Genomic DNA, 51,797 nt, shown 5'->3' on the forward strand with positions numbered 1-51,797 from the left:
GTAGGCAACTGTTCCAACCCATGCAAGGGCATCTAGAAACAATGAATCACACACAAAAAGTTGATGCCAATCACCAAGAAAGTTTATGCTAATCACTCAGATTAACAAAAGCATGACCAATCAACACAAAAGTTGATGCCAATCACTCAGTTAACTGTAGCAATTCATGCAAGAGGTAACCACTGTAGGAACCAAGAAAACTTGTAGTGATCGCAAATATCAGCAAAAAAGCCAACCAATAAATTTGGATGAAACAGTGTCGAACTATTTAGAAGCATTAGAAAACAAAATATTCCAAGATAAAGGTAGTCTAGAGGCATCTTGTTTGATAAACAGCTTAATTTTTGTGAGACCAATCTCACCTTCCATTCAAGCATAAGTGATTCAGCCTTCCTTCTTTCCCTGTACACCAAAAGTAGCACAGCAGCAGCATTGCCATGGCGTGCCTCAAAAAAAAAAAAAAAAAAGGCAGCCGACACTCTCCAAACACTCCAAGAGTCAATTACATCGATTCCAGAGCTGTTTTTTTGTCTTTTACAATCCAAGGGATAGAGAATAAGACCACTCTCTATACCTTTAATGCATATTTATTACACAACATTCTACTCCAAGTATGCTAAAGCATTAAAGAAGAAGACATACATTCTGGCACCACATAGACGACAAGTTGCAAGGTAAGGCACCACGCTTTGGAATTACAAACTCATTTTAGATTAATCACACCAAAGAACACAAAGAAACCAGAGAGAGATGGATTAGGTGGCCTATACAGAGTATATTGACTCGGTGGTAATGTTGATCAAGAAGCACTGGTACCAAGCATTTCAAGATTATAAGTGCAGAGAGGAGTAAAATTTTATGTACAACTTCCTTTATAACCAAATGATAATCAGGAATAGGATGAGAGTTATGAAACCATGATTTCATGTCATATACATATATCTAGGCAGTTGAAAGAATATTCCTTTACACATAATACAACAGTGACCAAATTTGGATTCAGTGATTTGCTTTTCTAAGTTGTACAAGATTATGACAACAAGTAGTAACGAAATAGACCTGCTTCAAGGGGAAATGATGAAGTAAAACCTCTGCAATGAAGCAAATATGTAACCTTCAGTGTGAGGATTGACAGAATGATTGAAACCCAAAGAAGTACATTTGAAAACAAATGATAAGAAATACAAATTCCTGAAAAATGCTTCAAAGGCAACTGATGCAGAAAATAAATCTGAAGAAATAAAATAGAAGAAAGAAATTGGGGTACAAATCGAGAGTATAATTTTTGGATGTCCTCAAAGTGTTAAGAATTACATGCAGAACACTGTCTTCTAAGAAAGTGAAAGAGACTTGGTTCATTTTCTAGTGTCAAAAGCCTTCTACAGAAGCATTCTTGGACTAATGTGGAAGTACAAAATAGTTGCCTCAATAGAAGAGAAAGTTAGTTCCAATGGATTCTTTAGCATTTAGAAAAGCAATTCCTTTAGTTGTTTGATCTGAATATAATTTAAGCTATTTTTAAATTCCATTTACTAGTTCTTTCATTTGTTCTTTTTGAAGGGCAACTGCACTGAGCAATATGATGCTTATTATGGCTTTGAATCTTTCTTTGTACATTGAGATTAGGAGAGCTATGTTTCAGCTCCTTCAGGTTCAAGGCCTTGTCCTTTGATCTTTATCATGCTTAAGTTCAAAGATGTCACAGATTTACATTAGCATCCAAGATTATATCCAACAGCAGATTATACATTAGTGTTTTTTAATAGAAAATCATCTCTTCGATCAAACTTGCCTATTAGCAAAGTATTATATCAAGCTGGTTGAGAAATGATCTTTCATTTAACTACTGTAAAACTTTGGTCAGTGATGTATACAGAGAGACAGAAAATTGCAATAACAGTATTGTCATCCCCACTACGCCTCCAAGCTAACAGTCAGGGGTTGCAAAATCCAGTTCAAAATAGGGTCATAGTATAATTATATCTTGTAAAGACATTGGTCTAACAACAAGGATCGAGTTTGCAACAAGTATTGATTTACAGTTTGGGCAGAAAAGAAATCTTTGCCACAATTTCATTATCATTAATTTCAGAACTATGACAATATATTGCTTGACTAAGTATAATCAGTGTATTTAGGATAAACTAACGACAGCAATTTCCATAACCAACCTATTATAACTCTCCTTGCGGTGAGTTAGACTTTAGAGTAGACTTCCCAGTGGGTAGGGCTGAACTTGTTATCATCATGCTCACTCAAAATTATCTGTGCACCAACTGATGCCCTCGTGAAGCTCAACAATTGCGACTGAAGAAAATGCAGGAAATCAGGACAGCCGTCCAATATATTTTTGTTGTGTTGCTCTCCCATGAGTTCCTTGGGAGAGATCATCACTAAAGACTCAAGAGAACCAGCCTTCCCCAGTAAAAATTTCACCAAGCATATCTCATTGCTGTGACCCTTGAAGCTATTGATCTTTATCATCTTAAGGTACTCAAAATCAACCTCTGGAGGCTCCTCCTCCGATACCACCAAATATTTCTCAATGAAAGGATCACCCATGTTGGTTGGAAGCTGCAAGAATTCATCAGTGAATTAGGAATTGAAAAAGACAAGGAAAAAGAAGTCCATCACACTTACTACCACTCAATTCAACAACCAACCTCTATGAACAGTTTCTCCAATCTAGGGCATTGGCAAAGCCTAAAGAAGCCATAGATGTCCATTAGATTGTCATCAGTCATCATACCCATCAGCAGTTGCAACTCTCTCAAGTTTCTAAAGTTCCTGAATTCCCCGATTGCTTTCACACCTTCAGCCACAATGTACTAGGAAAAAAGAGGAAGGGGAAAGAGGTTCCAATATGCCATCAAGAATCACACTAGTGACGCGAAATATATCCCAAATTACCAAAGAAAACCCACAATTCTCTGTTACCTGAAGCGAAAGATTGCAAAGGGTCAAGACCTTGACGTTGGAGAGTTCGCCGAGTGCCTTCACCCAATTGCTCCGAGGTAGGCTTGACACAGGGCTGCCTGAGCTGATGTACACGTCCTCTAGTCTGCTGGGGCTATCGAACGAGTAGGTTGTGAGGTAATTTCCACTGAATCGGAAGCGCCGGAGGCCGGCAGACGAGATCGTGACCTCCAAGGCCCTCACACAGCCGACGATGGTGAGGCTGGTGAGACGGCTGCTGGCGGCCGTGATCATGATCCGCCGGAGCTTGCGGCAGAGACAGAGATCGAGCGACCGAAGGAAGGGACAAGCGGCGATGATCCTCCTCAGAGCGGCGTCGGTGACATGCGCCGCTTGGAGACTGAGGACCTCCAGGGAGGAGAGCCGCTTGATGTTGGCGCTGGGACTCGAGAGGTGGAGCCCAGAGATCGTTAGCCGGGCGAGACTGGAACACTCAGAGATAGAGAAGAAGAAGGCGGAGGAGACGGCAGCGCGATCGTTCCTTCTGGCGCGCCGCCCGGGGCGGGCGGAAGTGGCGGCGAGGGAGAGGGGCGAGACGACGAGGCTGAGGTCCTCGACGCCGCAAGAGGCAGCGTACTCGAGCCAGCGCTTGATGTCGGCGTCGTAGCGGCGGCCCGGGGGGAGAGCGACGAAGAGGGCGTCGATCCGGCGGCCGAGGCCCCGCGCGGAGAGGCATCGGTCGACGCCCGCGACGAATTCATCGGAGGCGGAGTCCCCGAGGTCGGTGGGCGGGGAGAATTCGAGGGCGGCGAGGTGGGGCCAGCGGAGGCGCCAGAGGGCACGCCACCGGGAGGAGAGCGCGCCGGTGCGGATGGCGTACTTGAGGGGGAGGAGGGAGAGGATGTGGAGTCGGACGGTGTCGGGGAGCTCAGTGAGGCGATCGTCGCCTCCCTTCTCACCGGCATCGCGTCCGCCGTCGCCGGATGACGATGAGGAGGAGGAGGAGGCCGAGGCCGAGGACGAGGAAGGAGGGGAGAGGGAGAGGTCGGCGGCCCACCGGGACTTCTTCTTCTGCCTCATGATGGCTTGGAGGAGACGGCAAAGCCTTTCTGTGCTTTCGCCTGCTCTATTTGCCTTTCCTCTTCCTCGCCTCCTTTTGGTCTTCTATTACGGACAGCTGCAGCAGCAGCAGCAGAAGAGAGGGCTCGTTTTAGCCATCAATTCATTTAACCGCACGGAAGCGGGAATAAAAGCCCAAAAGGAATTAGTAAGATTTAGAAAAGGTTTTACTTTTACGGCTTTACCGCACGCGCAACCTGACACGGTTACCACCGGCCGAATCAGCCGTCGGAATCGTCACGGGTGTTGTGGTCGAACCCCATACCCCCTTCCCACACCACACCGATCCGACCCGCCACTGACGCTCCACTCCTCGATGAGTCGTTGTTGATGACGTGCGACTCGTAAATTCCGCAAGAGAAAAATAATAATAATAATAATAATAATAATTATTATTATTATGGTTGATGTGGGGTGACATGAACGTGTCACGTGGATCCCATGTGACGAGCAACACATCAAATCAAATGATGAGGACGGTGACGTGGTTAGACGGAGAAAAAATAGAGAGAGAGAGAGAGAGAGAGAGAGAGAGAGAGATGCATGATTTTGTGGAATGGATTCGGACAAAATGTACAAAGCCTGTAGTCTTTGGTTCTTGTCGCATTGTCATGGTCTGTCTGCTGACCAATTTGGATTCGTTCATTCACATGCTGTTGATTTCAACGTATGTTGTTGAGATCGATTGCTCTCTCTCTTTGCATTGCTGGGTGTTTCTCTATTAAAATGCGATTTGTTGTTGATTTCGATGTATGCTGTTGAGATGGATTTTGCCTTCTCTTGCATGCTGGATTTCTCTCTACTAAAATGTGATGGATGGATGGATGGTTGGGTTAATCTCGGCACATTATTAATGTTGATTGTTTATTTTTGTAGCAGCATTGGATTTGCTGGATCTTTGATGAACGCATATGTTTCATGTGAAACAGACAATTTTGACATCTTGTTTTCCTTTTCCTTACCCCCCCCCACAAAAAAAAAAGTATTTCAAGATCGAGAATTAGATCTAAGAGAGAAAAAACTTGGATAGCATTCGGCCCCCCATTCATGTTTTCATTTTTATTTTTTCCTTCATGCATGGTTCCTTGGGGAGCATTTTGATGGATTTGAAGTGTTGCCCTCTCATCTGTTCCTAACATATCTAATTGAAGAAAGAGGCATGGCCACATCAAACCCACCTTGAATTCGATCAATCTCTATGGCTGCCATATATCTCATCTCATTCACATCAATATTGATCTTGAACAAGAATACAAAACTTAGAATCCATCTACTGTTCACATTAGCATTTGTAAGAAAATACACTTTGCTCAACAATCAGATCAACTCGACCGCTAAAATGAACAACTTCTCTTGTAATTGGCACGACACAGGCAACATCTGCCACTCCATCAGATGCAGCACTTGAAACCGGTGTAACACCTTAACTGGAAGCAATGTGCTCCTCTCCTCCCCACCTTCTTGGGCTTCACATCTGCAAAAACTCGATTCGGGATTTAATGTTTCGATGCTCTTTGATGCCCACATGCTTAGATGCAAGAAGACGATACTTGTATGCTTGGTTCTCGATGCATCACAAATAGCAAATTGACAAAGCGATCGACATGTGCAAACCATCTTGGTGGTTTCTTATAAGATATATCAGATAAATGGCAAACAGTGATGATGTTTAGTTAAGAAGTAAAATTAAGAAATCAGATATAACAGCAAACTAAGTCGACAAGCCATGCTACCTCCAGACTTAATAGTTTTCCTTCGTTTTTTTACATCTCTAGTCATCAGGATTTACCAGACTTGCATGATTGATTGCCTAGGGAACTGCTTAGATCTGCTTGATTCGTATCATCTTGAAAGATCACAACTTAATGCGAGAATATGATGTTCATTGAAAGCATACTAGCATAAAAGAAACGATGAAAATGATTTTTGCACAAACTATAAAGAGTGACATGTTTGTTTATGCTTCAAATGGGGACATAGTAAGATAAAAATAGCATGCTTAAATTTCTTAATTATATTCAACTCATCTTCGAACATATAACCTACGCATAAACTGCATGCTTAATTTTCTTTTTTCTTATGTCCGCTGCTCTTTAAAACTGTAGCCAAGGACTACTATATTCTTCTCATGTGCGCCCTATGCAGGAAAAGAAAATGATAGCACACAAACAAAAAAGAGCACTCTTAAATTGTGCATAGCATCTGTGTATCATGGCATGATAAATGTCTATGGGTTGGCTATCAGGATCTCGCAGAGCACCACCTTGATCTAGTTAAGAACTAAAGCAAAAGAATTCGAATCATAATGAAGTTCTACTTATATCAAGATTCTTTTTTGGTTGCCCCACCATATACTACGTGGTCTCTCACCTGATTTTCCCAGCTTCCGAAGTGATGCCTTTGTATCGTGAAAACGAACCTTGTATTCCTTCTTCCAAGCTGCATAACGAACCTTCAACTTCTGAAGCTCTTCGATCGATTTTTTAACAGACCCCAACTGCCCAGATTTCACCTCACTAAGAACACGTGCATCGTCCTCAAATATCTGTTTCTGCTTCTCAAACTCCTTCGTTAATTGACCAACAGCATTATTTCTGCCATCCACATCCTTTGACAGTCCAGTTTCAGAGCCATGATGCTTAGTTGGTGGTCGTGCATCAGCAGGCATATCAAATTTTCCAGGTTGTTTAACCATGTCATTAGCAGCAAGGCTCTTCTGTACTGCAGCTAGGCTCACCTGTTTGCGATTGCAAGTTAAATCAATTATGCATGAACAATCTATTTTGAATTCCAGGAGCATGTACAAAATACCGAAAATACAAATGTGCATTCAGCTGATGGATAAGATTTAATCAGGTATTACCACTTCGAGTTGTTCTTTTTTCTCTTAACTATCCCTACCACCTCCCCCATCTTTAAAGAGGTAGAGAAAATCATGAGAACATTGTCGTAAAAAGTTAAGTGCTGAATTTCCCAAGCCAGAAGGAAAAGAAACAACCACAAGAAACAAGATGGTTCCCAAAAGCTCACCAAAACTACAAATAAACAGTTCACAGTAAGACCACATACTGGTGCAGACTCTAAAATCTAAATGATGATCCAATATTTGAGTAATGTGTACACCTAATTAGTTGGACGTAGAAAATATTAAGAAGCATCTTAAACTCTCTTAGAAAGAAAAGCAATATTCATTTAGTCATCACTTCAGAGCATAGAAATTCAGAATAATCAAGGGTATCAATATATTAGAGTGTGTTTTCCTTTTAGTAACTAAGTTAGTCAATCTCACCTTCAAAGACTCTATCTGTTTCTGATATAATTCCTCCATGGACTTCATCTTTTCCTCACACAGTGACCATTTGTCCTCAATCTGCTGAACTTGTTGCAACAGTTCAACATTCTCCTCCTCTTTCTGTCTCATTTCTGTCTTCATCTTAAGAACCTGCTTCTCGAGCTCTTCTGATCTGGAAGCATGCAACTTATCGTGGTCCTTGTCTGAAGCCTGCATTCATGATCATGAAATTTGTGCAGAAGTACTCATATGGTAATATTGCTCTTAGGCAAAAGAAACTCTATAATGTGTTTTATAGCTCAGGGAAATTTTAAATAGAATGAAATATCCTAGATCTATGTGTTAACAAAACAAATTTTTAATTGAGTAGCCTCATGCTCAGAACCGACGACAGACAAACTGCACCAGTTTTTTTAGTAAAAAATTGCATATGTGGTTTAATATGTTACCTAGATTTACAGAAAGAGATACCACATAACCAGTGGAGCAGCATTGTATTGATTTTCCATTCAACACCAAGAATCCATGTATGGTGCACCTCAACAATCAGATACATAAAGATAATTCACATCATTGCTTGCAGTTAAAGAAGACATTTCATTTTACACAAAGAATTAAGCACCTCACCAATATTTGTATATAATTTAAAAGCATTTACCATCCACACCCTTCTATTCTGGCATAATTAATTTGAATTTTTGTTTCTATATATCATCATGTCATTTCTCTCCTTCTCCTTGCTCACTCTCTCTTGAGTTTGACACTTCAATAAATGTCTCAAGTTCATGTCCATGCAACACTGCATTGAAGCTGTGGATAACAATAAAAGTTGTAGCCACAGCATTAAACAAGTTCACATCACATTCATTTGTACTAGAGTTGAATAAGTTACTTGAAAATTTTCAGTGAATCACCGCTAATTCTGCACGTGAAATATTAAAAGGTAGTTTCAGTCGAATTAGTAAATATAAAACTAATTTGAGGCTTTCAAGGAATTGATGAATCCATTGCTAACCCCTCTTGTAAAAACAATAACATTGCAAAAATATGTCAGATACTCCATTAATGTTCAATTTTTTCACTTGTTCAGAAAATATTGAAGGTTACTTAAGCATATTTGCTAGATGACTTATTTACACAAATACTGATTTTTTTTTCTATGATGGACAAATTGGATATATACTTCAGTTATGTTTTATCTTGTGTCTCTTATAGTCATCAGATGATGGTCAATGAGATCAAAATAATACATCACCCTATTGCTTCTCTACAATTTGGAGCATAAATTTGATAAAAGTAAATATCTTTCCAAACATCCTATAGCCAACCATAATCATGTCATAATTGTATCAATACTGATATTCAAGCTTCACAACCATATCCTTATTACTTTAAACAAGTAAAAAAGCAAACAAGTGCTGAGTTATCCTATTAAGCATGCTGAAGTTTATTAGGTCTGCATTAGTTCCTGTAGCTAAACGACTCTGATTACACAATGTCCAACTATTATAATTCTTAATTAACTTCAGCATTTGTCAAAATATTTTATAGTGATTATGCGTAAGACAAACAGACTTTTGCTGTTATGCAATAAACTTCAAAAAATTAAGATTCAGGCATATCGACTCGCTCCTTACCATTATGCTGAAAATTGAACATACTCTACACCAATAGCATCTAAAAATTACCACATTTTTTTTACTGATCCAAAAGAAGTTTATGCACTTCTGGAAACATCAACTTTGGAAAATGTAATTCTCGTGGAGGGTAAAGTTTATCCTAAGCAACATTAGTTTCTTGTTTTTTTTTTTCCAAGCAAGAAATTGAATCAAACATCAAAATTAAATTACCTCCTCCGCCTCTACATAGCCGCTGTGGTCACCGTTCTCATCTTCCGGATCTTCCAAGGATGCCTTCAAAGAAACAAAGATTTCAGGCACTTGTTCGTAGTACAGTAACTCTTCATCTTTAGTTTATCTCAGCTATCTCTTACCTTGATGCCAATACTGAATTCCCTCGACTCCGACCTCGCATCCCCTTCCATCACACCAGGATCTTTCGACGAAGATCCTGCCTCGTTCCTCCCAATGCTAAATTTCATAGGCAGGGATTTTTTCGCGGAAGGAAGGCGACGTCTCATCGTGGGTCGGGCCGGAAGTGCTGGTGGGACGTCCTTCGGTTTCTCTTCCCTCAGCTTGAGGGCATCCAGCATTTCTTCTAGCACGCTACGAGCAACGGTCGGAATCGCCGGGAAGGAGGACGCCATGATGATGCCAAAACTTCCAATCCCAAGCAGCAGAGAGAAACACAATGCTCTTCCCGCAATCAGAGCACCAGTTTCTTCAAATCAAAGACCAGAGGTCCTCAAAAACACAGATCGAGAACAACCGGCGGCCTACAAATCCCACCACGGAGGCCCCTTACCAGCTCATAAAGCTCCCTCCTGTCCTTACCTCAAGGGAAAACTCGTCAAAATCGAAACTTGGGTGTCTTGTTTCGTAGAAAAGCCAACAAAACCCCACCAAGATTGCAAATTTTCATTATCCTAACCAAATTAAACGCGAAAAGAATCAAAATACTGACGAACCTTAGGGTTCTTGATCCTGCATACTTCACAAATTAAACAAAATGAAAAGAAAAAAAAAGGAGAGGATAAAAAAATAATTTCGGGAAGGATGAACACGACCACCACTTCCCGAAATACAAACACAACAAACGAACGCGAGTTGCAGAAAGAAACAAGAAACGGCGAGATTGTCTTGGAATTAAACGGCGAAGAGCTCATCCTGATTCCGTTGCGCCACGAGGAATGAGGCGGCAACATCGGGAGGTGCTAATAATTATATGCATATGTCGTAATTATCCCTCTATATTTAAATATTGGCCGATGCATTCAATCCAACTTCCATCGGCTATTATTTTCTTAGGTCCGTTAAAACTCAAATTAACATTACTATTTTTTATCTATATATTTTGAAATTATATTTTTATCTATATTTTAAAAATTAATTAATTAAAAGTGTTGATATATCGTTCCGAAAGGTCGAAAGTTTGAATAGATCAAACGTTAATATGGATTATAGTTGTTCAGACGTGATTCAGATCTAACTGCGACCTATTCCAAGTTAGTTACGGTTCGTCTGACCCAACGAGTAGTTCAAGGTTTAGCCTAGCTGATCCCGTGAAAATTTTCTAAGATATTATAGTGGTTCTTTTTCTAATACCAATCTGTTAATGTAGATTCTATTATCCAAACTAGGGAGATGGTTCGAATCCAATTAAGGTCCATTCCAAGTTTGTTCGTCTTAGTCTAGGCCATAGTTTGTGATACATAAATCTTTAAAAAACTAAATCGAGAGCGTTCCTAACGAAACGAATACCTTTTCGACAATCAAGTTAGGTTAGGGTTTTCGATTGATCCAACTAATTAATTGGAGTTGATGATGAATTGTGCTTGAGAACATACTAAGAATCCCTTTATGACCCTAATGATAATTATGCTCGAGATCGTCGATGGTAAGAGAGAAATATCCAATGTTTCGAGTCGAAACATTGCATGATGATCGTCGTACTTAATATATACATTGGCTAACTGCAACCTTTCATCATAAAAATTTTAACTGACAAATTTAAATTTTTACATAATTATAGAGATCGATCTGAGCAACTAAATAAACCGATAAATCAAGAATCAATCCTTGATGTGTACGGTTCGCCGATTAGAATGTTTGAATTATAAAAAGATTAAAATACCCTCATGTTTTGTTTATTAAAGAAACGTTTGATATATTTAAAAAATATTTTGATTTCATTTATTTTAATGATAAAATAATACAAAACAGATATATTGGTTACTCTTTCCTTCTCTAAGCCATATACCCATTCCAATCAATTTTCTTTCCCTATGTTACAAAAAAAATTCATCTACTAAAACACATATATCTAAACTAGTTTACAATATTTTAGTCATATTATTTTTGAGAAAAAGAGTTACAATATTTTTGTCTAGTCTTGCAGCTGGAAGTATTATAAATTATATTCACTATAGCTTATCCTTTTCTATTGTCATTCTTCCATATTGAGTGAATACAAATATTATAACTCTCTTTAAAATAAATAAATATAAACTTAAAGACTATGAGAAAAAAAAAAGATTTTTGTCATACTTTATGTCAAAACCTTCCTAATATCCATACAAGTCACCAAAAGTCTTATATAAATTATTTTATAAAAACTAAGACTTATAATAAGATTAATAAGATTTAAGATGATTTAAACTACTTATTGAGGGTCTTGTGGAATAACATCGATCACACTCTTACGGAGTAACATCTCTTTAACGGTTATCGTACATATTTTTGTCACATAAATATGCTTAAATATATTATAATAGCATTGTAACTCATTATGATACTTGTTTTAATAATAAAAGTCATAGACTATCTTTTAAAATATCTTTCATATCCTGCTCTGATACCATGATAAAATGAGATGCGATGAAGAAGATCGTATAATCTCATTCAAGTGAGCATAGATTTACTCTATTTAGTTATTCTAATCTTATTATGAACATAATCTTCTATTAATAATAAGATTAATAAGTAAGATTTAAGAGGAATTAAACTAATTATTAAGCGTTTTGTTGAGTAACATCGATCACGCTCCTATGGAGTAATATCTCTTTAACGATTATGGTGCATACTTTTATCACGTAAATGTGTTTGAATATATTATAATAGTATTATTACTCGATTGATTTATACAAGGGTTAAAAGAGTCACGCGTAGATAGATCGATCGATCGATCGAGTTAGATATCCTAATAGTGGAGCCGATGAATCGAGTTTGATATCCTAATAGTGGAGTCGATAAACTAATTAGGAATAAAATGATGCATGATTATATGACATGATAATTTAGAATGAATTTGTGTACAATATATGCATGACTCATTTGATTATGACTTCAAAATTTAAATGTTACATTTCAAAAAAATAAAATCAATTAAACCACATATATTGCATCTGATTTTACATTGCCATCCATCTCCAAGCCGACCTCAACTTTCCGTCGTCTTCTATGTCGTTCCTTCACGCATCTTCAATTCTGTCGTCGACCGATTCGGAGTTCCCGACATGAACGTCCTCGTCGGAGATGAACTTGCTCCAGAACCAATGCTTCTTCCAGACCAGAATTATCTCTTCGATGGGTACGCCCTTGGTCTCGGGCAAAAAGAAGGCGATGAAGGCAGTCATGATCGCCACCCACCCGGCGAAGAAGTAGAAGAGGCCAAACTTGAGGTGACACAGTGCGGTCAGAAACACCTGGGCGATCAAGAACGTGAAGAACATGTTGACGGAGACGGTGATGCTTTGCCCAGCCGAGCGGATCTCGAGGGGGAAGATCTCACTTGGTACCAACCACCCCAGAGGCCCCCATGACCATGCAAAGGCTGCAACGTAGAAGCAGATGAAGAGCACTATGATGCTGGCGTAGTTCTTTGTTACATCGGTGGCCACACCGCTGATCCCAAACTTCAGCGCAATTAGAGTTCCCACCACCAACTTTTGCGCCGCAAAAATCATTCCGACATTAATCATCCGCTCAATCGAAGAATTCGTGAAGTGATCGATCCAGAAATGATACCTACCTGAGATACGAGCATCTGTGCGCCTCCTTGCAAGAAGAGCTTTCGGCGTCCAAGCTTGTCCACGGTGGCGATCGAGACGAAGGTGCCGAAGACGATCACGATGCCGGTGATCACTGCCGACGCGAGGGAGGCCTCGTTGCCGAAGCCGATGGTTTTGAAGAGCACGGGAGCGTAGAACATGATGACATTAATGCCGGTGAGCTGCTGGAAGCAGGGGATCAGAATGGCCATGGTGAGCTGCGGCCTGTACTTCCTCTGCAATATGTTGGACCAAGGGTGGTGGACGCTCTTGGCCGCATCGCTGGCCGCCACGAGGTCGTCGTACTCGGCTCGGATGTCTTCGGTGCCACGGATTTTGCGGAGCATGGCCTTGGCCTCTTCGTCGTGGCCGCGCTCGATGATCGAGTTGGGAGTGTCGGGCAGCACCAGCGAGCCGATGGTGATGACGAGGGCCGGGACCGCGGCGAGCCCGAGGCTGACGCGCCATCCCCAGCCACCTTTGATGGAGGCTGTCCCGTAGTTGATGAGGTTGGCGACGAAGATTCCGACGGTGATCATCAGCTGGAAGCCGATGTTAAGCGTGCCCCGGAGATCAGCAGGTGCCATCTCGGAGAGGTAGAGCGGCACAGCCTGCACGCAAGCATACAACAGAGCAGAGCACAGTCAAGAAAACCGGTTTGCGTCCCTACTCGGACAGGGATGATTCTGTTGGAGCAAATAAATCGATCGTTTTGCCTGATTCGCGAAGCCAATGCCGATTCCGAGGAGGACGCGGCCGAGTATGAGCATCAGGACGTTCATGGCGGCGCCGTTGATGGCGGAGCCCAGCAGAAAGGTGATCCCTCCCGCGAACATGGACCACTTCCTCCCGAACATCCTCGTCACCGTCGACGCAAGGAAGGATGAAAGGAGAGCGGCCCAATACAGAGAGGACGTGAAGAGAGTCAGCAACTGGCTGTCGAACTTGCAGTATTGGTTGGTGCTCGAGTCTGCCATCTGCTGCTTGTAGACCGACGGAAAGAAACGGGAGAGGAAGGAATCCATGGACGTCACTCCACCTTCGACCACACAGTAAAAGAAAGGTCGTGTTTTTAGCAGAGTAAGCATGCGGGGTTTAGTATCGAATGCAGGAGGATAAATGTACCAGAAATTCCAATGTCGTAGCCAAAAATAAGGCCACCGGAGGAGGCGACGAGGCAAGTCAGGAAGACGAAGAGCGTCATCTTCCCCGGGTGCTCCTTGCCACCGCCCGTGCTCACGATCACTCCGACCGCCATGGTATGCAATCTCCTCCAACTTCTGAGACACAACGAGGGCGAAGAGGAGCGGAGGCTTCTCGATGCTCTGAGTCGAACAAGGAGGACGTGCTTATAAAGGAGCTCGAGGAAGGCAACAAGCTGGAGCAGTTATCCTTCAGCGGATGATATCCAGTTGGGATTCCTGCCGATGATGTTGGATTTGGCTGTCTAACTTCCATCTTCCGTTATCCGAAACAGATCATGTACAGGTAACTGTTGTCCGACCTTTTGAAGACCACGTTTCGCATAGGAAATGGAACTTCGCAGTGAGAACAACATTGAACGAAAGGCTCAATCAATCTTAACTTGTATAGTTCTTAGAGTTACAATTGATCATCTAAACAAGTAGATCGTATGTATCTTTTCTTCCTAAAACAAAAACATCTTCTCGTCATACCAATTTGTCTTTAGTATCATGTGAAATGATAGATTTTTGTAGATATATGCTCGATAATCTTGATATAATGTTTTGTTGGGTCCAGCGCATATGTGGGCTTGGACTAATGATTTGTGTTGTAAGCTCAAATTTGATTTATTAATAATTTAAAAAAAAGAAAAAAAAATAAGGAGACTCAATGTACGAGAGAGCGTGCAACGAATTGTGGCGACAAACTCTACAATCCTAACGGTGCTGATTTACAGTTTATCCTCTTTGAGGTACTTTTTTGCTATACTCATTTTGTAAGACCTAAAATTCTCTTTTGAGATCTACTATTCTTAGCCAAGATATGTGGTCTTATGATGATCCTCTTGTTATTTTAGAGAAGACTTATTATAAACCTGTTATCATTATTGGTAATAGTGGAAGTTTGAGGTGGACTATGGTCCCATGGTTTTTCTCGCATTAAATTTTTCATGTTAAAAATTTGGTCTCTAATTCATTGTTCTGCTGTTTATGTTATTCTGGTTAATATTTATATTTTGGTAATTAAGTTGATATTTTGATGAGAAACTCATTTTGATACACAAAGAGGGAAAAGAATTATTCTGCTTTAATAGATTTTTCCTAACATGTTTTGTATGTTTTTTCAAATTAATTTTCAAATGGAGTGTACTATATTTTACATGTTTTTTCAAATTAGTTTTTATTGATTATATATAAATAATGTTCAAGTCGTTTTCATGTGAATTCGACCATGAAACCTGTTAAATATGCAACAATATGCAGATCACTCGGATGGATATCTCAAAAGATATTATCGTACACATTTTGTGTATAAAATTTTAAGAAATTTTAAAGCATTCTCGATTGTATACATCGATTAATTTATTGAGAAATCATGCTAGGGTTAAAGATGTTGATCGTGTTTATAAGGGATATTTTCTTCAGATAGCATTTGATGATGGCTTGATTGCTAACTCAAATAAATCTTTAGGTTAATAATTCTTTCCCGATGTAGAATTTTTAAAAAAAAAATCACAAATTTTTCTTGGCATCATTATGTACAAATCATAGGCAACTTTATTTAGTATTTGAATAATGGAAGAACCATACAATTTTTCCTGATAAAAAATAATAATAATCCTGGTTAGAATAATCATCTTCGACTACATCCTGATTACAATACTCCATTTTAGACCAACCAGCAGTAGCTTGTAAACATGTGAATGGTTGCACCACATTGTTTGAGGTATAAAAGCATTCAAATTTAACCATTTTCACTCTATCAAACAAGTTCATGACTGCAATCATTGCATTGAAGCTCAGAAATCTGTAACCTTTATTAATTATTGGCATTTAAATTTACACATAACATTACAGCATCAAAGAACTATCAGACTGGTTTGAGAATGGAAGTTAGGACATGTATTTCAATCTTTTTTTTCTTTTCAGAGAAAATAAAGAATAACATATGGGAAGGAGACATCCGAGACGATCTGAGATCAGCATTCTGTTGCTCAATGTTTTGAAAACATGCCTTCAGTTAATGATGAGAAATCAAAATCCCCAAGTGAACGGGTACTAGCAGTAGATCGGAAAGATGTATGGGGCTTATTTACTCCACCACCAGCAGCAGTTGCCTCATTCACAGATGCAATGGACCCCTGAGCATGCAGACTGCAAAAATCAAAGTTTCGGTATCAGCAAATCGAAGAAGGCTCACCATTAGGTAAAATGATACGGTACACAAAATGAAGTTGTGCTTTTACGACCCAGGAGACCAAGATCACGGAGTCAACCTCTTTGTATCGATGAGAGTTCATCTTTTTTGTTATATATAACACAAAGAGGAACACAGATAATTAAGACAAAAAAAGGAGAGATAATCGATCTTTTGCATAACAGTATCTAAGGTTATTTTATTAGACAGTTCAGTTTACAAAAAGTAATATTTCAGTTAAGAATTTACGGTCAAGATGCTCAGAAGCCTCACCAAAATATAAACCCCTCCCAAAATGACTGCTTCACTATCCCTGTCAATGTCTTCATACATAGCCTCATTTCCATCTGACTCATTCTTGATAATGCTGATAATAATTAAAAAGAAAAACTGAAAGAAAAGAGAGTAGGGAATAGTTGGGCACCACAATCCCTTCACGGTATAAAAAATGGAAACTTAAGAACAAAATAATTTTACCTCATGATCAATTACGTTTAATCAGATCAGAGTACAATCAAATGATGCATTATCATGTAAGAAAAGAGTGCCGAGGGATTCAAATGTAAATATCAGTGTAAACAAGTACAACACGTGAATCACAAAGCCTTAGTTCAGTAAGCCACGCATGCAGACAATAAGAAACAAATCAAAGATATTGTAGATCTGGCATCAAGGCAAGGTGGTGAGAAAACGAATGAGGTTTTATCGCGGTACTATTGCTTGATCATCTCTAGTATAAAGCCTCAGCTCAACATTTCTTATCATTTCATACAAGGCAAAAAGAGATTACTTATAACTAATCAATAGCTAAGGCCTAAGGATTACAATCACAGAAGAAAGCAAAGCATCCTATTGTTTTGTATTCTCATATCAAACTTTTGATAGTCCTCCCTAACACCATTTAACTAAAGTGGCCGGTGTTCTCTTTTTTTTGCATACTTAAAGATTTACTTATTTAAATATATATAATAATAGTAAACCACCTTAGATACCTTTTTTCAATGTGAGATCACTACTTGTTAATATCTTGTCCTTACAGATCCACTTGATGTGCCAGGATCCATGTAATTGGTGCTGGCTAGTTGGAACGAAGACATCTTATTAATAATAAAATGTGAAGACTCAAGTGTTGAACCTCCTTTAGGGTTGCATTTCAACATCATAACAAACGTAGATTTAAAATTTGCTGGAAGAATTGCGTACCCAGATGCAGTGACAGGGCCATAGCTTCCAGATGGGTGGGGGCAAGTGACACTTCCCATCTGCTATTGAAAACACAAGTAAACGAGTCAGATATTTCGCATCTTAGGACAAAATACCGGCCCACTTAAGTTTGCTAAAGTTTCAGCACCTCTCTTGAGTTATTGGAATACAGCTGCGCAGCTAGTGGCACGTTCCCTGGAACCTGATGACTAAAGTTTGCCCAACTTTGTGCTGTAGTGTATCCTTGCATTGTGATTGAATCACTAACACTTCGTTGATGAGTTCCTCTAGTAAATACTGGAGGTGTATCGTCAAATTTGTCGGCAGCCATAGGAAAATCTTTCTGCTGGGAAAGGAACACCTGCTGTTGTTGATGAAGCCCAAATGGAGATACCATACTGGACTGTGAACCATCACACTGAACCAATTAAAGCAATTAAGCCATTTTCAAAAGAAATTGCAGATCAAATAACAATGATAGAAGAAGGTAAAATGACTCGAATCTCTTGCCAAAGGACACAATATATAGTTGATATATAATTATACAGTAAAAATTATAAGGAAACATAGTGCACATCACAAATTTGAGCTATAACAGTTAAACAGTAGCATAAAAAGTTCAGAAAAGAAAAGCTCGAAAATGACTACATGGAACTCTGAAAAAGGACATGATACCAAAGAAGCTTTGTTCGAAAAAACTGTGTTTACCTTATCAAACGGGCACATGATACCATTTTTATTTGTCTGGTGTTTCTTTTGAGTCGAAGACTGCAACAGAGATGAATCCTTAAATAGGTCCTCAGCTCCTGTAATTGCATTCTTGCAATCAACAGATGCTGTGGTGTTCTTCTGTGAGGCACTGGTTAGTTCTTCAGCTGCAGATAGAGAACAATGAAGTGAGATCACCAAATTTATGATCAGCAAATGTGTTTTAGCTAAAAATGCAAGATTGGAGTAGATAACACAAGTACAGGAAAAGCACAAAAAAGAATTAATTCTTTAAAATAGCATCTAATAAAGAGAACTTAATTAAATAGAATAATTATGAATGAATAAGAAACTACAAGTCATGGGTTTCTTTTACATTTCTGATACCTACAGATCGATATAACTTACACTCAAATTTTACCCATGCATTAGTATCGAATGAAGATGATTCTGGCCCATTTTCGCATGGACCATCCACGGAAAGCATGTTCAAGAGATCACCGGTGCGTTCAACTTTTGATGGAGTGGTTGTTGTGGCAGTAACTCTAGCAGGAGCTACCTCTGGAGATACTACTTGTGTTCTCCCTGTTTCCAACTTTGACTCAGAGGGTACCTGTCAATTCATTAATCCAAGGCTGTTTAAGTAATGTGAACATAAGAAATTTTGTTAATTTATTATAGAAATAATTCTGAAAGGGGAAAAAAGGAACCAAAGTACAGCAAATTAATGATTGTAGCGGAAATGATCAGTGAACGGAACAGAATCAAAAGCACCACCAATTCGTTTCTTGCATCTGAATCAAATTTAGTTTACACAGGTATAGTGTAGAGGTATATACCACCATGTCTAACAATTTTTGTCTAACAAAAATTTCACTGAAGATTCAAGTTTAAAATGAAACAAGGTAAGATTGCAAAGTTCATCATCCAACAATACCAATTGTTGGTTGGTTGTAAAGAAATATCTTTTTCATGATAACCAAAGGCAAGACCTGACAAAAGATCTTCAGAATCCATCCGTAAATTAGTTACACTATCCATTTCAAGAACTGAGAACTTCAATAAGAAAATCATTCTCATTATATTATGGACACCAACATGAACCATTACTAGGTTAAAATTGATGACCACATAGAAGCCAATGTTTACTACTGTTTATACTTTATAACACACTAATATTTTGTTAGATAACACTAATATCTTCACTTAAGAAAGGAGGAACAAAAAAAAGGGCTGGTTATGCTCATATGGTTTCTCAGGATTAATCTACAAAGCACAGCCAATTCAAAAACAATGTAACAGTCATTCAGAACTTTCTCAATGTTTCAGAGCTCAGACAATCTTCAACATTCCAAATAATGAATATAAATATTGACATGAGAAAACAACACTGTCAATGTTTCAGACAACCTTCAGCATTCCAAACAATGAATATAAAGCTTGACATTAAAAATCTACAACAATAATCAGATTTAGACCCTATTAAAACAAAGGATGAAGTTACCCGGACGGGTACTTTAGGAATCACACGATTATCTTTCCTTGTACTCAGCGGTGTATTATCCTTCTTGTCCAAAGATTTCACAAAGTTAATATTCTCTCTCCCTGTATCACTGGATTTTTGCTTGTTTTCAGGATCCATTTCTTCTTGGGCCTTTGAAGGTGATTTAAATCTGTTATCCTGAGATGCCCACCTTTTTTCTTTGTATCTGGAAGGCAGAGTGGTTTTGTTAACAATTTATAGATGTGAATGAAAGATTAAATAGGAAGATGATAAGCTCAATACTTGGCACGAATAAAATTCTCAATCTCAACTCGGTCATAGTTTGGAGGCAGTTTGGCTTCCCAGTAGCTATTTGCCTTCTCATTTCCCATTGCTTTACATCCAGAACCCAACGAAGAATAAAAAAACTTGGATCAGTTTCATACAAAAGAGTCAGACGGCTCATTTTTCACAATCTTTGGCAGATATGATGACAGCAAAAATATAAATGAATGTAAAAAAGAGGCCAAGACACTCACTTTGAATAAAAGCAACCTGCTCTGGTAGCCAAGTGTCCAATGTTGCTGACCTTACCTGTATTAGAAGTAAGCTACTAATAACATAGAGTTAAATTAAGCACAAACTATGCATCTTCACATTCTCAAACATGTTTTTACTGATAAAATAAAATAAGCAAAGTTACCACAGTAGTTATAATATCAGTGTAACGCATTAAAACTTGCTTGTGTTCAATGTAAAAGATTTGGAAAATCTATACACGAATGATATTCAAAAACTTGTCAATTTATACTCAACAATCAGATCAAATTGGAAAGACAGGTCAGCTTAATATAAAACAATATGTCCGCTATATTCACCCCAGTGGCCTAGACTACAAGCAAAAGTCTTCCTGCAGAATATATTCCCAAAGTACCACTACACTTTAGTTTTGTTAACATCAAACAGGCACACATAGCAAGAAAGGGACGAAGAATGTCTACTCAAAAAGAGACATAGAGAGGGAGAGGGAGTGAGAGAGAGAGAGGGATGAAGAGTAAATTGAATACATGAACTAAAAAGAAAACAATGAAGAAGCATCTAGACATGAAAGAAATTGGACCTCACTATAAGTATATGACCATGAAGTTTTATCGCATTGGCATCTAAAAGTATTAAAAAACCATCAATAACAATGAAAAGCAATCAAAGGCTTGTACTCTCGACCACAGAGATAAAAACTTCTAAATAATGTCAACTAGTTGACCAACTGTAGCTTAAAATCCAATCATGAAGAAATTGTCAGTTTATCCGATTCACTAAGTCTGGTACTTTCATGATGTCAGCTATAACAACAATAACAAAGTCGTAAGTCCTAACTATTTAGGATCATCTACATGATAGACCAGTTACAAAGATAATAATTACTTACTGAATTAAAACTCTTCTCAGATAATATCTTATGTAGGCTGTGATGCAAGTGGCAGAAATTTGAAACATCTTTATTTGTCAAAGCAGTTGTTGTAATAGTCAACAGATTACATGCTACAACTATGACAAATTTTAGTGAGTAAATATTAATTTTTAAATGTGCATGCACATTAAATGATTTATTTTCAGAATGACTTGATTACAACAAACAAAAGGAAGAAAATGTAATTCAGAATAACTTGATATATATATATATATATATATATATATATATATATATATTGACAGCCATGACATCACTATAGCAAGTTTTGCAGGTTATATTTCTGAAGAAAACCTTTCTTGAATTTTTACTGACTCTGAACAAGTATATGTCAATGTGAACAATGAATAAAAAAGTGTAGTGTCCCATAGAAAAAAAAACTGACCTTTGATATATGTACCCCCAAGCTTCTATGGATTCCAGAACATTGCAGACATATAAAAATTCCCAGATTAACACTTGCCCATCGTGGACCTCTGCAAAAAGATGGTTAAACATTAGATTTGAAGGAAGATTGAACAATAACGAAACCAAAATTTAAATTTATTCTGGACCAGAACAATAAAGTAGGCTCTAACTCAAGAAATCCTATTACTAAATGTTGCCCCCATCTGGTAATGTTTATCCAGTCCAGCCTATCAGGGGATCTGCATGTTGCCTTTGGTTTATAAACAGAGGATTTGGGACCTCAAAATAAAGCAACATATTCTAGAATTATCCTTTTACAACTGGCCAGTAGCAAATTTTAAAAAGAAAAAAATCAAAGTATAAATTCTTTATACCCATTGCAGGATGATCTGTTTTAAGCTAAAATTAATAAGGGCATTCTTTATCCTCAAAAGCTCATAAGCACATTTATAAGGCAATAATGTATCCCAAAATTAGATAGAAGAAAATCCAGTGATGCATGCCTTAGATTCAAATTCATGATTCAGATTTTCTAATTAACTAATAAACTACATAAGCAAAGTAAGGTATGATTTCAGATGAATTTTCTTTTAGTTACATCTCAAAGGAAAATTACTGTTTGGTGAGGACATCTCCGGGAAGGCATGCAGGTGCAATATTAATTATGTCAATCAAGATTCTTGATATTGTTTTTACCAACAACCATCCAAGTTCAGTATTTTATATTCACTTAAAACAATTAGTTCAAAATTTTAACTAATTTTGGCATTATTCAGGTATATTCAAAACGTTTTAGAATGCAATACACTATCTAAAAGAGACAATTTACTAAGCCAATGACCAATCAGATAATTTTAGCACGAAAGATGCAAGAGCACGAAAAGAAATTATCCTTTCAACTTCCAAGATTTTGAATATTTGTACATAATGTTGCCATTGTAACATATATGCAAAGGTAGTTCACCCGTCAAAGCAAGAGTTGCCAACTTGGACTTTCAGCAACAGACATGAATTTTTCAATTGGTGAGACCCAAGGAAATGATAAGTTCACTTCATTTTATAGTAATAAATTAATTAATCACAAACCAAAACAAAATTATCAAAAGAACATAATATCAAAAGAACATAATACAGTAAAGAAAGATAACCCAAAAGCTCCACAAAATCTTTCAGTTTTTCTTATAGTTTTGTTGATATAACATCTTTAAGGCTTCTCAGATGGTTGCACAAAAAGCAATGTTGCACTAAATTGATGGAATTCAATCAAGCTAAAAAAAGCAGTCTCAGCTTGAATGCTTACTTGGACTTGCAATCAGCACATTCCCTATTCTCTGGCAATTTGAGAAGCCCCTCCAATACCTGCAAGTAAGTCTATCAGAACAAATGTGACACATATAGAAACAAATTTAATAAGAATTTAACCTCAAAAATCTCTATATAGAAATCACAAGCTCAACTAAGTTGGAAAGTGAGCTAAACTTACTTGAGGTGAAGCAAGTGACCAATCGGTAAAAAAATACTACAATAGGCAAATAAAATCTTAAATCGGATAACTCAAAAGGTCGAGAATTCACTGCATATGAAGTAAGTAGATAGGATGAGAAAATGAAATCCAATAACATCTAAAAACAAGACAAATTTAATATAACAGAAATAAAAATTTGAATTGTGAAATGATAGATCAGATACCAAATCATATTGTCAGGTAGGATGAAATAGCATATTCAACTTAGTAAAGAAAATATGTAAAGGGACGAGGGAGCTCGAGGACAGGGGAGGAGGGAAAGATAGATACAGAGTAATAAAAGAAAAGGTGCTTGTTCTGGATGAAAGAGAGCAAGCATATGAGGTCAACAAATATTTTGATTGTTTTGCTGCCCATGCATAACTTGCTTGAAATGTTGGTTTCTATGTGTTTTATACATATTAAGTTAAATTAGTCATCTTGCTTGTAAACATAGAAGAAATTAGGCCGTAGATCTTACGCTATTTTTTTTTGTATCAAGAACCTTACAACATGTGCTAACTAATTGAGGACAGCTACATGGACCTTTTCCACTATTGAACTCTGTGGAGGGAGAAAATCCTTAGTTAAATCATTAGCAACTCTTTTTTTTTTTTTTTTCTAATAAACTTTTCTTAGGTCTTCCTCTAGCTTCAGTTACATTACTAATCATCATTGAAACACAAATTGTAAGCTTCTCTCAAACATGTCCATATAATTTTACATGATTTTTACCCATTTCATCATTCATCACAGCCACACTCAAATCTTTTGACAAATACAAATATCTATTTATTCTCTCTTTGCCACAATGTCATACATCCATCTCAACCACACTAACATTTTGTGTATATTTTATTTAAATGACCACTTCTATTCATAAAGTATTAATAGTCTTACAACTGTCTTAAAATTTATTTAATTTAAGATGTTTGTGAGCGCATGATACATTCGATTTTCCTTTCCATCTAACTATTCTTCTTTCATTTTATGTATAATGTCTTTACTGATCTCTCCAATTTGGAAGATCTTAGATCCAAGATATTTAAACTTTTACGTGTAGAAAGATCTACTTCTCTTCATATCGATAAGATTGAACTTCATATACTTTATTATAGTCAGCCTACAATCTTTAGTTTCTAATGTTAATGAATGTCGACAAGGCCTCTAAGGTGACAGTGGTTAAAGAGATGGAAAATTGCAAGTGTTTCATCTACTGATCCCCGTTTCCAATCGAGACGCAAATACCACCACAACGAGCTACAACCGAACCCTCGATCCCAGCACCATTGATGAAAATTCACACCATTCGCAATGGTTTCTTGCGGGCGATTGAAATATCTCCCACTAGCGTTAAATGCCCAAACAAACGAATCAAATTCGCCAAAAAAAGGCGAACCCAAATCAAACCAACAATCCGAATCGCATTCCAACAAAAACAACGATCACGAAAGATCGAAAACGTGGAGTCGGCATCTAATTTCCACGCTCCTCGTCTGCCGATTCACCGAAGAACAAACGCGAACCGGAAAATATCAAATCTTCAGTCGAAATGCCAAAGAGTAACGTTCAAAAGATCAAGAGATTTCGGGAAATCGAAGAAAAGGACGGACCTTTCCGTGTTTTTCATTGAGTTCTTTGGAGACGGACGCCTTTTCGTTCATCTTGACGCTCCCCAGTGGCCTCCCGAGACCTCCCGGGGTTCCGAGGAGGAGGAAGGAGGGCAAACAGAGCAAGGAGAACCAATGGATGGATCTCGTCTATGCTGTCTACTTATAGCATACCTATTTCATCGGAGGGATGAAGCAACGTACGTACTCCATTGGCCGACGCCGGAGGAAGAGAAGCTAATCCAAGCCCACACAGACTACCCGATCACCTACCCGGATAACGGTGATGGTAGTTCTGGCTCTACAGCGGGTCCCATAATGCTGATTCCAGTTACATCACAGATCGACAAGCGGGTAAACAAGGGATTGCTCGGAGGAATGCGGGCCCCAAGCCTGTTGAGGGAACGGTTTTTTCTATTTTACCTCGAAAAACCAAAAATGTTTTTACCGAATGACTTCGCTTGCTTTTTTTTTTTTAATGTGGGGAAATTATTTTCCATCAATTTGATAAACACTTTCGTCCTCCATCAGTCATTTCTGACTGTAGTCATCAACGTCGTCCGTCATCTCCTTCCGCTTCCTCTCTTTTCTCTTTTCTCCTCCTCCTCCTCCCCGTCGTTTCTCTCTCCTCCTCTTCCCCATCACCTCTATCCGACGTCTGTTGTTGGCTCCCTCACCGACCACCTCCAACGAGGGGTACGAGTGAGGTCAAAGGGCTCCAATCTTCAATTATGAGAGGAAGAGGGAGTGATAAAGGACGACGTCGGCAAGGAGCTCCTCGTCTTTGATCGGGAGGAAGGAGGATAAGGCTGTTGCCGGTGGGTAGTGGAGGAGGAAGTGACGTGCTGTAACGCTCGTGGTGGAAGCAAAGGCTGCCGGCGACAACGATCGAGCCGACCGGTGAGATTGATGAAAAAGAGGCACCCAAGTTAAAAATCAATTATGAGGACAATCATTGATAAATGTCTAATAATAATAAAAAATTAAAGGTAAAATACAGTCTCTTTTTTTACATATTAAGTTTTAAAAAAAATTATGGGCATATTGAGAATTTTTTATAAAGTGTTTAATTTTTTTTAAAAAAAAATTAAATAGTATATCTTGTGATATGAAATGAGTATTTTATCTCTATTTTTATCGAAACTACCGTCTCCATCACATCCCCTTGCACCCTCATCGAACCTAAGGGGCATCATGCATATAGAGGCACATGAGGTCAAAGGAGAAAAGTGGGGGTGATTGGCCATGGGAGAGGAGCATGCGGTTTGATGGGATCTACCTATGTACAAAGACATAAACAACCAAGAGAAAAAAAGGGATGACCAATGAGGCTTACTTGTGCACGCGAAAGTGGTTGTCAATGAGGCTAGCTCGCACTTGGAGGTGTAGATAGCCAACTTGACCAAATCCCTATGTGCAAGGAGGGGAGGGATTGACGGAGCTAGCTTGCATGCAAAAGTATAGGCAACCAAAACCGTCGACAAGACAAAGGGAAGCAATCGACAATAGTCGATAGAGGTAGGATAAATTTTTTTTTTATGCTATCGCTAGAATATTTATCACTTATTGGTCTTTCTTACGTTTGCTCGGATAACAAATAACAGGTTTTGTTAGGAAAATTATTGTTAAGCTTAGACATGCTAATCCAATATTATCTTGGAGTTTTCATGTATTAATCTCCATAGAATGCTGCTAGTTTACATTTACTTTCCAGGACCAGATTTGTCCACTTAATTCATATCAGCTCTTTCCAACATGAGTCGAGTGTCCTTTGAATGACTTTTTTTGCTTTTTTTTTTTGTTTTTGATCTAGAAAAACAAATCAAACGATCTTAGTTTAATTTTAACGTGTGTGATTCCTGCCCTTTCTTGAGATCACCTCCAACTCCGTCATATCAACGTCAACGATATGACTTTACTGCATGTTCTTGAGATTGATTTCTTGTCTCTGTCATCGCAATTTATTGATTCAGACATCAACACTGCGACCTTGGAAGACTACCAATCTTTGTGACTTGACCTTTGCCTTACGTAAGTCATCAGTCAATCTTGATGCCAAGAACTCAAGAAGCTGTAGTTTGCGTTTGATGCAATCGACAGGAAAGCCGACCGAGATTTGTATTTCTGCACACTATTCATAGGAAAAGTCGTTTGGATTGTGATGAACAGGTCCTTGACAAAGCTGCTGACACCTTCTCTGATCCCAAACATGATGTCATTACAGACAGATGCATGCACTTGAAGAAGATAAAGAAAAAAGAGAAGGTCTCTTCCTCTTTCTCTTTCTCTCAATGATATGGCTGGCAGGCTGCCATGGGGCCAACGTTACACTGTTCGGCTCCCGTGAAGTACTCATTCCAGGTAGCTATAATTAAGCGTCCACCTGTAAGTCACTACATGCGTTCGGTGGCACTGCGCGGGGTACCAAGTTTTTGGGGCCAACCTTCCGAGGAACTCTTGACCTCATTAGGTGAACGGCAGAGTGCACGGCTGCTTAATGACGAGTGGACCAGGTTTAAAGGCACGCACACTGAATCGGGACAGCCTCACCTCGGCTGCTTGACTGCAGGTAGTCCAAAGAGTTCATGGTCGTATTAAAAGCTCCATGGCCGGATAGATAAGACATCAGGTCAAGTTACAGTCAGTGGGAAGTGACAGCCACCCACGGCATTGGCAGCTGCTCCCGAGGAGATAAAGCCGACTTAACATAGTAGATCGAACACGTGATCCTTGTGCATGTTCTTGAGACGTTTCGTGCAAGATGAAGGTAAGTCGGTTTGGGGGAGAAAGCAAAGGGGTAGATGGGTTGCAGCCTCCTCTATATATAGAGCCTCTCACCTTCGATTGCTTTCCATCTTACGCCACTGGGAGCTCAGTTCATACCAGGCTCAACTCACTCGACCACAGATAGATAGTGTGCAGGGAGAAAAGGGTAGAAGAAGAATGGAAGGGGGAAGGAAAGTGGTGCTAAGTGGAGAGAGGAAGTACAGTAGCCGCCGCTTGATCCCCAGACGGGGGCAGGTGAAGGCCTCCATCGTCATCGGCCTCGCTCAGTCTCTGGCTGCCTTGTTCTCTCTCGCCGTCGCCCGCCTCGCTTAGATCACGGCTACTGCTTCCTGATGATCTATTTATAGATATATATATCTACATATATGAGGGTGGAAAACCTTGGCTCTTCTCTTTGTAGTCAGCTCGCTAAACCCTGTTTTTCGTTGGGGTTTGATGTAAACATTGTGAACACAGTGAGAATGAAGTTTTTCGTACCATCTTTTTGCATCCATTACTGCTCTCCCTTTCGTTAATTATTGTGAAAGCTGAGAAGTTGTGCGTCGGCATGTACATTTAGGTGTTCATCGTTGCTCATCTTCTTGTTCTGAGCTGCCTCTGCTGGTGTAGTCCCCAATCTGACAGACTAATTTTCCTTGACCAATTATTTCTGCTATCTCATGAGGCGAGGATATGAGAGTAGCTTAAGATCTCGGGAATAGATTTGGTAATCTTGCTTAATAGTTATGGCGATTTAATTATCTCATCTCAAGATTAATTATGACGATTTAATTGACTGACTCAAAAGTCTATCCGAGCTTAGTCTTCGTTGCAAGTCATAATGGTTATCTTTCTCGATCAGAATCGTATTCAATTGATTTAGGTATAAATCGATTTTTGTTCTTTCCGTAACAACAAAGAATTGACATTAAGAAGAACTTTTATATTTTTGTAATGCAAGCTGTGAGACAAGAAGATCTTTACTTTTAAGATTGCCATCCTTTACCACAACAAAAAGCACAAAGATTAGTGACTTTTTAGTCACTAATCAATCATACATCGTCTAAAGCAAAGTGGGTGGAAGTCACTGAGAAGGTGCCTCCGCCGACATGATAATAAATTGTGGATTTCTTTTGTTTTTTCTTTTAATGATAGAAGAATTAACAAAAGTAAAAAAAAAAATTAACTATTTATTTATTTATTTATTTATCACATGACACATGTAATCTGCTGTAGTATCTTCACATAATAGCATATAAGTAAGTCAGGGCATATTATTTATTCATTATAATTTTCATTCTCCAATGAAAATAATTTTGATTTAATTTATTAAATAAAAAAATCCTTCTCTTCTTTAAGTGTCCATCTTTATCAGTCTCATACTCTCTACTCTCTTTATCATCCAAAAATCTATTTTTAATTAATCTTTTATCAACTTCTTTTCTTTCTGGCAGGTAGTTGTTCTTTTTTATTCTATTTATAATTGAGTTACATTCATTCATAAAAAAATATTTAAAAATATTATTTTTATATAAAAAATATCTTAAAATTATCATAAAATTAAAAACTCAAGATATATTTAAAAATATATTATTTTTATATAAAATTATTTTAAAAATCATTATACTTGAGTTACACTCATTTATAGGATATATAAAAAAATTAGTTTTTATATAAAATTATCCTAGATTCATCAAAAAAAATAAAAAAAAAATAATAATCTGGTTCAGCTGTCGATTTTTCCCCACCACGATGGATCTCCAGATTCTGTCTTACGATGAAAAGTCTTAATAATAATAATAACAAAAAAGATCGTTGATGAATCATCACCGTCTTAATCTTGATTAGGAACACACACACACCGCACTTTAGTCAGCATGGGAGTCGACCGAGTTAGTTTTAAAAACATAATATATATTTTTTTTATTTATAATATCGAGTGTATCTTATCCATTCAAATCGGATTATTATTTCCATTATTCAATAGTACTATGATCGGAACACAGTAGTATGAATAGTGTATCCACTTGTGGATCCGAACATTAAATGTTCAAAATATCATTTTGAAATTAATTAATTAATATCTATTTCTAATTGATGGAAAAAAAAAATCATATATATATATATTAATTAAAATTAAAAATATATTCAGATTCCTCAAATTATGGAATATAAAGTCCCATTTCTTATTCCAACGATAAGGCGAAAACAAAACAGTCGTGTAGCAGTCGGAACAGCAGCGGCCGCCGAAGAAAAGGCGACCATTACCCTTCCAACCAATTCCTTCCGTGGCATTCAATTCTCTCTCGAAGAAGAAGAGGAAAAGGAAAGGGGTAGGAAGGAGAAGCAGACGTCATGGCCAGACTTTGTCCCATTTATACCTCGCACGCCATCCCCCTCACGACGGACGGCCAAAACTCCTCCCGGAGCCTGAGCCTCTTGACGGCCAAGCCCGCCTCGTCCGCCCGCGTCGGCGGTGCCCTCCGCTGCCTCTTCGGCCCCTCATCATCGGCCGACCGCGGCCTCGGCCTCGGCCTCTCGCAAGAGGATCCTTCCTCGTTGTCGGAGTTCTCGATGCAGACGGCTCGTCTTCTTGGGCTCCCCCGGGTGGAGGAGGGCGAGCGCTCGAGGGAGCTCGATGTGGCGGTGAGGGTGGTCCAGATGGCGTGCTCCTTGTGCCAGCGGGTGCAGAGCGGCCTGGTGGGGCGGCACCGGGAGCAGATCACCTCTAAGGATGACGATTCCCCGGTCACCGTCGCAGGTTCATTCTAAATCCTTTGTTTCTTCTTACGATTGTTAGGTCTACGTGGTTAATGCCTATGTATCCAGTTCCTTGAAATCGAGGGTGCTTGTTCCCGATATTAATTGTGTGCTTGTTCCCGATATCATGTCACGTATTATTGGCCTGCATCATCTTTTGCATTTGATGGCAACCGTAGCGAACGAAAACAATACAACTTGTGATACAAGTAGTGCATTTTGCTTGATATCTCTTATATGCACTGTTTAAACCATAATCAGAAAAATTATTCAATAATTTTATATTTTATCACCTCAAATGTAACCTTCATATTCTCTATGCATTAATTTTTCATGACCTGTGTGTTTAAAGACCATTTTGTTAATGAGTTGTTAGTGGTGTACAAAAGATTATGCCTACTTTCTCTTTTGCTGGTTTTAAAATTCAATTCTCACTTTCAGAATATGGCAAACCAGAATATAACAAGGATCGAGTAACACCAATTTGTTGCTAGAGGGAATGCACATTTTTATCTTGTTTTAACTGTAACTGTTGTCATAGCCTTTAAGGGGTATTTGCAATCAATTTCTTTGTTTGTCATGGCAGGGTTGGGTCTATTGTTCCAAGTTCTCTTTTATTTGGAACATTTTCGTGGGAGCTTCCCTTCCAGGCATATTACCACCTGGTAGAGTAAGGAAGCCTGGATTCGAATATTCAGTATCCAAAGTTACCTACCTGAATGGTTAGAAATAGTCTATAAATTCAGAACCTGATTTCTAGTTCACCCTCTCCTCGAGCAAGGAAATCTTTGGTTTTTCTCTCAACAATAAAATTTTACAACTTAAGTTACTATATGTAGCTGGAAATAACGGAAGTGTCTCTCCAATCCACTTAAAAATAGAACACTTCTCTTGGGGGGCATAATGCTTTCGTGTATCAAAGTATTTGAAGCTTTGAATTATCAGTTTTTCTCTCAACAATAAAATTTTACAATTTAAGTTAATATATGTAGCTGGAAATAATGGATGTATCTCTCCAATCCACTTAAAAAAACAACACTTCTCTTGGGGGCATAACACTTTCGTGTATCAAAGTATTTGAAGCTTTGAATTGTCAGTTTTTCTCTCAACAATAAAATTTTACAATTTAAGTTAATATATGTAGCTGGAAATAATGGAAGTATCTCTCCAATCCACTTAAAAAGACAACACTTCTCTTGGGGGCATAACACTTTCATGTATCAAAGTATTTGAAGCTTTGGATTGTCAGTTTCAAAGCTGAATAAGAAATAAATTATTATCTCCTTACATGCTTGCACTAAGCATGGCCATTCAATTTCCATATATCAAGAATATTCTATTTATCATAGCTGTCCATAGCATTAACACTATCCAACTCCTATAAGCTGATTCAACAGTGCTGAATGAAGTTTGCATGTCATCCATGAAAACCTACAGGTTACTCCAAATGAGGGAAGTCAGAAGGCCTTGGTATCTTAATATCATGTGTTGCTGAGTTGGGCTAGAAGTTTTTCTGAAGGAACCAAGTGATTTCTCGTCCTTGTTTAATGCTGGATGGAGGGACTGTGGTGGAAGAGGGATGCCAGCTAGTCATTTAGAGTTGTTCAGTGATTTATTGGAAATTCAATGTTGCACTTCCATAGGAAAAAATTTCTGTTTGCCTTCTGGATTTGCTTTATTAATTTGATAGTAATGCTGCAGACAGTATGTTATCACTATAATGAGGTAGGTTTTTCTCAGTCATTTCAGATTGTATGTCACACGAGTCACAGAAACATGAACCACATGAATCTTCAAACTTCATGTGATGATGTCTCTAATGGATGATGAATCTTTGAAATTTATGTGAATTTCAAGTCTAAGCCACAAAGATATGGTCACTATTACTGAACAACAGGATCTTTACTACTTCCTGTAAGTTAAACAAATAGTGATATTTTTTTTCAAAATTTGATTTTTTTTTTGTTATTTTGTTACAGATAGCAAGCAATTTTACAATGTTGTTTGTATCCAGATTTAAGGATAAATAAATTCCTCTATCCTTTAACTTTTTAAATATTGTAAATATGAGTTCTAAAATTATGCATTTTTTAGCTATTATATTTATAATGAGACAGTGTTTGAATTTGTTATTTAGTCTTGGAAATTTCCAGCATATCAGCCTTTTCTTGAAACTGGCTAATTTGTATGTCTGTTTAATGTACGCTAGTATATCTTGCTTCTCATTAGTTTTATGGTTTAATTTTGTGGATAGATTGGGGTGTTCAAGCTGTTGTTAGTTGGCTCCTTTCAGAATGCTTTGGCAATGAAAATGCATCAATTGTTGCTGAGGAAGATGCTTATACTCTTTCCAGAAAAGATGCCACAACCTTGCTGGAATCTGTGATAAGTGTTGTGAATGAATGCTTGTCTGAAGCTCCAAAGTATGGATTGGAAGGTCCTTCTAAACCTTTGGGTGCTCAGGAAATTCTTGATGCTATTCACAACTGTAACTCTAGCGGAGGTTCCAAGGGAAAATTTTGGGTCCTTGATCCTGTGGATGGTACTCTTGGTTTTGTACGTGGAGACCAGTATGCTATTGCGCTTGCTTTGATAGTGGATGGAGAAGTTGTCCTCGGTGTTCTAGGTTGCCCTAACTACCCGATGAGGAAGGAATGGCTCAACTATCATCAGCGCTACTACAGGCTCATGACCATGTTATCTCCTCCTGCACATAGATCCTGGCATAAAGGCTGTGTAATGTATGCTCGTAAAGGTAGCGGTGTAGCTTGGATGCAACCACTGGTTCATGACTTTGCTGAGTTTGATTGGCAGAGTTCTTCAAGGATCATTCGGGTATCATCCATTACTGATCCTGCTTTTGCAACTTTTTGTGAACCTGTTGAGAAAGCAAACTCAAGCCACTCCTTTACAGCTGGATTAGCTCACAGTGTTGGTTTAAGGTAAGTTCAAGGAAGTAATTGCATTTTACTCAATCATGCAGATTTTTGTAGTTTCTACTACATTTTTCATCTAAGCTCTATATTTTTGGCTTTGCAACCTGGCCTTCTTTTGTACCCATTATGCAAATTGATATTTCTCTCCAAAGAATTCTTTCAACACGTTTTACAAATGGTTGGATGGTCTTACCCTTTTACAGGCACCTCAAAAGAAACTCATGCCATTAATTGCTCCTTTATCAAAGACTACTACTGAATTTGCCCTCGGCTATTATTTTTGGTTTTGTTTGTTTAGATGTATAAAGCAGCCAATTCAGTTGTCATATTTAGTTTTGCTTCTTCACATGTAGAAAGCAACCACTGCGAGTGTATAGTATGGTAAAATATGCTGCCATAGCTCGAGGGGATGCAGAGATCTTTATGAAGTTTGCCAGAGCCGGGTATAAGGAAAAGATATGGGACCATGCTGCAGGGTTGGTGATCATACAAGAAGCAGGTGGAGTGGTCACAGATGCCAGAGGATGTCCATTGGACTTCTCCAAGGGCTTATATCTTGAAGGTCTAGATCGTGGCATAATTGCTTGCTCTGGGCCGTTGCTGCATGAGAAGATAATAAAAGCTGTTGATGCCAGCTGGGACTCATCAAATTTATAAGAATTACTTGTGTAGTTTCTTTCCTATATGGAGTAATTATGCTGTTCCAGCACGGTAAGTATGACAAAGATCTTCAAGAACTTTTGATGCCCATTTAAACAATTATTTCTGACCGAAATTTCCTTTCCTTGGACAGTTGCAGGGCTTTTCAAGTGTTTGATAATAATGTGACGACACCATGTCTCTTTTGACCCAAGCTCAGATGGTGCTGTCCCAATCTTGATCGTGACGGTACCAAATAAGTTCCGAATTGGTTAGCTTCCAATTTGGAACATTTCAGGCAAAGGAAGAAAGGAAATTCCTCTGGGATGGGGGAAATTTGCCTCCCATTTTGGATATCTCAACCTTATAAAATATATTCGGCAAAATATACCACACGACAGTTCAATCTTACTTTGAATACTTGTGTCTTGTTTACAGTTGGTTTAATCGAAGTTCTGGATCCATGCATCAGTATCAGAAAGCCAGAAACTACCAGTTGTGCAACACTTGTACCTCACCCCAGGTGAAAGTAAAAGGGAGGTGAGTTCTGTTGCCTGTCTCATTTCAAGATCGAATAAAAATGTTTCATATTATAGATTTTTGCTGTGCATTCTGTCGCCCACATCATCTTGAGTTTCTGTTGATGAATGTTTTAGAGTTTTTTGTTGCGGCTTCCTCCGATACCTTGGTTTGGCACTGGTTTAAATTGAATCATATTTCTCCAATCATTCGATTGAGGTGTGGATGAGCAACATGATCTGTGAATAATGGTACCAGTTAGCCAGGAGGCTTTGAGAGCACCTTCTTGTTCTACCAGTTATCCTACTGAGCGGAGAATGTATGGTGAGGGAAACGAGTGATTCAGGTATGCTCGTCTCTCTACCTGCTTAAAACCATTTGGGTGTGTTTCTAATAATGTGTGCAGAAGCTTTTTAGTCCTGTTGACGAAGTTACAAATCTGGGTTACATCTTTTGCATATATCAGCGGCGGTTACCATATTTTTCTTGTCATCGTCTTAGTACCACGCAGATCTCAGACACGCATATTCCACGCGAGATTTGATTGAGAGAAATAAAGAAAGAAGAGATAACGTAGTCGTAATTTCAATGATAACCTTGATGATGGAGGTAATGGCAATAATCTCAACAATAATGATAGAGGAATATCAACCCTAACAACAGCTTAAAAGCACAAGAAGCAAGGATAATATCAACCCCAACAACAGCTTAAAAGCACAAGAAGCAAGGATAACCTAACAACTTTGAGAGATTCGTAACGTACTAATTTGGATTTAGGCACCAATAGAGTTCATGACGATGGTATGATCAATCATGCCAAAGTTGATGTTTAATCATCATCATGATCTACAATCTAATATAGACAACAGATTAGACAAAATCTTTTTTAATAGTAATTTTTTAATCAAACACAAGGTGAAGGAGATTGAAAAGAATGAACAGAGAAGCTCGCGAAGATAATGGCAACGACAGAGAGAAAAGATAGATGAAAAAAGGAAAAATAAAAAAAAAGTATTATAGTGTCACACGCGATGGCAGTCATAAAAAACGGTCGATAAATGTGATGCACCGATCTGATTACCGCGATTTTTTGATTTGCTTCCCGCCAGATAAGTTTTGTACAAATGAACCTATCAAACAGTATGATACCATTAACATTTAACAAATGAAATGTAACAAAGTCACAATAATAACAGAAGAAACCTCTATGCAATTACTGAGACAACATCAGTGGACACCATATATTAGCTGCTAGTGACGGCTCGATAGGAGGGGAAGTGGCACTCCAGCTTAAAACCCATGCAACTCTTCCTGAGCTATATTTGTTTGTCTTGTTGAATGAACCGACATCATCGCTTCCAAAATGATACCATTTGTACTCGTAATTACCATTTCAAATAACACGGGCAAGGTCTTGGACAACCTCAGACATCGGTGGCCGGAACTCTGACCCTTGCTGCAAAACACAAAGAACAAATGTTGAGACATCAATAAACTCAATTGTTTTGCACACAAACAAACAAACAAACACAAATAAGAACCAAGTTTCTCATGTAAACAACAGTTATTATACCCTTGTCACACTTCCTCGAGGATAAATCTCATAAGTGAAGGGATTCATGAAGGGTAAATTTTCGATAAATTTCAATCTCAATACCCGATTTAACTAACATAACATTTCCTCTTTAATAAACTACTAAATGCTTTTGAAAAAAAATACTACCGACTACCTAATTGTTGTGTTTGTCTTTTTCTAGTTGAGTCTTGGGTAAATTATCTCCATTCAGTAAGCAAAGAAATAACTGGTATCCTATCAGGTGACCTATGATGTAAGATTGATCTTTTTTTCTCTCTCATATATGAGAAAACATCTACATCAAGCAACCCATGCTGAGAAATAGGAATAATGTAATGATATGATCTGAGAATCTGTATGCCAACTTCAATGTGAATACACACAGAAATCTTTACCTGTATACAACGACTAATAATGTCAGCGAATCTGGAGAGTGATTTTACATGTAACTGCCGATCAACACAAGGATCCATCATTCTTATCAATGCATCGATGTCATGAAGCTGTGAACTAGCCCACCGCACAAGATGTTGCTCTGCCCAAGGAAGTGAGCTGCACACAAAAGAAAATTCAAGACTCGTGGTCTTCCTACAAATCGGCAACAGCAACACAATTTCTATAAAATGATAGTAATTAACTCACAAGCATACCTGTCAAAGGGCTTACGCCCAGTAAGGAGTTCTAACATGACAATTCCAAAGCTGTAAACATCACTCTTCTCACTATAAGACCCAGAGTCACTGACTTCTGGAGCATCATAACTGAAAAAAGGTCTCATGCCTGACAACTGAAAGAAAACCAAACATTACTTCCATACCATATCAAACTCAATTAATTGCATTTTGTTCTCAAGGAAAAGCAAAAAATTCAAAGGCAGCATTTTCTCTATATCTTTAGAGTTGTCAGGCACCTATAGAAAATTCTGAACTTACTCGCAGGACATCAAGGATATTACTCAACCAGTAAACTAGCCGTTGCAGCTACTTTACTCTCTGCTTTTTTTGTCTGAATTCATAGGTTGAGTCATTCACTAAACAACTATTTTGTTGGGCGATCAACCAGGTGCTCCTACCCAACCGGACTAATGAATGCCAACAGGAAGAAGTCACTTTCCTTAAGTTCAGTAGGAGATCCCTTCTTGTGGCTTTCAAATTATTACCTGTTGCTAATAGGGGGAGATCTTCCATCAGGGTTTGATGCTACTCAATGGGGATCACCAGAAATAATAGCTTGCTTTTGGAACCTCAGATCTATTAAACAGCTACTAAATGTGGCTCAAGAATATGTATCAAATGACGAGCTAGTTTCAAAGGAAACCTACTTAATGACCTAATTGTGCTCCTGCCATAAAAGATGAGATTCTTCATATTCAGTTATGCAAAGCTGTAATGTAAAAATGAAATGGCATCCAAACTGTCATATACAACTTTTCTTACCTGAGTTACAAAACTTGATGGTAGTAGTGAAGTCAGGCCACATTCAGAAACCCGAACAGATAGATCATCATCGATGAGAATGTTGCTTGACTCAAATCTTTGATGCACTATAGGTGGTCGACAACCCTCGTGGAGATACCTTCAGCATAAAGTCAAAGATGTCTTCATGTCGAGACATTTGCTTTGATCAAGCTAAATAGAGAGTAGAATCAACTTACTCTAGAGCTTTTGCGGCTTCAAGGGCTATCTGGATACGGGCATTCCATGATAACTTTTCTTTGACACCAACATCATCACTGTGGAGTACATCAAATAGGGTTTTTCTGCTGAAATATTTATAAACTAGTAATCGTTGGCCAAAGTCCATACAGTAACCAACAAGCTCAACAATATTCGGATGTTGAATCTCTAAGATGATCTTAACCAACTTCAAAAATTCATCGCCAGGAAGATCTGAATTCTTATTGTCAAGCTTCACTACTTCCAATAGCTGTAGATCAGAAAACTAGTTAGAGGTATGTCACAACATGACAATTATATCATCTACACATTGTACATGCATATTCTGATGAAGAAAGCTGTAAGAAGATTTTCCTTATAACTCCAACACTAGAACAAGCACATTCCAGTTTTCAATAAGAGGAATATAATTTGTCAAAAAGAGATGATAGTTAGATCCAAATAAGAGAAGAAAAAAAAATTCACTGCAAACAAAATTATAGTATGAACAGTGAAGAATAGCACAAAATAAGGTTGAAACATATTTAAACCAAAAACAATATGAGAAAAACCTTATCCCAGATCCTTCAAAGAGTTAGGTCAAAGAGAAGCATGGAATATCCAGCCAAAAAAGAACTTGATATTCCAAATATACATAAATTATAAGAGAATGAACAGGTAAAAGCATTCAGAAAGTTTTAGTTTGTAATCACTAAGGAGAAATGGTTTGTGCATACTGCATTGTCACAGCAAGATAATCCCTTCATTTTCCTTATGTTGTTTAAGATTTCTGGTTGAGATCATGTGAATCAAAATATACTTAAGCCCAAGTTGTTAGTACTAGACATATTTATCCTTATATATATCATCTTAATTGTCCTCCAATGTGGGACTATTTGGAGTACCATGATCTTCGACCTAAAGTTTAATATCCTCAAGAGGAATCAAAACCAATGCATACTCAAGAATCATGTCCTAATGGTGGCATAAGAGACCCAACCGATTACTGGCTCCACATCATAATGCACTTTAAGAATCATGTATAGATAGTTCCTTCCCATTTCAACATCTCACACAACACCTAACTATAGACCAATCCACCAGTACCATGACCCTATGAAAAAATTGACTCATTAACACGATAAACCCAAAATTATATGACTCAAAATTCTTAAACCCATGATAATGGTAGTAGAGGCTTCTCTAGTGGGACTATCTGGGGCTTCAAATTTATAGATAATTTAATCAATCATATATAAACATAATGAGCTAATTCAAAGAATTTGCTTAAATACCAAATTTGTATCTCACCAGAATAGAAATAAAATGCAGATTGGAAGCATCAGATAACAGTTTATTGCTAATTAAAGCATAATTAATCCAATTACATAGAGAATGAACTAAAAATAGAACAATATCAATTAAGGAATAAAATTGATCAAAAATTAATTGTGGAAGATTTTTACATCTGAAAAAATCGTATGATGTATAACAGCAAATTCCACATTCAAATAGTTACAAACCACAATATCATTAAAGATATATGACATGTGTTTACCATCACAAAAAATAAGATAAGATGAAGAAATCCAACCATTTTAGGGTACAATAAAGCAGTCATTATCAATAGGAGGGAATTGAAAAAAGATACGATTTTTTTATGTTCAAAACACCAATACACTGAATAGCTCTAGAACTTAACAGAATCAATGGAGCAAAAAAATGATGATAACAATAATAATAATGAAGATTACAGGGCACACCTAACGAACTTTTTTGTGGTGCATTTACTATGCAGCATATTCTGAGATTCAAATTGAAGCAGGGGCACTGAATTAATCTTTTGATGAAGTGCAATTAAAACACTAACATCGGTATCTTTTTAAGCCTCGTAAACACCTTCAATAATCATATGAAGTGATCTAGATTTGCCGTCAAAAAGTGCAATTCAGCATGAGGCTAAAAAAATATACCTTCCCCTGTGGGAATTCTGCTAGATATACTGGGCCAAGAGTGCCATCTTGGATCAAGTTCTCTTCACTAAAACTATTTGTGTGTTGTTGAAGTGAAGCAACAGAAAAAGGTGTCGCTGAAGTTGAAGGATTCAGAATTTCAGCTGGATCTCTTAGGATCTTTTTACCTGTAACAACGGGGTTCACAGTGTCTTTTTCAAACAATTGTGGCATCGGATGTGCTATAGTCCTTTGAATATTAAAATTATATTCCTGCCTTAGAGTTGACTCTCCAAGAACTGCCGACAGGAGTAACAAAGTAATTATAGAGCATGAATATAAGAGCCAATGCATGAAACATACTTCAACATGGAACGATAATCTTTACCTTCGTCACCTTTGATAAAGTCAATACTTATATAAGGCTGCTCTGGTCTTTCATCTTTCCTGACATCCTGGCCTCTGTGGATTCCTTCATCCTTCAATTTCTTTTGTTGCCACTTTGATACATTAAGTATTACCATTAATGTTACAATGGCTAGTATAATCACACCAGGACATACATATTCAACAGCTTTTATAATCGAAATTTTGTTATTTTCAGAAGATAGGCCACCATTTTGAGTAGGACCCTTGAAAGAGTTGGCAGGTGCAGGAGCATGAGAAAAAGGAAATGTTGTAGGAGGGGGTGGCAGTGGTGAAGGAGCAATGCTGGCATTGAATGGGTTGCCTCCCTTCCTGCAGTGAGGAACTGAGTTAAGCATTTGTTAACACAAAACTACCAACTCTCAGGCACAAGAAAATGAAATTCATGTGATAAAAGAATTGGTGAAATAATAGATAAAAACCATGGACAAAGCAACAGAGGCATTTGCACCTTTGCTTCCCTTCAAAAGATAATATTCAGTTAGCAAGTAAAGGTAGGTCATCATTATGATGCACTTACTTGAAATTAGGAATATTAAGAAGCTTTGCCGGGATTGGTCCTGAGAACATATTATTTTCTACATTCCTGTCAAAGATGAAAGTAAGAGAGGTTTATACGAGATACTGACACAACAGTAACTTTCATTTGCATTATTATCTACAGGTCATCGAAGACTTAGGCTTTTAAAAAAACATCATGAAGGATATTCAAGCTGTGAGCACAAGGACACTGAAAGTGTAGAGGGAATTAGGCATTATGCCTTTTGACAAAGCTTTACACATCAAGTTCTAAACTTCCTAAGATTATAATAGTCAAATAAATGACACAAACCTTGAGATCTTTGACCAATTTAACATAAGAAAAATGCCTGCAGTTTATGATCACCATTCTTGGGACAGTATAGGCAAAGCCAAATGTTACTTACCCATTATGGAAATGTTGTGCTTCTTTTACTGTTATGATACCCTTCAATTAATCAAAGGTATAGCATGACAAGGGTTCTTTATTCGATTCAATATGTAATGATTTCACCTACAACACCAGTTAGCAGCCACAGAAATAGCCTCTCTACTTCTAAGGCTAAGGCTTCTTATGTCAACCCTCCCTAAAGCCTGCGTTGGTGAGAAACTCATGTACTAGGTCCAATAACTAGTTAGTGGCCACAATCAAATCCACACTGTTTTTCATCATTATCTAAATATTTTCCAATCAAGTGGGGACTGGATAAAACAAGTAAAAAGAAAAAAAGAATACTAGACAAAGTTTACGGCCAGCTACTTCACTATTCCTAAGAAATCAAATCTTGTTAGTAAAGAGAATTTCTAGAAAATCCAAAAGGCTAGTGGACGATAGCTTTATATTTTCGACTGAAGTTATCAAAAATGCAAGCCCTTCTGCAATTACCATAGGTTCAATAAGAATAGACAAGTATCATTCTCAACTAAATTTTGTTCCAGCAAAAAGGGTAAGTGCACAGCTACAGTGACAAACAATGATTTAACAACTCGGATCCAATTCTTCATAACCTGTTAATATCTACCTAGGTTTTATTGCATACAAAATCAATATAATTTCTTTACTAACTTAACTTGACTATTTATCTGCAATGTACTTTCTCTGTTTTAATTCACTTATGACAGAAAATAAAAGAGAGGTGCAGGCAGAAAATACAAATCTTGGAGAGGAAGATCTTGTAGGACATCAAGAGTGCCAGATAGTTGATTATTTTGGATGTGCCTGCACCAGAAAAGAGAAGCTGTAAACTAAAGTTCTTAAAACATGTGGAGTAGTTTTCAGTTACAAAAGAGTGAAAATTTACAATGTGGTGAGAGAAGACAAACTCTCCATAGATGGTGGAAGTGGGCCACTAAAATTGTTATCAGAGAGATCCCTGCATCAGCAGAAGTTTGTGAAAAATTAGTATACAGATGGCACAGAGTTCTATGATGAAGTGAGAGACTCCTACAAGTTTATGAGTCCAGTGAGAGTCTGGAAAGCATCAGGCAGTTCACCAGACAAGAGATTGTTATTCAGTGACCTGAAGTAACAAAAATGAAAGAATGAAAAATCACACCAACAACGCTCCTCGCTGAAGCTTCACAGCACTGGGTGAACTCACATGTCTGATAGAAGTGTCAGTCCTGATAATGAACCTGGGATGCTTCCTGTGAACTTATTGGCTGAAAGAAAACTGTCACATGCAAATAAACCATGAAAGATTCATCTAAACAATCATTGCTCTGAAATAAAGCATCTAAGAAAATCCAAAAGGCTAGGAGATTAACAACATACAACTTCCTTATCGTAATGGGTAAGCTCTCTGGTATCCTGCCACCGATTTGGTTATCACTCAGGTCCCTGAAATGATACATAAGATATTAAATGGTCAGCCATCAGTAAGCATGATGATTACGCATAACAGGTAAGGAATGTGATTTTTTCTAGCAAAAAAGAGAAAAGAAACAGATGAATCTTGCTGTTATGAAACTAGAGTTAACACTTACATTGTGATCAGTGAAGTAAAATTTCCTAATTTATCACCCAATTCTCCTCCCAAATTTGCGCCATTGAGTATTCTATCAGTGCAGAAATCTATTAGATGAGGCAAACAAGTAGAAATGAGCATAGTGACAGCTCTTGGAACTTTACATTGCAGATATGTTCGAGTTGACACACTGAACACCTTGCCAGTTATCATTGCAAGGGTCTCCACCAAATGCAGTCCATCCAGGAAGAAGAGGGAAGCCCAGTGCTAAATACAGGTAATTTATGGCATACACTGGAAGCAAAATCAAGTTGTAAGCACATAAAAACATTACATAGATTTGATAGGCTCATAAGACACGAGAAATAAAGCATACCATCTTGTTCGTATGTGTAACCATGGGAAAATGTCACATAAAACAGCAGAGTCAGAACCAGAGCGAACCGAGGGAACATCCTTGAATCCGTAGTTCCTAGTATATCTTTTCACCAAAATCGCATCTCCTGTAGTCATAAATCAAACAGAAATGAGTTCAATTTTAAGGAAACTAGGAGTGAATTCTTGGCGAAAATTACGAAAAAGAAAAATTCTAACAGAACCTCGTCGATACAATCTAAAAAGAGTTTCTAAATCCTTTTCTCGGCCATTCATGCTTATGAAGGGCTTCCACCCAATCAGCTTAAACAAATATTTTTTGCAGGACACCCAAACCTCTTTCCTACAGATTGCAATCACTCCGTTTCGGAAGCAAGATAGTTCGCCTACCCGCGACCTTCTCCTCACTTCACACTGAACCAAAACAAACTTCACCGATAAACCAACATATTCGATCCCACGGAGTTCACGTAGCGCAGCAAATACTTCCCAAGAATCGAAGAAAAAGCCCCCACAGAAGCAAAGAAACGAAGCAACGCGGGAACAAATTCCAAGAAACCCACAAATCCCCCAGAACCCGATCAAGAAAGCCTTACAAGAAAAGCCTGAAAGAATCGGACGAAATCAAATCCTTCGCGAGTGGACAAACTATCGAAACAGCCCGCCCAAAACAAACAACCACTAAGCCGGAAACGCAGTGCCAACAAACGCCGATAACAAAAAACAATGGTGTGCCAAGAAAAGATTACCCGAGTGAGAGCAATAGAGACGAGACGAACCCAACGGAATACGTACCCCCTAAGATGATCATGAATAATAATAATAATAATAATAATAATAAATAAATAAATAAATAAATAAATAAAAATAAAGGGTCGGTGATAAAGAGGAAAGCGAAAGGATCGTAGGATGTGAGAGAGAATGGAATATGGAAGGCTTTTGAATTTTCTTTCCTTTTTTTCTTTTTCTTTTTTCTTTTTCCGCTTTGTGCACAGCTGATGATTCCACGCAGGGGAAATCAATCGATACGGATCATGACGTGGCGTCATGTCGAACTCGTCATGCGATACGGATCATGACGTGGCGCACACGGATCGCACTTACGGGGATCCGCCCGCCCCGTTTACGGGGACCATGGATTCGATTGAGTCTGGTTTGATCGGACCGGCTTTTGCTGTCTTATAAATATAGTATTGATGCTAATTAAACGCGTGTAGTATATACACACACAATTATAATAATAATAATAATATTGCTAAAATCAAGAACACGAAACAATATAAATATTTATAAGGAAACGAACCAAAAATCCAGCCTTTATTTATAATTGATTGCGCTAAATTAGTTCCATCGTTTGTTTGATTCGATACATTCTCTTAATATGTCGGACGAACCTATGTACATATATAGTATGATATATGTCTGCACTCTGGAACAAAAGGGAAACAAGGGTGTGGAACAAAGAGTGCAGTGCATCTTATTCCACCAATTCATGTTCGTGATTATGTTGTATGGAGCTTCGGATCCTTTGTTACATACATTATCGGAGTATTGGCATGAGATTACTCGAGCGAAGAACATGAATTAGCCACCGAAGAACCAAAGTCATTGTTTGGGTTTAGGAGAGTTGCACGACGCAGCAGTGGCTGCACAACTCCTTGTTCCCATCGGCCATTAAGGGCTCAAAGCTCGCCCATGCCTCCGCGGCCCCTGGTTCCGTGTCGAAGGCATGAGCCACCGTCATCGACCTCAGCTCGTCTCCCGCCTCGCGATATCCGGCCAAGAAGTAGAGGTGACCCCCGACCGGAGCCATGGTGAGGTACAGCCTCTCCAGCGAGCGCTCACGCGGGCCGGCGACGAGCGACGACATGTCGTGCAGCTGCGACCGCTCGATGACGCTCCATATGTTGAGCTTCCCATCGTAGGTCTCGATGTGCCCCTTCCAATTGTTGAGGCAATCGCCGGAGCTGTACAGCCGGCCGTCCACCGCCACGATCTGGTTGGGTGGCACGTCCAGCTGCCACATCCCCGGCACGAGGTCCCACTCCCCCCGCTCCTCGTCGAACACCTCCGCGGAGCTTCTCTCCACCACCGACGGCACCGTTCGGCTGCAGCCCTCCCGCTCGGCGAACCCCCCCACCACGTGGAACCTGCCCTCCCACGCCATGCCGACGCACTTGTACCTCAGGGCGCTCATGCCTGGGAGCGGCGTCCACTGGTCGCGCTCGGGGTCGTACACCTCGGCCGCCGACGTGCCCCGGGCGACCGAGACCGTGAACTGGCCACCCGCTACGTAGATCCTCCCATTGCAGGGCGTGCACGCGAAGTCGAATCGCTGGAGGGCGAGCGGCGAGCACGGCGCCCATTCTCCGGTCGCGACGTTGCACCGGAGCACGTCGGATCTCACAGCGACGTCCCTTTCCACCGAGCCCTCGGCATCGAGCACATTAAGGCAGAGCCTACCGCCGATGACGTAAACGAAGCCGCCGAGACACACCATGGCGAAGCCCTTCAGTATGTGGTTCCTGGGGAGCCCGGGAATCGCTCCGACGTGACCCAACGTGTTGTCGGCCGGGTTATAGGAATCCAGCCAGTTGGATACGGTGGTGCCAGTCGTCTCGTCTCGTCGGCAAAACGAGACGCAGATTCTGAAGCCGCTCGCCTGGTTCTCCGGCGGCACCGGCGGCGGAGGAGGAGGAGGAGATAAGGAGCCCATCCAAAGAGGACCACAAAAGCTAAGATGGGTGAAGATCACGCTGGAAGTGGGGGAATTGGAGAGGTAGAAGAGAACCGAAGATATAGAGCACAAGTGACGGAAGGATCAAGGGGCGATGGTTTCCAGTTTCTCTGAGCCACACTCGAGACAAAAGATGTCCTTGTAGAGCTAGCTAATCAAAAGGTGAGCGATGGAGGAGATAAAACTGTGTTCTGCAGAGGGATTAGGAATAGAATAAGGAGGCTCTAAGGATCAAGACCGTCTCTAGCGTTGTCTTTGTAATGGACAAGCAATCCTTGTTCTACGGCGAGGTCGGATATCACTGGAATATCCCCGGAAGGAGCTTTTTACGATGGAGAGTTTAATATTCATAGTAGATTAGTATTTGTATTTTTTTTATTTATAACCCATGCTAATAACTTTGAATAGAAAAAGTGTGGCCAAATATTTTGTTTAAATTGTTTAATTAAATATTTGGCCAAAACAAAAGGTAGTTCTTTAGATTGGTTTATTGGAAATTAACATGAGTATAAATGAGTTACATTCTATTGTATATTCAATCCAAAAATATTTTAGTTAAAAATATAATCATCCTAAACTCATAAAAAAATTAAAAAAATAATTTTATATATCTTACGATCATATGCTAATAATTTTAAAGAAATTTAGATTGGTTTGATGAAAATTAACTCGGATTATATTCGAGTCACATTCCATTATGGATTCAATAAAAAAATATCATATTTTAAAAATTAATCATCTTAAATTCATAAAAAATAAAAGAAAAATTACTAAACTTATTAGTTCTAGAGAAATTTAGATTTAGATGGAAATGATGAAAATTCAAAAGTTACATTCGGATTCAATCCAAAAAATAATCATATTTAAAAAATTCATTATCCTAAATTCATATAAAAATAAAAAAAATGATACTAAACATATTATCATCTTACCCTAATAGTTCCAAAAATATTTAGATATATTTGATGAAAATTTAATGAATGATAATCAATCACCGATTCAACCCAAAAATATCTTATTTAAAAATTTATTCATTCTAAACTCATAAAAAAAAATGACACTAAATAGCTTAGAATCATGTGCTGTTAGTTTTAGAGATATTTAAATTGATTTGATGAAAATATCTTAGTTACACTCGGATTACATTCGTTCGTTCGTAGGTTCAACAAAGTTTGATCTAATTCGTTAAGATTAGTCTCGACCCAATCCAAAGAGATTAGATCCGAATCAATTGGACCTAAATAGTAATGCTCAAATCGAACCAAACTAAGTTCTATAGCTTGAAAACTCTTATTCAAATGCATTATCAAAATAAAAACTTGATGAGGGTAATAATGGCGATAAGACTCGGGTTGACGTCAGCTGCCCTAGATGACGTCTCGCGCCTCTGTTAACCTGACAACACCTAATCAATACGGACCGGAATACTGACCGAGGCACATTAACATCCTGCTCAAGCTCGACCCTTCACGCTTGCCAACGTCGATGTCAGACGTTATCGGAAGTACGATCCTGCTCCCTACGAGCGGGTACATCAAGCAACGATAACCTTCACTATAAAAACACTCGCGCTCTGAAAAAAGGAGGAGGAGGAGGACAACAAAAAAATCCCCTGTGACTATTCACTAACTTGATCGTCGGAGGGGTCGGGCCGCGCTCTCCCGACTAGACTTGTGTGCAAGTGCGAAGACGGAGACCTCCCACTAAACGCCCAAGCGAGGAGCCCCTCTCGGAGGAAACGGTGGCCCCGTCCCGATCGGACCACCGCAGTCAGCCACCTCAACAGACTCAAGGGTCGTCCCAGGAAGATCCTCCACCATTCGGACTCGAACCAAGCCGCGTCGGTCCCGAGACCACGGCTTAAAGTTGTTTATACCAACAAAACTCAAGACAAGTTTTTTGCCGGATAAATTGCCCATGATGTTTTTAATGTCACGTCATCACGTTATCGATCTGATTTGAGTCGTTTTCCTTTAGGAAACTGTCATGCTTGAGAAGAAGATCTTCGTTCAAGGTGGTGAAGTGATCCTTGCAGGACTACACTATCATCGAAGGCATGCGGAGAAAGATGACTTCGTCCGGATTAAACGAAAATATCGATCATATTATGATGGCTTCTCCTTTGATTTTGAATCTTTCTTTCTTGTTTTCTCTTTCCATCGTTGTCATAGAGCAAAAATTTCCTGCAGGAACAAGGCAAATATTTTGTCTCCCTTTAGATTAGATTCTCCCGACCTACAAGTGACAAACACATCTAGCCAATACATCCTCAAAAGGCAAAGGCTGTGGATTCATTATCTGACATCAGATCGACTGGAGGCCTCCCTTCGAGTACAGAGCAGAACGAGGCGAATTTGACTCAGGGTGTCATTCAAATGGACGATCCTTAACAATCGACACCACTCTCTATGTATCTGCTGTAAACCATGTGCAGATGATAGGGAAGAGGTTGCAACGAAGAGCAGAGTCATGGCGTGCGGCTGGGAATCAGAGAGAAGGATTCTTTCCTCAGGCGCGTCGCACCAAAGAGAATGAGACATGCTGTATCCGGATCGAAACCCAACTCTCGCAGGGAAATCCATATATGTCATGAGAAAGCTCTTACTTTTTACATGCCTTTAATGATAAGGACACTGTTTTCCTCTCTGCTGCTTCCCCTTGAATCGGACACAAGACAGCGGTGGATGATTTGATCCATCATAGAATGTAATCAACAGGAAGCAGCTTTCCGGATTAGAGAGAAGCAAAGAGATGGTTTGTGGCTAACATCCTGTGTCCTAATGGCTGCAGGCCATCTGACAAAGAAAACTGCTCCTTGACCGTCTTTCATGTTTCGGACTACCGAGAACGATAGCAAGATTCATACGTTCCAATTCAACCCTGGCTTTAACCTGCAGCCATTTCTTTCATCACCCCACTCTTAACGAGCGTGAAGCAGCAGAGACTCAGCTCAAACGTAAGCGAGAAGATCTACCGCATCGTTCTTCAGAGAAGATCTACCGCATCGTTCTTCAGGTTCGTGGGAAAAGCTTCGGATCTCCAACTCGTGCGGTTGAGCATTAGGAATGAGTAGGGCAGGGAGAGTGGCATGTGTGACCAACTGCGGTACGAGGCATCAGAGGAGCCTTCTCTGGAGAATCAGAACAAGGATTAGAAACGCCATTAGGAAGGGAAGCGGACCAAAAGTGAGGCTCCAGTATGATCCTTTCGAGTATGCCCTCAACTTCGATGATGGCTCGTATGGTTTGAACGAAGCGATCACCGACTTCCGAGATATCCGAAATCTGCAATGTGGATGAAATTAGAGCTGGCCTTAAGCTCTACATGCTGATCCAACCACCGCAAACTATGTGCTTCCGGTTGCCACCACCTCATCCTTTTAACTATAATCTGTATGTGCTTGTTTCAGTCTGTTCCCTGAAGTACAAGATGTTAGTGTTTATGAATCATGTAAAGGAGATTTGAACTTGAGCTGCTAAAACACATCTGCTCCCTGCATTTTAGTTGCATCACTTTGCTTTCTCATGCTGCTGCACGATGTTGGTCGTGAAGAACTCGAGGGATTACTAGTTGTGAATTCAATAACAAATAGACCGAGACACCATTTGCACAGAAATAAAAGAGGTTTTTTTATTCCAATCCCGTTAATATTAAGAGGAGGAAGAAGAGATCACTTGAAGTTTCTGCCAAATATCTTCGCTTTACCTTGCATCCCTCACGCACAACCATTTTGAGAGGGCATTAGAGAGAGAGAGAGAGAGATCTGTTTCAGTTTCTTGCTTCAGAGAATTCAACCCCTCCATCTTCTCTATCATTTCTCTTCTCTTCAAAGCATGTGATGAAATATTTCATCTGTCTTTCATGCATTCGTGCCTTGGATGATGGCAAGGGTTGGACTCTGTAGCTTTCTCTCTATCCTCTCTGTCTTGAACATTAACTAACTTGGATCGATAAATCCGACATCGACGTCTCTTCTGAAAGTACTTTCCTTCACCATTCTACCTCCGGTCATCTCTTGAATTGCTGTGGAAGGCGAATCCGACTAACTTTGTGTTGTATGTGAGAAGCTACTTTGGCCTTTCTTTCGAAGGACAAGAAAAATAGATGTGAGATGTTTTGCAATTTCATAAAATTAATTAACTAAGACGTGTGAAAATGGGCGCCATCATCTGCCAGATACAATGTCAATCTACCTCCCTGCCCAAGTAGGAATCTACTGTGCAAAGAAATGGCTGTTCTTTCATATGTAGATCGACCACCACTAGATTCTCAATACAGTCTACACTGATCATTTAATAACACTCACTAAGGACATCTAATTTGTCCCAATAGTCAGATAGAGTAGACTCTATGACATCATTGATATCTACTTTGGAACTCCTCAAACTGGAAAGTTCTCTCATGACAAATATGCTTGGAAGTTTCTATCACGACTTGGGGTTTATTCTGCAACAGAAGGTGGCACTGCAGACGCAAGATTTACCTCCTCAAAATGTCGCATCACTGTTTTCAAGGTTCAGATTTATGTTTGTTTTTGAGTTAGATTCTAGTTTTAATAGATCGATCGCTTGAGTCGGTTCAGGTCGAGTGAAGTTTGGCTCTGTTTTTGGATGTATTCGAGTAAATTTTGTGATTGATTTCAGTTTTGCTCCGAAGTAAAAGCAAATGCAAACTCATAATATGGTCGAAGGGATTTCTTCACGAGTTCATGATGTTTGAAAGCTACAATGCTTGGCGTACAAAAGCAGTGTGTGGAGTACAAATGCAGGTACTGTGATCTTCTTCTATCGTAGTTGGCATCCACCTCATAATAGCCTGTAAGTACAAGCTTAGCTAACTAAAGCTTTGCCCCTTAACCCATTCACATTCCAATCATATCTATCACAGCCCCAGAGGAACCCTTCATCCATGTCTGATGCAAGAAAACCAAGATCAAGACCAATAATATTCCGCACCAAACGTTTGTCATCTGGTTCGAACCTCACAATCTTGCCTTGCCTTGTTCTCTGATCACCACATCAGATTTGTAGCACCGAGAGACAAGATCAACCATGGTGGTTGAGCAGAAAGTGAAGTGGTCCAGAGGGAAGGAAAAGTGAGGGGAAGAATATGATCCTAGTAAGAAGAGATCAAACTATCTGCCGAGCAAAAAAGGTGTACTTCTTCCTTTTGGCAGTAGCAAAGGAGATCACAAACAAAAAGGAGGGAGGGTGGAAGTCTCCTCCCCCAACACTATGGCCTCATTCAGCTCAACTCAGTAGTGTAGTACTGCTTCCATATATCCCACTACATCGTCCCAAGTATATCCATCCATGATCAGGCGTGACACTCTGAAGTGGGGTGCTATATCATGGAGCTCCCACCCATCCTAAGCTTTCCAACCTTTTCACTCCCAATTCCTAATGTCAACCACACCACCCTAATCCAAGTTACAATGCACTCCATCATCTCCCTCTCCCACAAAAGGCCACACTATTCCCTCCCTTTAATGTTTCCTCTGAGGCCAGCAACTTGCAACAAGCCAAGAGCATCACCTCGGTGATGACCACTGCTTCCTGTTGTGGCCTGCGCCACCTCGTGTCGGCTTCACTCCCGGCGGGGCGTGAAAGTTTGGTACGTGACGATGCCTGCGCCTGGAAACTCCTCCACCGCCTGGCTTCGGCAGCTCAGTCCGAGCGGCTCGAGTGCGTCCCCCACGGCCGATCGCACTTGGTTCTCGTCGACGTTGGGTGCCATGCAGAACGATACCGACACCGCGCCCGGCCGGAACACCCCGATGGCCTTTCTCAGCGAATCCAGCACTTCGGCTCTGCCTCCCGCCCATCGGCCTGTGCACTCGAAGCTGGCGTAGCTGTGGCCCTCCTCCGGCGTGACGTGTATCGTGGAATAGCTGTCGCGGTCGAGACCATTCATCGAGTATCCACATGGGTCGAACGCGAAGCCGCAGACGAGCGTGCGTGGGTTGATGCTACCGACCTCGGTCAGGTCCGTCATGTCTGCGCCCACAGCGTCGCCCGACCTCTCGTCGCCTTTCTTCCGGAAGAAACGCCGCGCCAGCGACCGGTCCAGCTCCGTCATGCACACTTCAACCGTAAAAGTGCTCCACGAACCTGCCGCCAAGCGGTCGTCGTCGTCGTCGGCGGAAGCAGAGTAGACGTGCCAGGAGTGCGAGCTGCTCGACGGAAGGACGCAAGCTTTTCTAAAGGC

At 39.2% G+C, this 51,797-nt stretch overlaps 8 protein-coding genes across 12 annotated transcripts in view; 1 reads left to right on the plus strand and 7 right to left on the minus strand.

Annotated features, from left to right (window-relative positions):
* Positions 1-845: 845 nt before the first annotated feature.
* Positions 846-4,129, minus strand: LOC135585427 (F-box/LRR-repeat protein At3g03360-like). The gene is made up of 4 exons (XM_065091280.1): positions 2,938-4,129; positions 2,664-2,828; positions 2,172-2,574; positions 846-1,091 (listed from the first exon to the last, which is right to left on the minus strand). Exons 1-3 carry the CDS (start codon positions 3,994-3,996, stop codon positions 2,197-2,199), a joined length of 1,602 nt encoding a protein of 533 aa, XP_064947352.1. The 5' UTR covers positions 3,997-4,129; the 3' UTR covers positions 846-1,091; positions 2,172-2,196.
* Positions 4,130-5,219: 1,090 nt separating this feature from the next.
* Positions 5,220-10,149, minus strand: LOC135597800 (myosin-2-like). Of its 2 annotated transcripts, none has more exons than XM_065091281.1 (6): positions 9,915-10,149; positions 9,321-9,770; positions 9,178-9,240; positions 7,325-7,537; positions 6,406-6,772; positions 5,220-5,509 (listed from the first exon to the last, which is right to left on the minus strand). In XM_065091281.1, exons 2-6 carry the CDS (start codon positions 9,591-9,593, stop codon positions 5,427-5,429), a joined length of 999 nt encoding a protein of 332 aa, XP_064947353.1. In that variant the 5' UTR covers positions 9,594-9,770; positions 9,915-10,149; the 3' UTR covers positions 5,220-5,426. The 2 variants fall into 2 exon arrangements, with proteins under 2 accessions (XP_064947353.1, XP_064947354.1); XM_065091282.1 differs by having other exon boundaries at positions 9,321-9,667; positions 9,752-10,149.
* A 2,267-nt stretch (positions 10,150-12,416) lies between these two features.
* LOC103972676 (sugar transport protein MST3-like) lies at positions 12,417-14,253 on the minus strand. Its single transcript, XM_009387020.2, has 4 exons — positions 14,121-14,253; positions 13,712-14,034; positions 12,977-13,606; positions 12,417-12,890 (listed from the first exon to the last, which is right to left on the minus strand). Exons 1-4 carry the CDS (start codon positions 14,251-14,253, stop codon positions 12,417-12,419), a joined length of 1,560 nt encoding a protein of 519 aa, XP_009385295.2.
* A 1,718-nt stretch (positions 14,254-15,971) lies between these two features.
* Positions 15,972-25,019, minus strand: LOC103972677 (ADP-ribosylation factor GTPase-activating protein AGD5-like). 3 transcript variants are annotated; one of them, XM_065091285.1, is made up of 11 exons: positions 24,767-25,019; positions 22,950-23,008; positions 21,627-21,717; positions 20,310-20,380; positions 20,074-20,164; positions 19,792-19,996; positions 18,696-18,900; positions 18,288-18,454; positions 17,728-17,997; positions 17,580-17,641; positions 15,972-16,333 (listed from the first exon to the last, which is right to left on the minus strand). In XM_065091285.1, exons 1-11 carry the CDS (start codon positions 24,781-24,783, stop codon positions 16,174-16,176), a joined length of 1,398 nt encoding a protein of 465 aa, XP_064947357.1. In that variant the 5' UTR covers positions 24,784-25,019; the 3' UTR covers positions 15,972-16,173. The 3 variants fall into 3 exon arrangements, with proteins under 3 accessions (XP_064947357.1, XP_064947355.1, XP_064947356.1); XM_065091283.1 differs by having other exon boundaries at positions 20,310-20,364; positions 24,767-25,018; XM_065091284.1 differs by having other exon boundaries at positions 17,580-17,638; positions 20,310-20,364; positions 24,767-25,016.
* A 4,703-nt stretch (positions 25,020-29,722) lies between these two features.
* Positions 29,723-34,592, plus strand: LOC135597801 (3',5'-bisphosphate nucleotidase AHL-like). Of its 2 annotated transcripts, XM_065091287.1 has the most exons (5): positions 29,723-30,290; positions 32,544-33,231; positions 33,579-33,936; positions 34,019-34,404; positions 34,521-34,592. In XM_065091287.1, exons 1-3 carry the CDS (start codon positions 29,885-29,887, stop codon positions 33,880-33,882), a joined length of 1,398 nt encoding a protein of 465 aa, XP_064947359.1. In that variant the 5' UTR covers positions 29,723-29,884; the 3' UTR covers positions 33,883-33,936; positions 34,019-34,404; positions 34,521-34,592. The 2 variants fall into 2 exon arrangements, with proteins under 2 accessions (XP_064947359.1, XP_064947358.1); XM_065091286.1 differs by lacking the exon at positions 34,521-34,592 and having other exon boundaries at positions 34,019-34,461.
* An 809-nt stretch (positions 34,593-35,401) lies between these two features.
* LOC103972678 (protein STRUBBELIG-RECEPTOR FAMILY 3-like) lies at positions 35,402-43,542 on the minus strand. The gene is made up of 16 exons (XM_009387022.3): positions 42,855-43,542; positions 42,643-42,772; positions 42,498-42,569; positions 42,286-42,351; positions 42,113-42,184; positions 41,960-42,031; positions 41,813-41,884; positions 41,665-41,730; positions 40,513-40,578; positions 39,955-40,304; positions 39,588-39,865; positions 37,614-37,885; positions 37,396-37,534; positions 36,610-36,746; positions 36,355-36,511; positions 35,402-35,839 (listed from the first exon to the last, which is right to left on the minus strand). The coding sequence occupies exons 1-16, from the start codon at positions 42,931-42,933 to the stop codon at positions 35,777-35,779; spliced, it is 2,091 nt and encodes a 696-aa protein (XP_009385297.2). The 5' UTR covers positions 42,934-43,542; the 3' UTR covers positions 35,402-35,776.
* A 929-nt stretch (positions 43,543-44,471) lies between these two features.
* LOC103972679 (F-box/kelch-repeat protein At1g16250-like) lies at positions 44,472-45,592 on the minus strand. The gene has a single exon (XM_009387023.3). It carries the CDS (start codon positions 45,567-45,569, stop codon positions 44,472-44,474), a length of 1,098 nt encoding a protein of 365 aa, XP_009385298.2. The 5' UTR covers positions 45,570-45,592.
* A 5,137-nt stretch (positions 45,593-50,729) lies between these two features.
* LOC103972457 (S-adenosylmethionine decarboxylase proenzyme 4-like) overlaps positions 50,730-51,797 on the minus strand; it is a 2,234-nt gene continuing 1,166 nt past the window's right edge. Inside the window, exon 1 of the mRNA XM_009386801.3 lies at positions 50,730-51,797. This exon is cut by the window's right edge and continues 1,166 nt beyond it. Within this exon, the coding sequence (XP_009385076.3) occupies positions 51,177-51,797 (621 nt within the window). The 3' untranslated portion in view covers positions 50,730-51,176.

Source organism: Musa acuminata, chromosome BXJ1-11, assembly GCF_036884655.1.
Source record: "Musa acuminata AAA Group cultivar baxijiao chromosome BXJ1-11, Cavendish_Baxijiao_AAA, whole genome shotgun sequence".
In the NCBI taxonomy this organism is placed as follows: domain Eukaryota; kingdom Viridiplantae; phylum Streptophyta; class Magnoliopsida; order Zingiberales; family Musaceae; genus Musa; species Musa acuminata.

Excerpts from the sequence above, each read along its gene's own strand:
- LOC135585427 (XM_065091280.1), bottom strand. The coding sequence starts at position 3,996 with ATGAGGCAGAAGAAGAAGTCCCGGTGGGCCGCCGACCTCTCCCTCTCC. Across the intron at positions 2,829-2,937 it reads TTTGCAATCTTTCGCTTCAG|TACATTGTGGCTGAAGGTGT; the intron begins GTAACAGAGAAT and ends CTTTTTTCCTAG. Across the intron at positions 2,575-2,663 it reads TGGAGAAACTGTTCATAGAG|CTTCCAACCAACATGGGTGA; the intron begins GTTGGTTGTTGA and ends GAATTCTTGCAG.
- LOC135597800 (XM_065091281.1), bottom strand. The coding sequence starts at position 9,593 with ATGGCGTCCTCCTTCCCGGCGATTCCGACCGTTGCTCGTAGCGTGCTA. Across the intron at positions 7,538-9,177 it reads GCTATGTAGAGGCGGAGGAG|GCTTCAGACAAGGACCACGA; the intron begins GTAATTTAATTT and ends TCATGAATGCAG. Across the intron at positions 6,773-7,324 it reads AACAGATAGAGTCTTTGAAG|GTGAGCCTAGCTGCAGTACA; the intron begins GTGAGATTGACT and ends AATCGCAAACAG.
- LOC103972676 (XM_009387020.2), bottom strand. The coding sequence starts at position 14,253 with ATGGCGGTCGGAGTGATCGTGAGCACGGGCGGTGGCAAGGAGCACCCG. Across the intron at positions 14,035-14,120 it reads CTACGACATTGGAATTTCTG|GTGGAGTGACGTCCATGGAT; the intron begins GTACATTTATCC and ends GTGTGGTCGAAG. Across the intron at positions 12,891-12,976 it reads CACAGATGCTCGTATCTCAG|TTGGTGGTGGGAACTCTAAT; the intron begins GTAGGTATCATT and ends GCGGCGCAAAAG.
- LOC103972677 (XM_065091283.1), bottom strand. The coding sequence starts at position 24,817 with ATGAACGAAAAGGCGTCCGTCTCCAAAGAACTCAATGAAAAACACGGA. Across the intron at positions 18,901-19,791 it reads TTCCTAAAGTACCCGTCCGG|GTACCCTCTGAGTCAAAGTT; the intron begins GTAACTTCATCC and ends ATGAATTGACAG. Across the intron at positions 17,642-17,727 it reads ATTCCAATAACTCAAGAGAG|CAGATGGGAAGTGTCACTTG; the intron begins GTGCTGAAACTT and ends TGTTTTCAATAG.
- LOC135597801 (XM_065091287.1), top strand. The coding sequence starts at position 29,885 with ATGGCCAGACTTTGTCCCATTTATACCTCGCACGCCATCCCCCTCACG. Across the intron at positions 30,291-32,543 it reads TTCCCCGGTCACCGTCGCAG|ATTGGGGTGTTCAAGCTGTT; the intron begins GTTCATTCTAAA and ends TTTTGTGGATAG. Across the intron at positions 33,232-33,578 it reads GCTCACAGTGTTGGTTTAAG|AAAGCAACCACTGCGAGTGT; the intron begins GTAAGTTCAAGG and ends CTTCACATGTAG.
- LOC103972678 (XM_009387022.3), bottom strand. The coding sequence starts at position 42,933 with ATGTTCCCTCGGTTCGCTCTGGTTCTGACTCTGCTGTTTTATGTGACA. Across the intron at positions 42,185-42,285 it reads CCCATTACGATAAGGAAGTT|TTTTCTTTCAGCCAATAAGT; the intron begins GTATGTTGTTAA and ends TGCATGTGACAG. Across the intron at positions 39,866-39,954 it reads CTTTATCAAAGGTGACGAAG|TTCTTGGAGAGTCAACTCTA; the intron begins GTAAAGATTATC and ends TCCTGTCGGCAG.
- LOC103972679 (XM_009387023.3), bottom strand. The coding sequence starts at position 45,569 with ATGGGCTCCTTATCTCCTCCTCCTCCTCCGCCGCCGGTGCCGCCGGAG.